Source organism: Anoplolepis gracilipes, chromosome 1 (genome assembly GCF_047496725.1).
Source record: "Anoplolepis gracilipes chromosome 1, ASM4749672v1, whole genome shotgun sequence".
Lineage (NCBI taxonomy): Eukaryota > Metazoa > Arthropoda > Insecta > Hymenoptera > Formicidae > Anoplolepis > Anoplolepis gracilipes.
This window is the reverse complement of record NC_132970.1, coordinates 7,889,017-7,961,105: the sequence shown is the minus strand read 5'-3', so window position 1 is coordinate 7,961,105 and position 72,089 is coordinate 7,889,017. Positions and strand designations below refer to the sequence as shown.

At 37.6% G+C, this 72,089-nt stretch overlaps 2 protein-coding genes across 2 annotated transcripts; both read left to right on the top strand.

The window, feature by feature from the left end:
- Positions 1 to 17,701: 17,701 nt before the first annotated feature.
- Positions 17,702 to 20,210, top strand: LOC140668064 (uncharacterized). The gene is made up of 5 exons (XM_072896637.1): positions 17,702 to 17,859; positions 18,063 to 18,274; positions 18,349 to 18,460; positions 18,636 to 18,845; positions 19,136 to 20,210. Exons 1-5 carry the CDS (start codon positions 17,788 to 17,790, stop codon positions 19,550 to 19,552), a joined length of 1,023 nt encoding a protein of 340 aa, XP_072752738.1. The 5' UTR covers positions 17,702 to 17,787; the 3' UTR covers positions 19,553 to 20,210.
- Positions 20,211 to 38,575: 18,365 nt separating this feature from the next.
- On the top strand, positions 38,576 to 39,753 carry LOC140670592 (calaxin). The gene is made up of 5 exons (XM_072901317.1): positions 38,576 to 38,702; positions 38,805 to 38,965; positions 39,044 to 39,124; positions 39,303 to 39,413; positions 39,565 to 39,753. Exons 1-5 carry the CDS (start codon positions 38,576 to 38,578, stop codon positions 39,751 to 39,753), a joined length of 669 nt encoding a protein of 222 aa, XP_072757418.1.
- The last annotated feature ends 32,336 nt before the right edge of the window (positions 39,754 to 72,089 follow it).

The following is a 72,089-nucleotide window of genomic DNA, read 5'->3' as shown; positions in this document are numbered from 1 at the left end:
TCTGCGGATCTACACGTTGCGAGAGGGGGCGCAAAGGCGTGCCACAATGAAGCCCGGTATATAAACCATATCTGTATCGCGCTGGCCCTCCGCCGCACAGAGCGGCGAATGTGGGACCACCACAATGTGTATCGTAACGGCCATACAGATGAGAGCAGCGCCAGCCGGTTGAATAACGTCCGGGTATATCTTCCTTCGAGCATCTTACTTATACCCCAACCGGGCGGGCTCGGGTAAAAATCTACGTAATTATCGGGTTTGTGCTTCCCCGGGGAAATTAAGCGAGGATCGTGTTGCGTTAAGGGAAAAATAATCCTGATGAAGCCACGATAATTAATTAATTCCGGGCGATATCATGCAACAGCGCGGCGTCAAGATCATATTTTCACCATGTAAGAGCCGCTGTTCAGTATTCTGTAACCAGGAGCGTGTCCTTCAAATTCCACGAAGACGAGAGCGATCGTGTTTATGGCGCGACTGAAAGGAGAAATCCGGTGGAAGGAATGCGAGGGTGTTCGCGATTAAGTTGTATCAAATCCGCGATTGAGTACCTCGTGCATCGCAAGTTCCACAGCCATAAACGTCTTGGCTTATGGTGTTTCCCATAATCTATAGGAACCAGCAAGAAAAACGAGGATCGATAACGATTTTAATAAGGAGCGAAAGAGAGACCGAACGAATCGGACAGTAAATAGCCGTGGGAGAAAGAAGTAAAACGTACGATAAAAAAGGAAAGGACATGAAGGGTAGGAGGATAAAAAGTATAAAACGTGAAGATCGGAAATAACCGATGCTGGAGTGAGCGAGGGAGATGGAATAAAAATGCGCGAGAGAAAGGAGAGAGTGCTAGAGAGGTAGAAAGGGAAATGGAGGAGAGAAAGAGAGACAGCTGGCAAATTCTCGGCTTGTGGTCGTTGGTCTTCAGCGCTCAAGAGGTATCCAGGTGCCGAGGTGACGCTCTACAATAACTCCTTCGGCTTTATGTTGTGGGTGGTTTATACTTTATGTTCCGCAGGACAATCACGAAGCCGCGGACGATTCGGGCTCTCGTTTCTACTGTCCTCATCCTCGCTCAAAAGTCTCCCTTTCCGTTGTTTACGACGATTCGGCGTCATTGGCTGTGGTGTATAATATTGCGCGAACATCCAGACATATTTTTTTGCGCATCATCAATATTTAGAATTCGCAAGGTTTCTTAAAAATTATTTTTGTTACGAAATTGAGGTGCGCGTTTATTACTATTCTTTCCTCTCTCTCTCTTTAAATTATATACAAATGATGATTCTTGACCGTGCATTTATTTATTAATTGGATTTCTCTAAATTTGATTTTTGGATCTAACGAGCCGATGCATAACGCGCCCCCACGCGTGCCCTTAATTTTATTCCCTGCATCGATCATAATTACCAGGCGTGATATATGCGGTCTCGCATGTATCACAGGCAGGTGTGAGGAGTGCCCCTCGCGCGAGTGATGCAACGCGCATCTCGCGATAAATCAAACTTCGAGAAGCGGCGCGGCCCCCGGATCGATGTCCGAGATTGGCAACGTGCCAATTTTCTCCGGGAGTGAAAGCAGATTTCGAGAAGGGCCCGCTTGCGCGCGCACGACGCTCGCAATGATAGGTGTGATAAATGCAATTATTTACGGTCGATTAAGAGCACTTCGACGGGTGTTTTGAGCCGCCGCGGGTACCCGATGCGGCGAGAAAACGCTCCCGATCGGAGCCTCCGATCGAAGGCGGTCGTGCTCTCTCGTTGTAAGCTCAAATTTTAAGCAGATTATCTGCTCGTCTGCTCTTAGCGAGATATTGCTTGGCGTGGCTGTTGCGAAAGTCAAGCGTGGCGCCATTGCTTGTTCGATCAATACTTTTACATATTTTAACAACTAAATTGTCGTCGAGGCGCGCCTTCGTATTGAGTTCATGGTAACGTGGCGTAGATAAATATTGATGAAGAGAAAAAAAATAGATAACAATTTATCAAATTGACGTATATAAAATGTTTCAGCATTATTGTTATATTATTATTTTATTTTATTTTTATTCAAGTTGTAATTTTCTTTGATTACGCGAAATGTAAATAATAATACAATATGCATGCGATCTTGTGCATTGGACTAACGAAGATCTACGATCGTATCGAATCGAAGAGACCATCCACGAAGCTAAGATCTTTTATTTTCTTCTTGTGTACCTGCTTCTCAAGCTCCCCTTTCTTCAGAGTGTAGCGTTCTCGAATTGATGCATCGTCGTGTACGAGAATATTTCACGTCGCGTGTTTTGTCCCACGTATGAGAAAAATATTCCGGTCGCAAGCCTACGCACAATGCGTAGAGAAGCGTGTGGTGTGAGGTACAAGGAGAAAGGAAATCTTCGAAATAAATCACAGATCTAGGCAACAGGTGTACAGATTGCCTCACGATTCAAGTTCTCGCATCCAGCGTGTTAGAGATCTACCTGTGAACTTGTCTGCATATATAGTTTTCTTGAATTATTAAATATATCTCGCACATCGCCGAAAGAAACGTCCCTATCAGAGAATATAATCATTTTTCTTTCGATTCATGAAAACCAATCGGGATAATTCTTGTCACCGCTCTGAAAAAAATCTTGAATTTGACATATCACATATATTTGCATTTCTAAGAATATTTCGTAGCAAGTGAAAATTTTCTCTCATAGAAGGCCTACATTATTCATGTCATTCTCCAAGCGTCAATATGATTAATATGATTATTTATTCATTGTAGTTATATATATGAAAAAGCGCTACCTCCCAGGAAAAGGGGAGCAAATGAACACTTCGGGACCGAAGGCGTGTTCTAGGACCAGTTCGAGAAGGACGGTTTTTTTCATGTTGAATGAAATGAAATTAATCGTACGACCCGGCAGGGGTCGGCGGCTCCTTCTGTCCTAACTCATAATAAATAAATCCAGCCCCTTGGCCCCCTGGCGATGTCCCAATTAATTCGATCTTATTGTAACGCGCGTCCCAACCTCGGAATAACGCTCTTTGTGATATCGACTTTGGTCACGGTCCCCGCGAGCACATTATCATTCGTCGTGCGCGTCCCCCGCTTCGACGAATTTAATTAAGCCGCGGGCGACGCGTCGTTACTTTGTTGCGGCGACACCGTGCACGAGTTTCGAGCGCGCCGGGTTGTGGATAAATAACTTTCAAATTACGCGTGTAACGATGTCGCGCGAGGGGCCTCTTATCGACTCTCTGTACGACAGAGTCAATTTAATTTCCAGTCGCTGATTTCTTGACCGCTGCAAAAAAGTTACACGCAAAGCGTGCAAATAAAAATTAATTCTGGACTGGGAATTGTTGTTGAAGCGATACACCAGTTGTATTTTGTCGGTTGCTGATAACTGATAAGAATTTTACATACGTTGCATACATATTATTTCCTCGCGTATATGTATGTATATATCTAGATAAGACATTTAATTGTATAACTTTCTTCTTTTAAAATATGTCATTTTCACAAAACTTGTTCCGTCTATGAGTTCGAAAATGAAGACGGATTACCTAACGCATCCAGAGACGTTGCACGTAACTTATTTAGAAATCCGAGTTAAAGCGCGCAGGTGCGCGCGGAATTGTCTCGAGCCGCGGGCTACGCAACACGCAGCAACACGCGCGTATGCGTCTCGATCGCGTGGAATGTTGATGTAGGATAAATATCCTTGAAATTACACGCGTAATCATTACGATGTCGCCCGAGGTGGTGAGCACGGTAGGCGCTCTCGATGCGTTCTCGCTGATCATTCGTTTTATACGCGCGCAGATTGGATGGTATACGATCGGCATTTGGAGACGAAATCGAGATTGGACCGGACGCGTTAGCCGCGGGGCTTGTGAGACAAAAGTGGTACGGTTGTAAGATCAGACTTCTGTTACATAGTCTATTTACTACGCTGTAAATTGGTATGGTTTATTGGCATTTTTTAACGGAGACAGAAATTAAAGTCATCTTGCACGCCTTGGGAGGACTGGCTGATAGGTGTCATTAAAATAAAACAAAGTATATCGAAGTGACAAAGGAGAGCGATCACAATAAATATGTATGTATATGCAGTGATGCGATATGAGTAAAGGTAATTAAAAATTGCCATCTGAAGTAATCGAAAATAGTAATGAGAGATCGTAATAATATTGAATATTGTATTTTAATGATACATAACTTTTACGGGATTGACAGATTTAGAATCACGTATAATCTTTCTTGGATAAGTCGATTGATTGCTATTTGAAAACAGCAATTCACGCTGCGAAAAATAAATCGAATCGTGGATCGATCGAGATAATTACCGTTATGACCGTCAAGATAAACCTTGGACTCGATGAACGCGTTTAAGACGAAACGAGATCGATCTATGAAAGTGCAGGTCGACCACTCCTCGGCAAAACCCTTATTATAACGTTACATCGCTATAAATACGGAACGGAGGAATTACGCAGGTTATTATGGCGTTACTGCAAAGGGGTTGAGCAAATAATATGTACTAAATATAACATTTTACCGGTAGAGTTAAGCGAGCTCGAAATTACGCGTTTTAGCAACTGTTTGAAGGAGATTCGTTTGCGAATGAAAGTTCGATGAAAAAATATAAATACCAATTAGATACTGGGATCATCAGTTTTCCAATGAAACCGAATTCGAAGAGGGTGTAAACGGATCGGTTAAGATACGAAGGATCTCGTTAGATACATCGAGATAAATCAACAACTCGATGAAACCGTTTATAACAAAGATCTATCTAGAGTAACGCACCTCGCCCCTCGTATATTTTACTAGCCGCTGCTATCCTATTATTACGCGGAGCTGCCAGCACTCCCACGCTGAGGGGTAACCTGATCGGGGTTAATCTGACCCTGACCTGCATGACGGCACCTGCGCGCGCGACCCAACCTAATTCCAATTTTTCCCCTCATCCTCTCTTGGTTTGCTTCACGTCTCGAGCCGCGTTGTCCCGAGGCGGGAGATAAGAGCGTAAGATAGGAATTGTTTTTATCATGACCACCGTATCTCTAACGTACTTTCAAGTCTGACCATGTTCGGTGTCTCATGTGGCCATGATGTGGAAAGTAATAAGAAATTAGATTCCAATTAGATTCCGCCTTTGATGTAAAAATAAATATTTTTCCATGACAGTCTTGAGAGATAAAAGTATCTATCAGATATTGAATATAACAGCTTTGTCATTATTAAAAAAACTGAAAAAGTATTTTTAACGAAAAATCTGGTAAAATTTATGATATTACATTTATAATATAGATTAATCTGTAAAGATTATGATATTAAAGCTATAATTCGCGAATATTTATGGAAGGATATTACGTTTTTTTTTTTAAATTTAAATATTGTTACGTTCCTTTCTTTTTAAAATACCAATATTGAATTTGAACGATATCACGTGTTTTTAAAATGCGATTTGATTGCGTAAGCCTTGCCGAATAGTCAGAGGAGGCCCGAGGTACCTCGAAGTCTGACCGGTTGCCTTTCGACGGGTCTGAACTATCGCTTCACTTGGCCCGGTTGGAGATTCATCAAGAGCAACATTTTGGGACGTCGTTTGAGAGCTAAATAATGCTCTTCGTAGCGTCGGACAGGTACGATTATTATTCCGTAATTGAAACACGTAGACATATGTGCCGGCAAACAAGGTATAATCCTTCATTTAGTTGTTATGCACGATGCATGGCCGTTTCTGGAACCACTTCATAGATTTGCATGAGAAATCGTGTAATGAGAAGTTGTCGAACGTGCATCACTCTTTATAAAGAGATCAGAACTGATTCCATCGTGGCACAAAGAAGCATGGTCATCTTAGCGTCGGCGGCTACGCTTTCCAAGAAATTTCGTTGTTACGAAGTTGCGTTTCGCCGACACCTTTATGGCGGACAACGTCAGAGATAAATTACTGCGTATTCGTTAATGGTTAATTAATTATAGCCTGCGGAACGTAAGCGATTTCCTCGAAAGAATATTGATATGCGATCCGGTCGGGAATATATTCTTATGCTGTCAAGCGAAGCGAAGGATTTATAATCTTCTCTGCATCCCAAATTTTATAACTTTACCGTACATTAAATATATTTTTGCTAGCGTTTTATCTGCAAAATTGAAGATTTTACAATATACTAGTTTTTTATATTATTTAGATTTTTGCGAATGACATTGACAAGTATGCGTTGCGATAAATTTTTATAACAGTGCCACTCTAACTAAGTAATTTCGAAATTCCGTAGACGTCAAATTGTCACACACTCTCTGACATGAGACGGAATGTCGCCGCCACGTCAGACATCTGCCACAGCAATTGGCGTGTCGCACCATAAATGCCAAGGTAGGAGCGTCGCGCTAGCAAAAAAAGTGCATCTTACGTTTAGCTGCCGCTGTACTCGACGAGCGAACTTTTTCGTCAAATGGGCGTGTGATCGTTTGTCGTGCCGAAATCTCTCCTGAAGAATTCGCTGACGTTAGCGGCGCTGGCTTTCCGTCAAAATTGCTTTTAAATACTATCTCCTTTCATCGTTCTTTCGTTACCGACTTAATTGCTTTATTCTTCGTATTCTTAATGACTACATTTTTCTTCGTACGTCTCAAAATTACGCTAAAAAGATGTATTTTTATTTTTTCGTAATAAAAGTATCTAGGACTAGTATGTTTAAATTAATAATGTCTGCTCGTGTGTAACTGGAGGTAAAATATGCGACTAAAAATTATTTATGAAAACGACTTGCCATTTTAATGTGACGCATATCCTGCCTTAAGAAGAGGATAACGTTCACTCGAGGCGAAAAATGCGTTCTGCGGCTTATAAGAGCACGTAGAAATCGCCATTATGTTAAGCGCGTATTCTAAAGGGAGGGCCTCAAGGGCATAGGGCAGCGCGGTTCCCCGCGGCGTGCCGCAAATAAATTTTGCAAGTCCATAAATAATTAATAGATTCGTTACGTGGGCGTGTGTAAATCATCGACCGACATGAGATTCGCTCGCCTCGAGTCCGTTTGCCGTCCCGCTGAGCTTGTCGAGAACAAATCATCGATTTTCGGCAGTAAAAGTTTGCTTTTTAAAAAGGTCTACTAAAAATGAGCGAAACGATTTTTAGACACGTCGGCCAATTGTATATAAATGTTCTGGGATACATGAGGTAATAATATTACTTTAATTCGTATTTTGCTTTGTAAATGCTAATTGTAAATTAGCATTAATACTAATGTACTAGAAAAAAAATCGTCGTAAAAATATTAAACTTTCTAATGTATATTATATAATAATAAAATATATTATTAACTATTATTTAAGGAAATGTGTGCATTCTACTTTGTTATATGTTTGATATGCTATGAACCATTGATGAACACTCGAGTAATTTTCCTTTCACAAATAAAAAAATCGTAGAATTCACGGGAGCATCCTCTTCTCTCGTGGGAGAAGCAGGTGCATATATCCCTGCGGGGGTACGTAATTTGCCCCCGATCTACTACATGTTCGCAGGTCAGATTTTTCGCGGTGAAATAGTGGCATAATAGAAGTCCGGAGGGTCTTTTCTCCGTTCGGAACCACGGTTTTCAGATTCGAGACCTATCATTATCTGGCGCGAACCGGAAGCCCGATGCCGGAGGGGCTAGCCTGGCGAGCATCTAGATTCCACCAATCGTCGCGGTGACTTCCAAGGACTTGGGGAAATGAATGGGATTGCTCGGCAATGGCGGAAGCAGAAGATAAGGATGTTACATTCGATTGTGTGGTTTCAAAGGTGTAATGAGCAGATTAGCGCTGTTGGTGGCATCGAAAGAATGGTTCAACCAATTCGCCAGTTCAATCTCTTCTGTTTCTTTGTAGTTCTCCAACTATTGTTTCCTTTTGATTGTCGGGTCCAGATGTTGTCAAAGATCTAAGATGCTATTATAAATCATTGGAATTGACGGAAGCAGATTATTTTGTCTTTTTATTATAAAATTATATATAAATTTTGTATTTATCAGGCATTTCTACTTTTCATTTATTTTACAACCAATTTCCAATTTTTTTAAGTAAAGAAAACTATGAGAAAAAAATGTTTCCTCATAGTTATCATATTTTTATAATTAATCGTAATTAAAATTTTAACATTGGTAGTAAAACTTTGTTAGCAAAAGAATACCGCCATATCAATTATACACATACTTTCGGTTTGGACCGTGACATCTGGACAACGAGAGAAAGAATCCGAAAATTTTCTGTGGTAACCTAGGTAGGCGAGGTTGAAAGTCCATTTCGCAAATTGGCATCGCACCCCTTGCTATTCTTACCCTATGACGACTTCACGCCTGATTTCGTTAATTATTTTCGGTCTGCAAACATCTTTCTGATAAAATTTCATAGAGGACATATGGCGTCCGAGTCACGCAGTCCAGTCATTCCGGCTAATCTCATCGAAACTTTGCCAGAACTCCACCCCTTTGCCGAAAAAGGGACGCGGAATCGATGCACTGATGCCTTCGATGGATTCGACACGCGTTGCAGCCGCTAATTATCGATGGCGGCGGCTTTTTTTCTGCTAGAGTTCTTAATGAGAGGCCACAGTCAACTGGAAATAAACTAATTGGAGAAAGGCGCCTTCTAATCATCATGTCTAACGGCAAGCTGGCACCATAGGTGACGACCGCAAACGCCTTCGGGAAGGCGTGCGTGCTTTGAGTAATTAGTCTTTGAAGGCGCTGCAGTAATTATAGTTTTTCAAATTTATGTTACCACTAAACCGTACGATCTTTTGACTTGATGTTTGTAACATTAAGCGAGAAATGATTTTTTTAACATTGATCGAGAAAAACATTTTTTTATTAATTAACTGGTTAATTAATGATAAAAATTGTGATAGCGAATTTTTTTTTCTTAAAAATATTTATCAAATGTAAATATATATATATATATATATATATATTTTTTTTTATTGTTGGATATAAAAATTCTATATATTTTTAGATAATATTTTTTTGAACATTTTAAGATGATAAATTTTTTTGGAGATTTTGCTCCCGAAATGTCAGTTTGTGCCAAATCTTATTGAGTCCAGGGTCGAGAATGATCTGGTTCCGGCGAATCCAGCTGCAAAATGATGGCGTGTGAAAGAACTCTAGCCGTTGTTAAAACGATAGACTTATCTCCGACCGGACTACTCTCCGGCATTATCTCGCCAACCGGCAACGGCGCACTCAGGAAGACTCCATGCGCGAATTAGAGGAAATCCTTTCTTCGAATGTTCGTTCTAATTCGGCACGAATCCGACGATGAGGCACCCAGCGGGAAACCATTCACTAGCAACGTAAAGAAACGGGTTCGAAATGAGCTTCGCAGATTATCTGGCTTGTTGCTAGTCGGGCATCAAAAATGAGTTGGCCATATTTTGTCATCGTGACAATACTTCTGTCACAATATATGCGTTTGTCATAGGACACCGAACGAATATTTTCCATTCTACGTTATTTTTTTTTTTTTTTTTTTTACATACATTTCTACATTACAAGTATTTTCTATTATTGTTTTCTTTTCACAAAATATGAATTTATTTTTATAATATAGGATATTTCTTTTACTAATTAAATTTGTCAAATTATATTTAATCGATTAGAATAAAAATACAAAGTGTCGGATGCCTATATTATATTGGAGATTCGAAATTATTGTTGCCGAAGCTATTTCAAGATGCCGCACAGTCAAACCACAAGATCGTCATAGTTCTACGAAATCATGCCTCGGCTCGAGGCCGCGTCGTGTTTGAACCTTAAAAAGAAGCTAAAAATATCGAATTGCAAATCAAATAAGAAGCACGGTCTAATCTTCCACCTTGAAATCGCGCTGCCGCAATCTCATTTTTAATCAAGCCCCGATCGCGCTGCTTGTAGATAGAGAACCTCCTCCGCGTATATCGAACGGCAGATGATCTGCCTTCCCTCGGCACAGGTCTATTGTATCCCAAATTGGCTTTTTATGGCGGTTGAATATAACATCAAGGTTGTTTGCAATATTTTTTCTGCCACTCGGTAACACGGTAGCTTACCCGCACCCGTAGGAGAAATTGGTTTTCGCATATCGCAATTGCTCCGACGCCTTTGATTGACTATCCGATAAACTAAATTATGCATTTTGTCGTAATAAGCAAGGAACCCGATTAACAGGCGCCACTTTGCGTATAAAATTTTGATTTAACGGACCATCGTCTTCTCGAATCAATTTCTATACAGAAATGCAATTAATTTTTATTATAATTTACTATTAAAACTTAAAAATTGCACGATGACGTAACATTATCGTTGCCATGTCGTTTCTCGCATACGGACGTTCTGCAAAGAGATTTTCTTCCATCTGCCTGATTCGCAGAAGAATCTGTCGAATTTTTCGAGGATAATGTGGCGCTTGTTATTGCGGCATTATAGATATCGGATGTCCTTTTGGTGCTTTCGGCGCTTCACCGCGTTCTCCTTTTCTCTTTCTCGCTTTCTCCTTTCTGTCCTGCGTATAATATAGAACGACCCGTGAGCGAGGAAAATCGAGTCCTTGTGTACAATGCCGAAGCGCAGGCTGCAGTTCCGCCCACTTCCGGACCTTGAATGCATTCTCGACTCGTCTAACTACCCTTAGCAGTTAAGCCACGTGAAACGTGGAGACGTGTCCTTTTGCTCGGTACGATTTTTTTTATTCTCTCTTTCAATCTGATGCGTAAAAGTGTACATCACGTAGAGTGTACGATTACCAGATACTCGAAGCTGTGTATTTTCGTTTAGCGTAAATGTCTTAAAAATTTTGGATAATATATTGTGATTTACACACAAGAGATAATAAATTTTTCTCCGATTGTTATGTAAATCGCTTTGTCTTAGGTCGAAGGGAGTAAATTTTTACGCTCGCAACACGTTTCTGCTCTGTTTTCTGCGAATTTTGTATATTTACAAAATAAACTTGGTGCTTCATGGAATGTATAGCACGTATTTCTTCTAAGAATTTCACGCCCATTCACGCCCACGAATCGTCGCGGGCAGAAAATAAGCGAAACGTTTTTCTACCCTTCGCGTGCTCTCCTCTCTTTCTCTATCAAGAGGGTTTTTATTACGGCTTTCTCCAAGATCGCGCTCTCGCAGAGAGTCGGGCACACCCCGTGACACCCACTTCCCTTCCAGCTTGGATATGGGACACCGTAGACCGTAAGAAGTTAAACGGACATATTATTTTCTGGAAAGAAGACACACGAGACTTTGGTCATGGCGAACACGTGCGGCGAGAATGGAATGAAACGAGCGCGTGCAGTGCAGTCTACGACATCGTTTTCCAAAATTATGCGCGCGATAACGGAGTGTGAACAGACGATAATTATGATATTGTCTCAAGTACAATCGAGCAAACAATGTCGAGACGATAAAGCCACGTTTTAAAAAAGTCACGTTTCCTTGTAAATTTAAATTATATATAATATACATGTATATATAAAATTAAATTTAATTTAATATGTATATAAATTATATTTTAAATTTATATTTAATATATATATTATATACATAATAACATATATAATAATATATTAATATATATTTATTATATATATGATATACATATATATCATTATATTATTATTATTATTATTATTGTTTTCTTATCGCTCGCTAAAAAGATATGATTGATTTTTTTTAAGGATAAATATTTTTTTTTGTGTCAGATTTAATTATTTTTTGATGACATTAGGATAGTAATATATTAATTATAAATATAATTTTATATAGACTTGAAAATATTGTTAAATTTTATTGTATTATTTTTGCATAATTGACATTTTTTTAAAATTTAACGCAATTAATATCTTTTATTTTTTAATTCATCATTATCTTTTTTTCACTGTAATTTATACATTTTAAAGAAATTTAACTAATCTTATATGAAATATTAATTAAAAATTTTTGATTCTGTTGAAATGTGTATGATTACGATTCAATTTAGAAAATAGTAAAATTTCGTTTCACGCATATAGCAATTCATGCGATATTACACAAGGGCGATATGCCAGTTTCATTTGCTTCGCACATTTTGCCCCGGCGCTATGCTATTTGCGATTCCATTTTATTGCTCGATTTGCTATAAACGGGAATAGCGCGCGATGTCCCGTAAAAGATACGAGCATCGTGCATTTATGTAGAAACCACATGTGCCCGTATTCGAACAAATCATTTGGAACCAGAACGGCTTTACTATGGCACGAGCATTGCTTCGAAATTGGCTGTGCACACGCTAAATGAGGCACTATAATTGCAATACTATCTGGTCAATTGTAACAATATTAATGGCTTAATGGCAATATCTTATAGCGGTTTAGATTGCACAACGAAGGATCTTATACGTCGTATATTCTCTATAAATTCCATGATAAATCTATTTCTCAATATTATGATAAAAACATCGTCGAGACATGCAAATTGCGAATAGTAAGCATTATTGCTAGTTAATATCTTTAGCGAAGATTAGCCTCTATAGCAGCATTTATTTTCGTCGCGCATTTGCGTCGACCTATCGATCGGACTGCGACGGGAAACCAGGTGGACCACAAGCCGCAAGTGCTGCTCCGACATTTTTAATGAACCACCGCCGAGGATTTGGATTGTGTCTTTCCTGGCGACAGTTGGCGCACTTTGGTTTCGAGCGAAATGGGAGAAACTATACAAGCGGGACTTTCCAATGGTAACGAGACTCGTTTCCAACTAACTGGCGAACTTCTGGACGGCAAGTGGAGACCCGTAAGAGGACACCGAGGCAACGGGATCGACAACAAACAGGAACTGCGCAGGGCGGTACGGTTATCGGGTTACCAGCGCGGCTAGCTCGATACAGCTGATTTATTGGCGGAAGTCGATTAGCTCAAATCTTACACTTAATTTCAAAAATCATGACGCGTGACGACAAACGATCTGCTCGATGTATGCATGTATATCGTCGCGTTTTCGAATGTTATTGCACTTTGCAGAAGTGATGAATCTTGAAAAATTCTCTCACGCAGTCGAAAGAAAAAAGTATAAAACGTTGTATTCAAAGCTACGACTTCCTTGTTCTGCGCACGTTTTCTCTGGCGATTTACGCACAGTCTCTAATCCGTATCAGGCCCGCTGTAGGGATTTGCACGGGAATCCGGAATTATCCCGGTGGCCATTGAAGATGATCCTAAGTAAACACGCGTGCGGCCACACGACTCCAATCCCCACCACATTGCGAGTTTCTTCGTGTTAGCCCAATTCTTTGGTAGCAGCCCATAGATCGAATGAAAAGGGAAGGAGGGGGTGACAATACCGGGGCGGTGTTGTACAAGAGGAGCAGGTCAGTATTCGCCGAAAAAAGGGACGAATTCGTATATGAGAACGGTAAAGGTGCTACTTCTATCTGAATACAACCTTCACGTTTTCGTCGCACGCTGAATGCGCGCCCTTCACGAGACGTGTTATGTCACGAACTGTCTCCTTCAAGGCTCACCGACAAACTCCCTGAACGACGAAAGCAGAGCAGAGGCGATACATTGGATTGCAGCTTGCTGTCGAAAGTGATGGATGGGAATTGAAACAAATCGATCGCGACGACCAATTTTTCGTACCTGAGAGCAGATTTGTGAAAATCATCGTCCTCGTTAAATTTAAATATCTGACATTATTATTTTGTCTAATATAACGAATGTAAAATTGCGAAAAATTCATATTTTATTAATATTGTAAGATAATGATGATTTTTACCTCCGAATATAACGTTGTACGAAAAGATCGAAGTAAGTCTTGGTAATTCGAAAGTATGGTTGTTGTCAGGATGAATTAGACTTAACGAATTATTATTTAGTTGTCGATTATTAGAGTAAGTTATTAAGACAAGATGAACGATTACTATTACAATGATTTCTCGAATCCTCGCAAGTACAAAACCGATAAAGATCTGTGTCGTATTTTTACGACAGCCGTCGATAACTCCCTCGAATATCGATACTGTCCTAGATTCTTGCTCCTTACGCGATATCAATACGTCATCAAACGTATTGCGCAGTGTTAAGGGTGAGAATGCGCAAAAATGCCGAGTAATAGATATTTGGTGACCAAAAATTTCTTGTAATATTTTCTTGATGTATAACTATATAACAATGTATACTATATATATACTATTTATCTCCTCATAAATGCTTTTTAATTTTTTTTTATAGATATAAGTAATGTATGCTCATACAATTTAAGCAAAATTGGCATTAATATTTTTGAAGGTCATTACTTTCTACCTTTGCACATTTATAACTGCAGCTGATGTTGGACACTCTAATACGTTCAAGGTGAGTGTGGTTTGTGGTTAGAAAAAGCACTTGCTCTCGATATATTGTATCTTCGGTCGTAAACGATAATAGCGACAATCTACACGCCGTAACGGATGCTCATCATCGCTTCGAAATTGCAGTTCTCGTTCGAAAACGTGACCGGTTGTGTGCACAAAAAGCGCTTAAGTGTCCTGTTTTGCGTCCTTTTTTTGGGTCAGCGATATTCCCATTGTGTAGTTTTCAATAGAAAGACCCTCGATATCATATAAAAATAATAGATAAATGCGTGTGGCCGAATGCATCAGCCATATGTAATGCTATTATACGATATAGTCAGGTTTCTGTGATGCGAATATCCTTCGTAACGGCAGAACACAAGCTTGTTCCTGGAAGATCAAAAAGCCAATTGCGTCTCGCGGTCAGTATCTACATCGCGATTTCTTGCAAGCATGCGATCCGAAATACTCGCTTCGCTTGTTGATTCTTCGAGTGTTCTCGGAGAGTCACACATGACGAATACGCTTGAAAGGAGATCAGGTAAGACCAGTCAGAAGCGCACGGCTCGGCAGAATCGCGAGAGAGAACATTCGTCATTATTACCATTGACCGTTGGTCCCCAGGATCTACTCATTCGGGTTTCACAGGAAGTAGGCCGGTCGGATCAAGGACCAGGCTGCCCTTTTCCATTTTGAGGCGGTCCATTCAGGTGTAATGGTCAGTTAAAGACTATCCAAACAGAGGATACCACCGGTTCTCTCGATGGACTTCCGCGAGTCTTCTTTTTTTCTCATGACCACGTATCTTCGACTCGAAATCTTTCGCTAGAAGGATCGAATCCTTTGTTCGCGAACCGAGCAACCGGAATGGATCCTAATTTGAAATCTAGTTTTTAATACATTTTAATTTTTTCTTGAACATAATTAACATAATATTGCAGATCTATTACAAAAATAATTTAATATATTTTTATTTCTAACCATAAGATAATTCAAACTCTAGCTTTTCTTTGCTACATTAATGTTGTTTGTATTCCCATTTTATTAATGTATACACTTATCGAATAAAAATTATATTTAGTTAGTTATTCGATTTTGCTCGATGAATTCCTAACTACGCGAATTTACGACTACGTAACAGGAGCAACTGAAACAAGCCCACCCGCGGTTACCTAAATAGAGGAATCATCTCAAGTATATTTATCCACGTGATCTTCGAATAACAAACGCGGAAATCCTTAAATCCTAAATCAACCTGGCGCGAGCCGAAACGAAGACAGAATGCAAACAAACGGCGGCAGTCGAACTGTGGAGGATCGTGGTCCAATGTGGCGAAAGTCAAATATTAGGTCACTAAATAAGACGTGCTTTGTGTTCATTCGAATTAAGCGATTTTACGGTGGTGCGTTTAAGTTATTTTTAATATTTATATATATATATATATATATATATATATATATATATATACATGGTTATATTTTATATTATATTTGTTAAATATATAGTAAAAAAATTTTTTCTTCTCTTGATTATTTAGATAGGTCAATAAAATCACCGTAAAAATATGTATTATTTATCAACATTAATTTTTACTATTGAAAAATTTACATATTAAGAAATTCGATTTATATATATATATATATATATGTATATAATGCTTTGAGTTCCCTCAAAGTCTTTTATTTTTAAAGTCATAAAAAATGCTTTTCGCGAGGCGTTCTCAACTCTCTTTTCTTATCTGAAACGAGTTACCTTCACAGTCGCAGTAGCGGCACTGACGAAGAGAAGAAAACGAAGAAACTGAAGACAAGACAATGACCGCTGTTCAAACATGTTCGGACTTCAAACGACCGCCGGCGTATCTCGTATGCTGTGCGACGACTGCACATGCATTAGCGGTCCGCAATAGCGAAGGAGAGATTGCTGCACCTCCGGGGTGTCGTATTCTCTCGGGCGTTTAAGTACATTTGGCGTCGGAAAGAAATGACAAATATTTGGGAAGGTGCTACACGGTACGATGCAGACGCAGCGAAGCCTTCCATTTGTAAGGACACGTTGAAATTAGTGTACCAGGGGCAACGGAATGAAATGCGGAGAAAGAAGAATATTTTGCTAGGATCTGAACTATAACGCGGTTATATTCAAACATCGGCTTTATAAGCTGCATTTTCAACCCTATACAACTACTTTCTAAAAAGCTTTATTTTTAATAGCAAACTGACGTTTGCAAATATTTCCACTTAATTAATATTAAATACATACAATTTGCATACATTTTTTTTTCCTGGAATTATGCAATTTATACTGTGCCTGATTATACATTTTACAAATTTTCTTTACAAGAAAGTTTATTATATTTTGCAGAGCTTTTCGGTAATAATTTTTTAATATATTTTAATAATTAAAATAAAAAATTAATAATTTTTTTTTATAATTGTGACTTTTTATTAATCACGACTTTTCAACGATCAGCTGGAGAAAACGTCGCACGCGTTCATAGCGTTGAACGAGCAGCTGGCGCGTCGTCGAACGCGTCGTCGAATTATCGCACGCGTAAAGTTTTATTTTTAAAGCAGAGATCCCGTGTGGCGACGCGCGTATCTGCATACGCCGAAGATTCATCCACCGAGTTGACTGACGAGCGCCGCCTTCCCCTAATCGTTCGATCGCCAAAAAATTTACAAAAAGACGCTACGGCGCGCCGCACGAGAAGGCGACAAGCGAGAGGAGCGGGAAGGTGGGGAGGGTAAGGAACCGAGATAGTACGAGGAGAAGAGGAGTTTCGAGAAACAAACTGAGACGAAACTCTCCCTGTATGCACCGGGCACCGCCCTTGCACTCCACCCATCCATCTCCGGCGTGCATATATTTTTGGGCGGCTAGTTTTTCCCCCGAGGGAGATTTATCATGCCCCTACGCCTCTTCTCTCACGGGCTGCTCCATCAGTGCCCGACGTGTGGCAGGGAATAATTGGCAGAGTGGAGGAGTGGCTGCATCGTACTTCAGAAACTACTCTTCGAAGATGACTCGTGGGAGCAGATAATCTTATGAGGAAAACGATTATTTCCGCAACTGTATATTCGCATAGAATAACGAATTCATAATCTCTCTCGTCCGCCGATCTGTCAATTCAAGCAGATCTTTATGCAAGTGTCATTATACGTACCGTAAATAAGAAATAAATTTGATTTCTTTTAGACTAAATAAAAATTTCTCTATCTATTTGTTAAATAATAAAAAATTAGTCAAAACCTAGAAAAAATACAAATATATGTATAGGTGAATATAGCTAGAAATTTTTTTTCTGGAATATAGTCAACTTTGAAAATCTCGAGAGGGAAATAATAAAAGTTGTTAGTACGGCACTGTGTGGCTGATTGTAAACACCAAATACATAGAGGTCATGAAATCGTTCGATCGATCAGTCATTTGAAATTCTTCGTTGGTGTATGTCGTTTCGAACTGTCGTTTAAAATGAGTGTGCTACGTTTTGCTGAAGATTTCTCACAATTAGTTATGCGTTACATGAAACAAGTGCCATTAAATGTAAAGTATTTGACTCGATTAAAAAATGTTATTTTAAACGAAAATAAAATGTAGTCGATAAAAATATTACAATATATGTATAGCTGTGATTATATTAATTTATATATGTATACATTTCTACAGAAGTATAACGCGATAAAAATTTAATATTTATTTTATAAAAATAAAATTTAATCGATGATTGTTATATATGTGTGTTTCAGAACAATAAAACAAAAAGTGTTATTGTGCCCTTGACCAGTGATCAAATAACGTTTACCATACATCACGTACTTCGCGCACTTGGGATAAAGGACAATGAGAATGACGATGAGAATGATTCTGTGACAAATTACGTGACATCGAATAAAGAAATCGCCCTTACCTCAATGCCTCCGAAGATCGATGGCATTGAGGACAATGTAAATGCGTACAGGTACTTGCTACTTGTAATAAGATATTATTTTATATTATTTTATAATCTTTGGTAATTAATAATATTATATTTAGATCTCAAGAAGGATCTCAGTCTGTAACGGATTCTTCTTTTTCTGATGTTTCATTAAAAGCTGTCGAAAAAGAAACGGAGAATTCTTTGAATACATTGCAGAGCGAAAAGAAGGTAATAACATATAATTTTGAATTCTTATATTATTTCTTTAATTTTTTAAAATTTTCTTTCATTAATTTCTTTAATTTTATTTGAAAACTAATTACAATATATAGTCTTTAAATTAAGTAATTATTTAATTACCCAGTCTATTATTGCTATAACATTACTTGTCATTTATTCGTAGTTGATTTCACGATCAAATCCCGCGATTTGCGTTATTGGCAGATCTGACACTTTTGTTTGCAAAGAAGAAGAGAAAGCAAACAATGATATGCCAGAAGACGTTTTCGAAAATTCATTATCTAGTTCATCAAATAACAATTTTCTGCAATCATTAGAAGAAATACGAGAGTATGTTATAAACATTACGCAAAAAATAGATAACTTAAAAAGGGTAACTTTCTAAATAGATTTTATATATGTATATGCATGTGTGTGTGTGTGTGTGTGTGTGTGTGTGTGTGTGTGTGTGTGTGTGTGTGTGTGTGTGTGTGTGTGTGTGTGTTTGTATGAAAATAATATTTCATAACATACGCACATGTATATATGAGTATACATGTATGTATGAAAATAATATTTGATAACATATGCGCATGTATATGGTATGTGGATATCGTATGTATATATGTTTTTATATATATGTGTCACGAAATACTATTTGTACATAATTAAATCATTTTATAGCAAACATGCCAATTGACAACCAAACAGCCACAGCAGTTACTTTCAAACAGTCTTCTTAGTCTTAATCGTTCACCAACGATAATTAAGAAAGGGCCTGCCAAAATTCGTAGATCGATGACAACTTTCTCTGGAACATCAGCATCTTCTAAATTGCATGTAGTAGAGAAAGAAGATACTTTAGCGGGCAGACGTAAAAGTATTAGCGGAATGGCGTCTAATAGTACTATAACTCCTAGAAAATTAGAATTCCTAAAAGCGGATTATTCGATGTCAAAGTTAAATGACTTAAATAATAATAAAGCGTCACCAAGTTTGGTCCCGAAGTTAACGAAAAATCCGAAATATGCCCATGTGAAAAGCACTATACCGAAGCCAATCTTCTTAAATAAAGGATTAAAAGTAAAATCACCAGAATAATATATAAAATTTTGATAATTAGTTGTTAGTTAATTATTAGATTTGTTATAGATTTATTATTTTAGAGTATTTTATTTTATATTTCAAAGAACATATTGCTCGATTAATGTAATTATTGTTTCTACAAATATTTCTACAAATATGCGAATTTATCACATTTAAATTTCATAAATAAGTAATACTGGTAGTTTATAAAGTCATTAAGTATAAATATGGTCACTCATACGTGGTGTCTGATGTAACGCGAGAATGTGTAGACTATACGCTCAGGAATATTTTCTTGTTTTTTTTTTTTTTTTTGCTTATTGAATGAACATCATGTATACTCTAAGGATTTAAAGGATCATACGAGATTCGACGCAATAAAGATTAACCATTTTTGTTCCTGTTGAATCTCGAGGAGAAATTTAACTTAAAGTATCGCGAGAACAAACTCTGCGTATTCTTACGAACTAATTTATCAAGTGCGCTCTTTCTTTATAATTTCTATCTTATACAAATCAGATAAAAAAATGCGATCTTTTTACATTCGTTTAAGAAGAAATATTATCTATAAGTGAGAAACGTTTAATCTTTTAATATTTTAAAATGTTACCTTTGATCGTCCCGACAAAGTCACATTGGAGAATTAATTAAAGTTTTTAATTAAAATATGAAATTAATTTAATTCAATACTCTGTTTCCTTCATCTCGAAAGGGTTGATAAGTTCTCTTTTGTTCATTGGTGAGACAAAGCTGGTAAAATAACTATTAGTATCCCGGTCTTTAATTATAAAAATCGTATAGGCGGTGCTTTGGCACCGTGAGCCTTCATCAATCACCCGTCAATCCACGTTTATGAGAACGATTCTTCTAGATTACACGATCCTTGCCCTTGAAAGGCAGACCTTCGTTACTAGGAAGCAGGTAATCTTGAAGCTCGTAATTAGTGCCCGTCGGGGTGAAGACTATATCTCGTAGCTTTCGTGGCACTCGTTCGCTATGTTAACGTAGAATCGCGTAATCTCATACATTATTTTATTTTAATGAATCCATTTCCATCAGGAATCCATTCCTCCATCATCCGTCTCTCATCAGCGCATCCGCGCACGCAGTAGCAACGTGTAAACTGCATCTGTCCTTAAGTGCACTCTTGGCAGAACACTCTTCGGCTTAAAAAGTGTTTTATACTTGTTGACGTGTCAGCTGGGCCATTCGCCGGCTGACTCCGCGAGACAGTTCCATCAGCGACAGCGATTAGCTCCGCGATTCATCTTAATGACTGCCCGATCGTCGCTCTGCTCTTCTTCTATTCGTTTCTCTTTTCGATCTTATTAAGCAGGCGCGAAAATGCGAAGTGAAATGGGACAGGAAGGACATCGTTTGTCTCTCTTTGCCTCGTCTCTCGTCACGATATAATCATAAGTCGCGCAGTCGTGTATTTTATTTGTCATTTTTATAATGTTGTTTCTCGAAACTTTATCGCAACATATATTAATGAAGAGACACATACCCGAAACAAAAATTATATTTACGAGCGCTCGTTAGTTCTTCTGTATGATAACAAACAATCGTGTTATATTAATAGATAAACTAATTTGATAGATAACCAGGCGACATAATTAGGTATTTTACATTTAATTGTAAAATTATAGAACACATTAACATGTTTTTGACTATAATATTAATTTACAAGTGTTTTCACTTTTTTTGATTTATATACATTTGAAGTGTTAAAAACGATATAATCTTAAGTTATAAAAAGTGAATTTTACAGAAGAGATATACAAAAAGTGATAAATGTGAATCGATCAATAATACATACGTCGCCGGTACCATCTTTATTATTATGATTCAAAAGCTGATATGGTCAGGACCGTTGGCACAGCTGCCACTTTGCTGAGAAACGAATTTGTAGTCGGAGCTTCAACTTTTTGTCTCATCGAATCTCTTCCTGTGGCTCTCCCGCTTGCTCTTTCGTTCTGCTGTAGATCGAACAAGCCCATTTTTGGTCCATACGTCCGCGAACTCACACGTGTTCGTGCACGGAAGACGATTCTGCGGACAAACCGATTTGGAACGCAAAAACGGATCGCATTTTTTAAAAACATACTTGAGGGCTGAAGAAGCATCCGCAATTTCCGCCTGATGGTGCACAGGTGCACACGTGTGCGTAAATTCTTTTGTCGGTGCGTCGTGTTTAATAACGACCCTCTTTTCTCACTGCGGGCGTGGTCACGCAATGACAAATCCTATAAATCATAAAATAAACCATGCGTTTAGCGTCTGCGTTGTGGCGTAAAATGTAGCCGAAAAATTTTTCTCTCGCATCTAAAGATACTAAATTATTCTTTTTCGACGAGATTTTTTGATAGGTATCTACTTGAATGGCATCGAGAGTGAGAATGAAAAGAGAAGAAAAATATTATTTTAACATTAATATTTATATACATTATTTAACATTAATAAAGTAATATTATACATTAATATACAGTGCATTTAAAATATGTGTGACATAAAAATTACTCTTCATCAATAATTTTCATAGATTTTTATTATCTCTGTAAGATTATTGTCTCTTGTTTGGTAATCGGTAATTTTCTGCAGTGCTCTTTCAATCACGGCACCGCCGCATCTCTTAAATGAAGCCGTCATATTGTTTGGAATGAATTGCGCCCCTGCTGCAGAAATCGCGCGCAATGAGGGCGGCAGCAAACATGGGCACCGTTCACGAGCGCGTAATCGCGGCGCATGCAAAGTCACGCGACCAGTCGATTCGCAATCTCGCGCGAGTCTGCAATTTTGCGCGCCTTCGAAAGCCGGCTACCCCCGACACCTGTTGTCGAAGTATACGCGCGATGACTCCCTATGCTAAGTTCCGGACGCGGCAAAAAGTCGGCCAGTCGGCTCGTTGAGGCCTGGGGGCCTTACGGGGCACTCGGAAGCGGCACGGGGCGAGCGAAAGGGGGGGGGGGGCAGACTATAGGGCTCCCTCGTTGCCTCTTCCTCGTCTCCCTCTTCTCTATTCTATGTGTTCGCAAAAGCATCGGCTCGAAGGGAGAATGCAGAGGGAGGGGGGGGGGATGATTACGCGTGTCTTTTTTAACACAAAAGGCTCGAAAACCAACACCGGAGTAGCGAAGGAGCGTGCAACGCGCCCTGTAATCGACGACGTCCCAGACCCGGGCTCTCCCTCTCTTCGTGATGAGACAACCATTTTCAAAATTGCGATAGTCGCCTGCAAATAAGGCGAGAGAGAAAGTAGGAAAGAGAGAGAGAGAGAGAGAGAGACGGGTTTCTCAGCCGGACGTTGTCGGTAACCGAAGGCCTCTCGTGGCCGAGTTATTATTTGTTTTTGCCTCAGGGGACCATCACGGTACTTATCGAGTCACCGTTTGCTTCAGCTGCGACGAAACGTTACGCCTCTGTCTCGAAGAAAACAAGACAAATCGACGGTCCTCAGTCCTCACTCTGTCCTCACATTGGCGTGTTCATGTGGGAGTTGTAATTTTTTTCATGTAAAAGATGTTGTGTACGATATTACACTTCTTATATTTTAAAAAGAAGACGAAGCTTTGATTGATATGTTGCCATTAAAATAATTTCTGAACATTTTTCACACGAAGATTATAAGGCGTAGAGACAAGTGTATATTTTATAATATAATTTTAGTTTATAATAAAACTGTGTTGCACAATGTTCCTGTTGCAAGCATATTTGAAGGTTTACTACATTGTCAAGAATTATGCTCCTTCATCAGAAATTTCTGAGAATCATGCAAGATTTCTCTTTCATCATTTACTTTTCTCGGCAACTTAGAACTTTGCGAATCTTAGGTTGTTCAAACCGTTGGTTATGATACATCGTTCAAACTATACTAGAGAGGCAAGAAAAAAAATAACGAAGGCGCGAATCGGGCAAATTGGCGAGGAACCATTCAAGATTCGGATTCGGCTGCAATCTCAGCTCCAGGGCATCGACGGCTCACGGGCGATAATTGATATCACCTGCCATGTAAATATCGGGTATCGTCGCTTGCCGAACCTGTCGGCGGAAAAAGGGCCAAGGCAAGAAGAATCGCCGAGCACAACCGCCGGTGAGATAATTACGTGTTGGTTTTAGAAAAGGGGAAGCACCGGTTAATTCCACGCTTCGTGGCCCGCACAAAAAACCGCCTGCGGCTACGAGTTCTTCTGTTAAAATTAGGCGACGCGCGCATCGCGTGAGAATCTTGGCTTGAATTGAAGCAGATCAAGATCTAGGATCCAAAGGAATCTATCCCAGCTTCTAAACGTCAGCTGAAAGTTTCAATTTTTATTCTTAATACATATTCTAACGTATATGTATACGTAATTTATAATTTTACATTACACATTTTTTTTAACACAATCTCTTCGAATTATGGACATAAAAAATTGCTATCACATCTGTAAAATCTAATGTTGGCGTATTATATTTTTTTGATCGTAGTCTTATATCTAATGTCATCTCGCGATTAAAAATCTGCATGATCAAGAATCATAAAGGTAGTCAATGATTTGTGCAGAGCCGATAAAGAAACTCTCGCGTTGCGAACGCCTACCATTTAGTATGCGGTGTTCATATGTTGCGCGTAACACCTTGCCGTGAGCCGCTTAACACCTCGGACGCCATACGGTTTAAGACAGTTTGCGTATCTCGATCTCGTTTTCAACACCTTCCTTATCGACGATTCCTTTTATGTTCTCGTAATGACACGCTTCTCGTAGGATGCCCCTGCGGCAGAGAATGCTGTTGAAAAAGAGATAGAAAGGAATTGCAACGTTTGTTTAGCAACACGATAGTTTCAGCAGGGAGTAGAAGGCAAGAGAGAATGGTATCAAATTTTTTCAGTTTATTCCTGCGTGATGCTGTTACACAAAAAGAAATTTCAATGATTTTTTACTGGTTTCTTTTGATACTTTATGGAAAAAATTATATTATTTTTAATAATTTGTAAATATTACTGCATTTGTCTGTATTTAATATATTTAGTTATTTAATTTTAAAAAGTTGGTTTAAAATTATTTTTATAGTATTAATACATATATTATCTTTTTGTATGCTAACATTTTAAAATAATATATAAATTAATAATTATTAATTAAATGTAAAAATCGAGTATGATTTCTTTTCCAAGATGAAAATCTCATCTTGTTTCCTTTGATGCAGCGCAAAGTGATTCAATGACGATAGAATGCTTGAATCATTTTCTTTGTAAAAATCTAATGCGTCATTTTATTGCTCTTGCTGCTTTATTTAATCCTTCGTTAAGATTTGACGTTTTCATAATTAGGTAAGCGTCTTTACATCATGATGATCTATAATTAACGATGTAAAAATGGATTTTGAAAGACATTTTTAAAACGCCTCGGCATGATCTCATCTCACACATTTCCGCGTATCGAAATCTTCGATCAATCCCATGTCAAAGTAACGCAGTTTAACGCGCAAGTAGAAAATGGTTGAGTGAGGGAAAATCTATCTGAAGGCAGACGTCACGGCTGTCATTTTTGATTTGGGTCTGAAATAGCCGATTCGAAGCGTCGATAACGAAAATGTTTGAACGACGACCTATAATTAACGATATTAAGGATAAATTTGCATCACGCTGCGGAGGAGGAGCGAACGACCGCATTATGCATTCTTGGCCAGTCTTGTGCCACCGTATATGATAAGCTGTAATTAAATTGATCGACTCGCGGGATACGAGCAATGTACGAGATGCTGTCGAGAATGCATTAACTTTAAGATCGAAGGTCACCGAAGGGTGGAGTACTACATCACGAAGACATTAGCAGCGGCTAATGTAATTATCGGGTGTGTAAAGAACACTATACTGTGCTGACGTGAATTGTGTACTTTAAATTGATTCCTTCCGTAAAAGATCGACTACAAAGTCGCCATTATTGCGCATCTTCATGTATGATCGAATAGCCAACATTTTATTGGTTTCGCTCTTCGGGAAAATTAAGAGAAATAGCACGAAAAAGTGTATAATTAAAATTTATGTCGCTGGTCGACATGCTCACTCGTTAATCAATATTACGTTCATTAACGATTATCCATAAAGTATAGTCTTTTTAATCAAAAATAACGATTGAAATCAGTCTTCGTTATCTCTTGAAACAAATAGCACCAAAATTGTCGCGAAGCATCCGCTCCCGAGCGTTCAGAAAGTATAAAAAAGACTGTTTGCCATTTATTTTCCGTCCTTTTTTCTTTCGTGACTATATGCTTCCGTATGCAAAAGAGCGGTTAAAGGAATTGATGAAGCCTGTTCATAAAAAATCGTGAGTTTACTATTTATGACAATCTAATTAATTCCTATATGTTTTCGGACACTTTCCATGCAAAATATTCCTCTCCGAACGTCTCTTTTTATGGCTCTTCAAGATATAAATGATCTGATAAAATATTTAAGCATCGTCGCGCCCTTCTCTCTTTCTCTCTTTTTCTGTCTTTCTCTATCTTTCTTTCTTAGAATGCTATTATTATAAAAAAACAAAACTGTGCTGTAGAAGCCGCGGGAGATAAAGGGAGCATCTCGGCTTCTTTTTCTTTTAAAGTCTCATGCATATTCATAATTAAAGGAGGCATTCTTAGAAGCCAATGGGACTGAATATCGTTCATCTCGCGATACATTCGATTAAAAATACAAGAAGGTTCTTTTTACTATCCTTGGATATCGCGCGCCAATTTATTGTCTATATATAAAGCACTTGTCACGGATTAAATTAGATTATCGAATAATCAATTAAAATAAAATATATTTTATATAAATTATATTATTAAAGTAAAATATTTTTTTTCAAGTTTATTGATACGGCTTCTGGCACGTGCTCTTGTTCACCAGCATCGATTTACGCGCAATCCTCAGCGAGCCTCTTAATGAAGAGCTATGACACCGTTCATCTCGCTTGTGCGGCCGCTGTCGCGAGATCTCATACGTGCCAGGAGAACATTCTCATCTTCGCATGGCTTGTAATGTACTTCGCCACGTCGTGTCGGAACTTGAAGTGTCGTTCATCGACATACGCGACACACAACGTGTTCTTTCACATCTGTCGGCCGATTTTATTGCGCATTATTGCGAAGCACGCGACAATAGCGCGTTGGTACAGATGAAGATATAGCCGATTCTTCAACGCGGTATGTAACTTTCCACAGCGCGGCACGCATATAAGTATCGAGCCTGGTCTACGTGGAATAATGAAGAGCATCCTCTCGATTCCGCGAACCGCAGAATATATGCGCGAGCTCATAATATAAATGGAGAAAGGGAGAATTCTGCATTCGCGTGTTATCACTCGCTCGCAAGCGTATTATAATTCATGCTCCTTATAATTCATTCTCTTTAATAATGCATATCTCATACATATGTGAGATTATTGATATGACTTGACAATAACCTATTAATCAATATTAATTAAATCGATTGCGTTAGAGAAATATTCGATAGAATTGGCTAATTTATGCCCGTTGAAGCTTTGTTTGCGATCACTCTCGTCACGGAGTGGGAGAGCGTTTCTATACCTGCGGTTTTAGACCTCGCCGCTTACCTGTTACCTCTTACCTGTTACCTCCGGGACACGTGACACACGCGAGTGGCACGCGCGGCGCGCGCTTACCTCTTGCCAATGGTAGAACCAGTTCTCCATGGAATAGAAATGACGTTCTCTCTCTGCTCCGTTTGGTACATCTCGGATGCATATGACAGAGTCTAATGTACTTTCAATAGTTTCGTTTCGAAGCATTACTAAAGTAAAAGAGAAAAAGTTGTAAGTATAAGATCTCATAAAAAAAGACTTTACATTTAGAGTTTAAATAAAATATTAAAAAGAAATATATTTGTTGTATGAGAGAAGTAAAAAAAATAGTTATGAGAAATATACAATATTTAACAATATAATTAATTAATATTATTAATAGTAGTTAAGATTGAATGTATAATATTCAGAAGTTAAAAGATTACGAGTGATTGTCTGAAATAAAAATTCATGTGTTTTCATATTTGTCTTGATCGATATATAAGGTATTATAATAACGAATCTGTAATTATTGATTTCATTTTGAACAGATTGTGAGAAGGCGAGAATGAACAGGCATAAATCAACAAAGTTGAGACATCACTGTAATTTATAAATGTCTCTTTGTGATTATGCATGGCAAACATTATTTAAAAGATATTTTCCTTTCTCTTTATGCATTTACACTTGATGCAATTCTCATTGTATAGCATTTAACTATTTTTCAAAATTTATTTGATTTAGCTTTTACAACTGCAAACATGTAGTTTTATACATTCACTTATTTTCAAAGAGCTATGTTTATACTTCTTCGAGAAATTTCGCTTTTCTGACCGCAGATAACTATCAATAACGATGAGAAAATATTTTTCAAAGATAGTCGGATATGATGTGAAAATATTATCGGATTTCCTTTCAAATAAAATGCAGTTCGTTGAAATTCAAAAAAAGTTTCGGGATAAACATTGTGACCATCGCATGGCTAGTGAGAATTTTCTTAAGAATAGTGCTTATTGTTCCGTCACCTGGTTCTCACAATGGGCCCGGAGATCTTCAATAGGACATCTACTCTCGAATAATTTCACAGAGAAAGGGAGAGAGAATCAACATCTCCATTTCGGTTTTTTTTTCATTTTTGTATCCCAATACTTTGTGCAAACGATGACCGCAAAATGAAAATGAAGAAACTATTATTGTTATCTTTGCGTATTTTATTTCTAAACTTTGGATATTAATTTTTTTAAGAAAACAAATAAGAATACTAGTTATATGAACAGCTGATTCTAAGCAGAGAATATAAAAATTCACAAAAATTAATAAAAATCAGAATCATGTTACTTATTATACGCATGTATAATAATTGATAATAGTGTTTTTTTAACTTTGCTATTTTTGTATTTTTTAGAGATACGCCTTGGAAAAGCAAGAAAACTAAAAGTAGAATTATCTCGCTGCGTTATTACTATAGTCATTGAAGAAGTAATGCAAGAGGGAGTAATTCAAGATTAATCTCATCGATCTGAGGTCGATCAAGTTTCATGGCATTGCGTCGGGTCGATGTACATATCTCACGTGTAAGGTATGTACGTGCGTTTGTTGCCAATTCCATTAGCGTAATTCTCGTTCGTTTCGTCTCGATTGAGAGATTCCTTTGACGCGCGAAACAATCCTGACAACCCACACATCCGCTTCAATACGAATGAAATCCATTGTCGAGCGGTCATGTACTACGAAATTGAAGGTTATTATTGTTTAATACAGTCAATAAAATTGCATTATGGTACTACATCCATGAACGTAATGCTAAGGTTCCACGAGGTCTTAGGTTATACCAGAGGTTCTCACAAGAATGAAAAGAATATGTAACTCTTTTTTCTCACTTTGCTATATAATAAATTGATGTTTTATCATAGAGCTTATTTAATGGAATAATAATTATTTTATCGCATAATAATTATATAATTATATAATATATAATTATTATATAGCAATAGCAAAATTTAAAAAATATCTGTATAGATATATGAAATTTTTACAACCTTTTTATAAACAGAAATAGTTAGTTTCATAAAAACTTAAATTATATAAATTTATTCTGAACAAAAGAAAACATCTCATATTTATTTTTTTTTTCATTTATCTCCGCAAAAAATACGGTGAGCGCCACTGTGGTCCGTCCTGCGGCGCTCTCGCAGCGAGACCGATCGTGCTTCAAAATAATCAAGATCACATTGGTCTGTCCCGGATCAAAAACATTAATTTTAAATTATCGAGATGGCACCGGTCCATACTATGGCGGGTAACATACTGCGATCCCGAAGGCGCTGGCTGCGATCGAGACGATCAATGGCACCGCTCTCACCGTGAGAGAGATTGGGCCAGAGACCGTGATTGCTGGTACATAAATATCAAAAAAGAAACGAGGTTGGTACACACAGAAAGAAGTTGGGGGAGGGAAGGTTTCACTCCCAGACAGCCAAATGTTCTCTTTTGACATACATATTTTCCCCTCAGTTGAAAAATCCACGCATCATATTATTATATATATGATTAATAAATTTTTATACAATAATGCTATAAGTTACTTGATTTAAATGCAGTCGTAAGGTAAAAAGTGTTAATTTTTTATCTTTTGTATCTATTGATATTTCCTATATTAATGAAGAAATACTGTCGAAATATCCTTTCTTTCTCTCTTCCTATACAAAAAGTAGACTAATAAATATTCAACTAATAATAGTAAATATTGCTTACAATAGTGTTTTACACATTTACTCTGCATGCTTTCTAATTGTATTATTTTATCTTGAAGATGTTATATATATATATTCTATATATATGGTGACTTTAGGCACTGCAAGGCGATATTGGAACAATGTTCGCATCGACTAACAACACATTAACAAAACAAACAGCGAGTCGAAGATACAGGATGTGAGTACCCAAGCTTATCTCGTCGAAGCAATTACCGATGGGTAGGGACGAAATTAAAGATGCGTATCGACCGACATCTGCTTAGCACCATCAAATTAACACTTGGCTCAGCCGTCAATTAAACGATCGCTCGATAACGTCTCGCTAATTTTACACTGGTGATTCAGGTAGAAACTTTACAGCTCGATTTCTCTGGCTTCTTGAGAGATATAGTGACATAAGTTCGTAATGCATATGTACCTCATATATACATATATTATCGAAAATAATTATTTTAACAAAAAGTTTGTTATATAAAACTTTAAAAAAGAAAATTTCGTTGACTATATAAGATGAACCAAAGTTATTTAGAGATAAGTTTAATTATTTAGATATTTGGATATAATATCGTCGAAATATTTAACGATGATCGTTTTAATGTGTACAGGGTGTTAAAGATGAACTTACAGTACGGTGATTAAGTATGTAAATGAATATCTGCGATATTTAATTTGTCGATGCTCGTTAACACTGACTCAAGACAAATTGTTTGTCTAGCACGGACAAGCAGAGACGCGAAGGTATTTCTAATTATTCCGTATGCATAGGTTTAATTAAGGACTCGATCATGTATCCGCTTGATAAATAGTCTCGGTGGCGAAGGTTGGCGATCCGGAGATCGATTCATTCTTGGCAGGTAACCATCGCGAAATAACCATTAATTTGAAAGTTTCGATCCAAAGTCGCAATTATACGAATTATCGAATTTTCAAGGTCGATTTTGAGCGAAGATCATTACAACAAATTAACCAAATTTAACTCGCATATTAATTTTTTGCATTTCTTCTCGTTTGCTCCTCGTTTCTGCGATAAAAGGCATTATTCATAAAACGTGAAATCTGACAAGGATTACACCGAGTTGCAGCTTAAGAAGCAAGAATTTAATCGGGAGACAGAAAGGGAAAGAGAAAGAAATCTGCTCTGATGAGCTCATATCGGTCTTAAAAAGAATTCTTTGTGACCGGCCTTCCTTCGAGATTAATCGACGTTTAACGGCGATAATCTTCAATAAGGCCGCTCTCGAATGCTTCCCGGAACACTTGCGCGGCAGAAGAAGATCCATGCAAGCGTGCGACCTAGTTTTGATCGTGTATCGGTAATTTAAGATCGATAAACCTGGATCTATCGAGCCTATCGTATTACGTGTGCACAGGTCGCCGACGCTCTTGGGATTAAAAAATTCAGCCATTCATGGTAATCCTTTCTCGCGCGGCGAAAATAATACAAATACGGCCGGAACACGATATCGTCGATTGCATATTGAATTTCCTGAATTGGCTTGAATGTGTTCTTGATATTCGATAAAAAAAAGTGGATTAAAAATATTATGTTCCTGGAAATTATATGCCATCGAACGAGTTGTAGAGTAAATTCCGCGTTGCTCTCTTGTATTCGATGTATCTCGTTCGCGATGATCTTCGCGGTTAAGTTCAAAATCCTCTTTGAAAGCTTTTTCACGGTTTTACGTTTCATAAACACGGCGGCAGAACGGGATTCGCAAGGAGATCGAGGAAGAAGAAGAGACGCCAAAAACGAAAGGCTTATCATATTTTTCTGACCATGAGACAAATCCTTAAATCTTGTTTACAAGCAAATTCCACAATATGGGGTATAAGAGACTTAATGCGACTTTGAACCGATTTCCGCGCAAAAAGTCTTCTCTAAAGTGTAATTTATTATGGAAGGATTACGCGGCACAGGATCCATCCAAGAGATGAAACTCCTTGCCAGATGCTTATCAAAAATGTGTTTTGTATGCAATCACCAAAAGTGAATTATACTGAAAGTGTACAGATGAGTTTACATTAAATAAATATTAAGACAGATATCTCTTTAATCTTTAGACTGCCGCAAAGCTACTTTTGTGGCTTTGAATGTGTTAATAAAATAGTGGTATTTAATAAATTCAAAATATATTAATACATACATATGTATATGTAGCGAGTATATAGTCTGTGTATTTACGTTCCTATGCGTGCGTGCGTGCGTATGTGTAGCTATACAGCACTAAAATTATAACACAAAATAATTATGTTATTTCTTACATTATAGACGTAGCATACGCACATACATAAAAATCATAAAATGTAACAAAAAGAATATAAATAAAACTTACAAAAATTGAAAAACAATATAATACAAAAAATATGATTACTAAATTTTTTTATTTACTTAAAAAAATATATAATTTTTCTATAAATATCCAAAAATATAATACGAAAAATATGTCTACTAAATTTTTTTATTTATTTTAAAAAATATATAATTTTTCCGCATAGGCCTATATATTTATATTCATTCATATCATGTCAATACTGCTCTTAGACTCAAAATTTCATAAATCAGTGTTTAGAATCGGAATCAGTGACACCGAAAATCCTCAAATATGCTATTCTTGAGAAAATAAAATTTTTTAAAATTTTTTACGTCCGTTTCCTGCCGCAAAGCTACTTTTGTGGCTCTGAATAAAACTCGAAATTTTACACAACGTGCTTGTTATTTATATATATAAATTTTTGAGAAAAAAGAACTACTATTTTAATGCAAAAATAGCAGCAGCGTAAAGGTTAAATAACATTCATAAAATATCTGATAGTACATTAAATCGCACGAATTAAATAATCATATATCTTCAATCAATTTTCAGATAATTTTATTGATTATAAAAATAGACTTTTAAAGATAAATATCCGCAATATTAGATTTAAGTTGCAGGAAAGCGAAATTTTGCGAAAGATCAGAACGAGCAACGTAGATCGTGATATCGATTGGATACGATTGAGGAAATACCCTCTCTTTACCCTCTCAGCGGGGTGTCTTCTGACCAGCGAAGCGTCTTCTAACAGGATTACTATGACGCGATTGTATGCGCGTCAAGGAAATAGAACGGCATTGTGGCATTTGGATATGTGGATCGGGTATAGACCAGACTAAAAATTAGGAACGTGTTCCTTTCATTTGTATGCTAAATATTTCCTTCGAAGAAGAACATCTGCTAGTTGCTGGTCTCACAAGATTATCAAAAATATCTAGTCTAGAGAAAACGGTTGAGTTTCATTACATTATATTATGTATTATTATAAAAAAGATATATTATATATAAAAATAAAAGTATGTATGTTTTATATATATATGTTAAGTATATGCATTAAAATAAGGGAAAATTAAATCTTCTTTTTTCCTCAGCCTCCATATATAAATAACCGCAGGCAGAACAGAGTGGTAACAGGATAGTTAACGCGAGAACAAACACGAATACGTTTAAAAGATCCAAAATAATTTTCTCATTTTTCTCGTTGACTTAGGCAATTTATCCATTCGATCCTCAGCTCCCCCGACGCGTTCACCAACATGCTCCGCAACTAGACACGCAACATGTTGACGCCTATCACCGTTTAAGAAACATGTTTGCGTTAGTCGAGTCATGCGTGCGGTGATAAAGTTGGTGTTATTTTTCAGCCATGCTACGTCGATAAGGGGTGATACGAACGACCGTCCCCACATGCTGGAATGACGACTAAACAGTCTTTCCCCAAGATGCGGATAACAAGCATCTAACACCCCATTTGTCGGTATCTTCCTCTCATTTATAAAAAGGATTGGACAAATTCCTGCGGGATAAAAATACATATAAACTGGAAATCGTTTGCTATTTATCACGTATATATAGTTGGTACTTATTTTTATTCCGAAAACATTTGGTTTCATTATATTATATGTATATAAAACGTTGTAACATTTTTAAAGAAAATATAATATTAAAATTATTTTTAAAAGATTTTACATAATTACTTTTAAATATACTTATTTTTTATCGCAATATTTTTCATTGCTTATTACTTCGCAGAAGTTGATTTATCAATATTTAGTGACGTGCGGAGTACAAATATGATTTTGCTTAATCATCGTCTTACACAAATCTTACCGGTCATGTTTCGCCGCTTGATTAGGATGGATTTCAGGTCTTAGCCAGGGAGTGACTCTGCCACCCACGTATTCAATTTTCCGAAAAGCTCGGATGTTTGGTCCATCGCTGCTCGTGAGTCTCGCAGTTGCACAAAGCCGCGGCATGACGTCCAAGGTGTCCCATCGACAATAGCGACATAGGGCATGGAGAAGAAATCCCCACGGTTCGTGCTGCCCGTTGATCCCATCGATTCACGGTTCACTTAGTTCGAGTCCTTCTTCGACATTTGTCGTACAACTCACTCCGATGTTGTTACATAACGATTCCGTGTCCACGAGACGTTAAACCCCACCCCGTCGTCGATAAACCAGCATACGTTTTTCTCAAAGACTCGTTCGTTCACATTCGTTCAAATTTTATGGATAGTCCATTTCATTTTCTACTCGAATTTAGTGGTAGTCCGTTGGGGTTACCACTATAGAACATCTTCATGTATCGTCGTGGCCAGTCCTATCCGTAATTATAATGCGATAGAAATGACAAGTTAAATGAAGCATAAAAAACTTGCATAAAATAATACATGAATTATATATCATAAATACTGTATAATATTAATATTAAGAAAACATAGATTTTTTAAAACAAAATTATATATATAATCTAATATAATATCAAACATAAATTAAATATGCTAATGTAATTATAAAATATTCAAATTATTTTTTAAATAATTAGTTGCAATTGTTGCGTTTCATTTTATATCACATTTCTAAAGCTTCGTAAACTTATACTGTCGCGATACGAGCATAATTCGTGACAAAATATTACAAGAAAGTCTATTCCTTGAGGCTTGCACGGTTTATTTTGCACCGAGTTGGCCCACGTGGAGTCACATGGCAATAACTCTAAAATTTGATTGCAGCAGACATCGGGATAGGCTACCCCCCAAGGCAACCATGGTAATAGGCGCTCAACCCTCGCACCCACGCTCTGAAGTTTGGACCAGCTTAGCCACCAGCACCACCATCACCACTACGTCGTAAATAAAACGAAATTGTTGACCGGTACCTTTCGGCTGGTTAAGCGTTAAACAAAGGCCCACGGGATGTCGGGCGCCGTATCTTTGATCTCTGTTTGCCAAGGCATGCATCACCCGCGAGATAATCAGGAATAATTATTTGTTAGATAAATACGATCGCAGCAGGCGATAGCGCGCTAAATTTATGATGGACCGCTTGCCGTTTGTAAATGACGTAGAAGGAGAGCTTGTTCGCGCCGAGCTATGAATATTCTCGCTACTCGTGCGAAACACACGAAAGTCCGGTGTGTAAATTCGTGATACATTTGCCTGGATTTACCGTAAACGACATCGCAGTCGCAAGTAGTACCTATATTAGATAAACGATTTAATTTGAATACTTAAATTATTCCATCAAGCTTTCACATCAAGTATTATCTCAAATATATTTTAAATTGAAAAATAATAATGTGAAGAGAAATATTTCATACTCCAAGTCATGGATCTATCAGTCTGAAGCGACTTTAATATCATGTTCTATCTGTACGTGCATGTGAGCGCGTGTTGACGCGAGTATGTACGTTGAGTGATAGACACGCCACTTCCCATGTTCGACTGCTTGCGTAACGCTCGACTAGCCTGAGTAGCCTTTCTCGATCTTCTCGATGATTGAGAGAGGATTGTTGCATCTCTACTTGGCATTCCCGGCATACCAAGCGAAATCGATGTAGCCACATTGCGTACATCGATGCGTCGACAGAGGATGATCATGCGGGTATTTTCAAGTATGGTGGATGTCAAATAAATATACTGAATTCTCACGGTCATGTCAGCCATCATAATTCATTTTATCTATGTTATTTTTCTTTTTCTTATTATCCTTAAAAAAATCATAGCAATAATAAAAACTTAAACTTAAAATTATTATATATAAAATTTAATATTTTTCTTTTACATAAGCAGAAGAAAACAAAACTTAAATAGAAGAAAAATGTTGCTAAAAATTATTTTGCTTTGTTTGATACTGTTTGTTATACATAATTTGTTTCCTAAGAAATAAATATTGAAAAGTTTTTATTACAACTTCTCGTACATGTTTATTAAAACCATATATTCTATCGCGTCGCTATTTTACACCGTGGCCGATTCGACGTCTGAAAATTTTTAGAGGGGTCCCGAGTCTACCGCGGTCTGCCGTGTCGTACATCAACGTCTCGTGGAAGGTGGGCGGACGTCGCGTCAGCGGCTGACGCCCCGCGAAATTGAATCTAAAGGTCCGAGTGTACCCCTATACACGCCAATCCTCCCCACGAAGCTGCAGGGAGGTCGCAAATCATCACCTCGCTACATTTACAACGTTAGATAGCCCAAGATTACAGTCGTTCCAAGCTCGACTGTGAAACACAAGGTGCTTCTCCTCGCGCGCCTTTCATTTTCTCTTTCTCTCTCTCTCTTTCTCTCTCTCTCTCTCTCTTTCTCTTTCTTTCTCTCTCGACCGGGATATTACAGTGCCTTTCGCGAAAGCGATCCCTCGCCGTTCTCGCGGGCTCGTTGCCTACTTAAGCGAAACAATGTGGTCCCTCTGCGATCGGCCGCGCGAGCAACGTCCAGCTCGTAAATTATCCGCCGGCAGGGACTAATGAGCTCGTGATTATAGGGAGCGGGGGTAAAAAAGGGCGTTCTCTCCTGCGAATGCGCGACGTGCGCTCTGGTGATATATCTCGAGTTTGTTGCTGTCCAAGATGAATACGCGAAAGTGTATCGGGACAATTTTTTGTGGGTAAGGTAGGACGGTATACGATGAATTCTTGGCTCGGGAATGGAGCACGTGGTGGATGTGTCGGACTCAATTAGATTTAACACAATGACATGGGTTCGAGGGAATTCTCGAAATTATTATGGATAATATTTTTAAAACAAGAACTGGTACGTTTTGTTCGATCAATCGTCTTTAAGTCGCTCGCGAGAAATAATAAAAAAATATTATCCATTTTTTTTATTTAAGTAGAAAAGTTTTACATAAAAAGAAAGAGAGAACTACACCCCTTTGATTTTCTATTTGGAAAAAAATGACAATATTGCGCGATCTCACGTAAAAATCTTCAACCATTATTTACGAAATAAGGTTTGATGATCTCAAGGGGATCAGTCGTATTTCGTTTGCCAATGGGGGATTTACTTTCCCGATCAAACAATGCGCCCTGAAGCGCGCCATCAGGGCCCCCGAGAGTCTCTCGTATTTCTCTTAAAACGACGCGAGCGTTCACGTGTGGCAGCAGAAAGGATTGGAGGTCGGTATTCCCTTCCTTTTTGTTCACGAGGGACTCTGGTCTCGCACGAAATTCCAGACATCTACCTTCCTCCCTCGCTCATCAACCTTCCCATGTCTCCTTCCATGTCCTCTCACGCGGCCCGCAAAACATGCGCGAGCCCATACGGACTTATCCTTTCTCCGTCGTCTTAAGCCGTTCCCGCGTTTTTACATTCTCGACGAAATCCCTGTAGCTTTGTGCCAGTTTATTACGTTTGCCAACCAAATGATGTCATTAGATATACTTAGGCGGGGCTTTATTGCCGTCTTTTATGCCGGTTGAACGGCTCCCGTGAAACGAATTCGTGCTGAGCATTCACGACTCATCGGTTATCACGCCGAAATTCGTTCGTCGTCTCGCTCATGTTTCTCTGGATAGGCGGCCTTACAGTTTTTTCTTTTTCTCACGACTACGTGAGAACCATCTATACATTTTTACTACCTTCATATTGTTGGATATTTTTCTTGGCAACTTTCCATATAAGATGTTTATGTATACATATTTTTTACAAGTCTTTGTACGTTACACATCTCAAATATGATGAAATTGACATCGATGATAGCTATGGATTTTAACGGATTGACAGTTATTTAATTGATTATCTTCAAAGTTGACAAAGTTAAAAAGTTAAACTCTTTCTACACGATTGAAAAAAATTGTAAAAGTTTTATGTTTTACAATATAGTACACAAGATATTGAAGAATATTAGATAATACTTATTTTTGTTTAGGTAATGTCTATTTTAAATGTTCTTAATTAGAAATTACAATAATCTTTACTAAAACAAAAAAAATGTATCTCTCTGTTATGAAACTTTTAAATTATTCGTAATCTGATTTGATGTGAAGAGAGATAACCTTTATCAAAAGATATTTATGTTCAGAATGATTGAAAGCAAAATAACTAGTACATGAGGGAATTAAATCCGCAACTTTCTCGTTATTAGTTTGATACGATTAGTGTGATAATCTGAGTTAATGGAAATTATTAAACGAAAAATAAAATTTCAGTATAATTCATCTATGGATTACACTTGTTATTTAAATATTATTGCATTTATTAGAAAAATAAAGTTTTAAATAATAACTACAAAATTAATATAAATAAATCAAAATGTTTATAATAAAATGATGAAATGTATATAAAAACTTTTAATATTTAATGAAATAGTTAAAAGAGAATTAATGTTAAAAATTGATAGTCTTATTTTTTCGCTGTTTGACATTTTTGATCAAAATTCATTAAACAGTAAATTTACAAGTACAGAATAAATTTACAAGACCAAAATGCCGATCGAATTACCCGTTGATATGTTAAACAAACCTTTGCGGGAGATTGTCTTTAGAAGAAAAAATAATGCTCTATTTAAAAAACTAGCGCGAAAGACTCATTTCAATTTGAGAGAAATCGAAGGTTATATAGCAAATATACTTTGGTCTTAATCTTTTTATTAATTTGACAATTTTTATGTACTTCGAATAACTATTTATTATTAATTAATTGTAAATATTATAGCGTTAGCTGTTATACACAGGAAAATAACGCAAACTTTGGGTCCCATGACAAGATTGGTGTTTAGAGATGTTTTACATTCTGGTTTGGATTTTACTGAAAATATTCGACACTTGTACATCGATAGAATTTTCGCTACGTTTGACAAGAAAAATCTTTTACAAGTATACAATTAATATGTAATGTAAATATTTAATAATTTGCATTTTCTGGTAAATGATTATAATTATACGGCTATGTAGATTCATCTAGAACAATGGATTGAAGGACTTTCTATAATTCTTCGCGGTGATCTGAACGAGAGGATACACTTTGCTTTTAATGTAACCTAACCTTCATCTTTCTATAATTATATTTTACGTAATGTCTTTAGATTTTAATGTGCATTTAATATCTTTTTAAAATTAAAGTTAATTTATTATCGAAAAAAATTGCTACAAAAAAATATCAAATTTTAATTAGAAACAATTATTATCTAATTATGATATTTACGAAATACAGATATACGATTTTTGGCATACTAATAAATTGAAAAAAGAGCATATATTTCCGTCAATGCGTGGTTGTCTGATTAAATTACAGACAGATGAAGATCCCGATGATGGTGTCAAAGTAAATTAATTAAAACTATTGAAATCAGAATTTTGTGTGTCACACTAAAAAATGTGCATTACTAGCACATTATTTAGTGACACGAAAATTCGTATTCCCTAAAAATATGATACGCATAAAATAATAAGAAAAGAATTATATGGCGTCATAGGATTTGATTGATTTGCTGATGAAAAAAGTCGACATTGATCGCGACGGTGTAATATCCGAAGAGGAATTTCACAGAGCCATAAAAGAAAGAAATCTACTGCTGCTAGAATGTATGGGACCAGTGTTTCCATCTAGAGTAGCGCGACGAGCGTTTTTGAGCACATTTACGAATCGTCTTGGACGATTTTGACTCGTATGTTTTACGAAACAAGTCATCATTTATATAATAGTGTGCTCAATAACGTCGATCGTGATCCTCGTGTTGTCAAACCTGTAATCTTATATAATAAAGATACGTACATACCTCGTTTGAATGATATTGCCAAGAGCTATTGAAGCTAAAACCTCTCCGAAAAAGTACATCCTGATGCAATAGACAGGAAAATGCGCTAAATCAGACAGAAAAAGATCCTCCCGAACTAGCAACGCTTCAATAAATTTTCAAGATCGTCGACGTAACGTATGGCCTTTATGATTCACCGAACGATGGCAATTGACTCGTCCGTTTTCTCCGCAAACAATCGCTAATGGACCGCGATAATACCACATCCTAATCGCATCAGTCTGCATCCGCGATACGATCAAGCGGGTGAATTGAATCGATCGCTCCCATGATCGCTCGATCGATGAGCTCGCGCGATCGTCATAAATCTTATTACTATAATCAGCGTGAATATATGATCGATCCATATATCCGCGTGCTATTTATCATGACGTATCGATCGACCATCGCGACTGCGTTATTAGTTATATATCGTAAAAAATATTGCGAGATGGAGGACGATACGAATCTAAAAATGTAAAGGAAAAGAGAGAAGATCTGTCAAGGATAAATCAGTTATGTTCTTCTCTTGTAAGGATCGCATGAGGTCCACCTGCTCCGCGATCTCTCGATTAATAGAGACCGCTTGTGGGATACGGAACAAATATAGACCTTTCTTGCGAGAGCGAGGCGAGTCGTAACCCCACCATCGCCGCGAATCGCGCGAGCGGTCTTGTACGTGTTACGAAAAAAAAAAAAAAAAAAAAAGAAAAAATATAATGAATGTTTGAGGGATCCTGCGAACGGACGAATGGACCGATCCGCGTCTCAAGCAGCTATAACAACAAATTAAACGAGAAAGTCTCGAGGCTTTCGTCGGCTCTCAGTCGACGTCTCTCGTTGCCTATGGTCCCGGCTACAATGCGTGGGCGTAGGATATACAGTACCGAGGCGTATGGCAACGCGTATTTCTTCCTCGGCGATGTGGGAGGGGGGAGGTGAGCTGAAACGATATTGTGTAAAGAGTATAATAACGTGCGTATGAAAGGCCGGGTCCTTTGTGGGTAGCCGACCGTGTCCTGAAAGGATCTTCCAGGATCTGCTTGCGGGGGTGGCGGGGAACAACGGAGGAGGGGAAATCGTCGATGGTTAGGGGCACTAGGAGCACCAGCTGAGAAAACACGCCCGCGGCGTGTCGACGAAATATTCACGTACGAGCGCACGTATCCGCGCGTCGACAAGGGGCCGGGCTGGCGCACCGATCTGATCTGATTTTTGAACACGATTGTCCCTTAAATTCCTTTAAAGGAGTACTATGGCACGGAGCAGTATGTATTCCACATTTCAAAACGCTAAGGGCGTTGTTGTCTCGGATATCGAATCGGTGTTACCATGTTTGGTTACAGAAATTATAATCGCAATAATCGTACAAAAAATGATTTCGTGGATAGTCGACCGTGACTCTGAGGATAGGATACGAATAAATTATATTTCAAATTAATAGCGAGGCAAATTAAATTCTTTGTATTTGTTTTCCACTGATGAGCACTGTCATCTGACGTGACATAAAACAATAAAATATCTTTTATATCTTACATATATTATAATATTATATACATCAATTACGTATTGCATATTAAAAACTGTGGACGGCGGGCAGTGGTTACGACAATTTCAACAAATTGTCTTCCTCGCGAATGTCTCCCAACTCATCACGTCTCGTAAGAGGCGAGGCTCTCGTTTCGTCTATCGCGTTTGACGGAGGCAGAAATTGCGTAGCGGCAGTGTATTACCGTGTAATCTAGCCAGCGATGGCATGTGGAAGCCGCAGAAGCGAATCCGTGAACGATGGAAGCGATGTATGTAACGTGCTTGAATACGAAACATAAATTATAATCAGCCCTCGGATCTCAGACTCGGAATAGCCGTGATTACAACGGGGACGTGATGAGATTCTGGACGATTCGATTTGCGTGGCACACGCCCACACATCAAAGGAGCCGACGACAGGATCATGAAAATGCCACGTGAGTCTTTTTCCAGCGATAAATTATTCCACGAAGAGACATTTGGCCGACTAATCCGCACCGAAGTCCCAGCAGCTAGATTTGTTAGCCGAATATTAATATAAGAAGGAAGAAAAGGAAATCTTTCTCGAGAGGAGAAAGAATTATAACTCTTAAAGATTTTTTAACTCTTAAATGTGTTTCTTCTCTCCTACGTATTGAATTATTTAATCGTCCGTATTAAGCAAAATATATTAGACTCTGTCGGAATTTAAAGAGGCATTTATTCAAGAGCGGCAGATGCAAGCCGATACGAATTTACACAGACCTGCCGGCAAGTTTAATTCCCATTCAAGTTCTATTTGCAAACAATGCGCTATAAGGGGCCTATAGTAATGTTGTATATTGCGGAGGCACGACGACCGCAAACATTGAGATTTACAGCGAGTTGTATCCCACGCCTGTACGCGGAGGCGCACGATTTCGCGAAATCGATAAATTTAATTAAAGCACGTGTCGATAACTCCGGATACGCGCGTGTGTTCGAGAAAGATAAATGCGAGGAATCGACGGGCGCGCGTTCGTGGTCGATTGTGTGTGCTTTCCGAATTGCATCCATAAATATCAATGGCGTCGGCGTTATACGTTCCGGGGCCGTTTGCTTGAGCAATGTTTCGTGCGCGGAATGTTCAATGAAGCGCGCAGATGCGCGAGCATACCACGTGTCATCCGGTTACGAGAAGCGGGGAACTGCGACATGAGGTCATCCGTGCAAACACGATACCGTGTCTTGTCGAAACAGCGGGATTTGTTCCAACCGGACGGATCAATTCAAGAAGATTTCCTTGACTTTGATGAATTATCTGTTTTTATAAACACGCGCACCTTGACAGTGTGAAAGAAGTTAAATTTCTCACAATGTCGCTTTAGAATTTGCATATTGATAAGATATCTTTTCTTGCAATATTATGTTCTGAAGATATGCTGCATTCATATTATAAAAATAATTTTTTTGAATCGCGAGAGAATTTTCTGACACAAGACTTTCAGAGAGGAGATACGGAGGTACATGCATTTTGCATTGCGGTCACGCTATATAATCCAATTCTTGTTCAACCGACCAAGATGGCAAAACTTAATCCATTTTCATAAGTACATGTGCCTTCGTAGTGAAGAAGTCAAACTTTTTACATATCTTTGTGTGAAAGAAGTCAAACTTTTTACATATCGTATATGTCATTTTAGAATTTCGCGGATCGATAAGTATCTCTTTTCGTAATATTATATTCTGAAGATGTGTAATATCCATACTGATTCTATAAAAATAACTTTTTCGGTCTAACAATAAAAGAATTTCCTGAGACATAACTTCCCCAGACAGAGAAAATATATGCATTTCGCATTGCGGCCGTGCCATAATTAATCCAATTCTCGTTCAACCGACCAAGTTGGCGAAACTTTTTCTACCCGTCGAGAGTTAGTTCAACTTAGCAAACCGAAAGAAGGAACGTCAGCGAACAGTGATAGGATCTTTTTGTTTTTTTTTTTTTTTTAAGGAACGACGGGTAACGCCCGCGTTGTGTGCCACGCGACTAGACAGATTTCGGGGTGGGAAAGAAAGCAGACGTCCGTCTTACGTGAACCAAGCGTGAAGCATACGCGCCTTGACGGACGGCGATATTAAATCAACCGACCCGGCTCTTCCAGCCGTTTGTTTCTCCTTTCAAGCCGGATTCAATTTTCTCCACGACGTCTTGCAAATCGAGGGATATAGCCGCGTGGCCGAAATTTATATGTATACAAATACGACGCCTTCCCAGGAGAGCAGTGGTTGTCATCCAATTCTTCGCTCATATGTAATCAAACGCTCATATGTAATAAACCTACTTATAATTATTTCATTTAACTTTGCATCATATTTTTTGTATCGTAAATTTATTTTATTTACTTAAAAACGTCAAAAATGAATCTTTTGAATTCTATATTCTTGTTTATTAAATATAGAAAATAAAGGAATAAAAAAACATTTTTTTCTAAATCCTCCGAAACGTGTGATAAACAGTACTCTTAAATCTCACAAAATTTATGGCGGTATTCGGCAAAAAGCGCAAAACGCGTACTTGTTCAAAGTCCTCGACGAGCTCGACGAGCTCGATTACCTTCAACAGATAGCGACCCAATTAATGGTTGAGAAGAGAGGGGAGATTAATATTAGGTAGAAAGGGAGATCGTTCTCCCAACCTAACGGCCGTAAGGCCCGGACAGGCTGTAAGATAATAGCGGCTCGCAGGCTGGGAGATCGAGGGATCGTCATAAACTATCTTAAGGTGTCGAGTTTGTCACGGTCATGCGAGACCGAGTTTTCAAAACAGGATTAGGCGTCCGCCAGATCTCAAGAAAGGTGTACGTCCCCTCTCCCCACTTCCTCTCTCGCGATGCTGCGAAACGTGCATCGTCTATTTTTTTTCTTTCAGTGACGTTCTAGGAGGGCTCCCTTTTCTCGGGGCGTCTTCGGACTGCAGACTCGACGAGGATTATCCACATCCGGTCATTTCTGCTTAATTTTTTTTTTGCTTCTTATTCGGCCGATCTCGCATCTTCATAGAACCACCGAGAGAGATATCGAGTGGTTTATTGATCTACTCTATGGGCGTCTACTGAACCGAACGGCTCAATGGCTTTTGCCTATTGTTCAGCTTTCTCTCGAATAATCGTTTCTTTGATCTGATTTCTTCAGGAGGGGCAAGATTCTTCTTTTTTTTAACTTCCTCTTGCGATCTCCGCCCACAATAAATTTTACAATGATTCTAACGCGGTAGTTCGCTGCTAGCCGGTAGAGACGTTTTCCACGTAAATGCGATACCTTGACACGAAAAAAGTAATAACATCAGTCGTTATAAAGTAGTCAAGGATACGTCGTCGCGTCGTGGTAATTTATTTTACAGCTGCGAGCTGCGATGAGGAAAGACGACTGTCGGTTCGTATCGGCTTGTTTTCCGTCATTTCTTTCGACGTAATCTGACGCTCGCAGGATGCTCCATTATCCTGTCAGGTTACTCGCAGGGAAAGCGGCGGTTCGCCACGAAGTAGGTCGACTGTTTGGCCACAGAGCTTAAAACATGCAGGATTAGCATAATCAAGCGGTCGAGGTATAGGAAATATTTTGACTTTACGAGGGTTTTTTCGTCGCTGAGAGGAATCCTCTTACGTCATACCAACGTCGCTCCAACAGTTACTTCGCCTTATTTTCTTACTTCGCTTATTTTAGTAACGATCCAATCTTCAGCATCTTCCTCGAGAGTTTCTTCAAGACTGTCTGAAGTGCCGATCATAAATATCGCGCGATGCAGAGGTCAATGCGGTTAGTCCCGAGTTTCTCCTCTCGGCATAAAAATATCGGTTCACCGAATTATACCGGTGCTCTCTCACCACGCGGTTTCCGTAGCACGGAAACGAATGTCTCTAATTATTCCTGCGGGAGCTCTTACTCAGATGGCAGTACGGCACGAGTAATGCGCTTAATCGCGGCCACCTGTGTTTTCGCCTCCGCGAAACGTACTCCGCCTTCATCGAAAGCGCGCGCGCGCGATAAAATATGGCAGGAAACCGAGTTTATTTATCAAGCTGACGTGCACCATTCCTCACGCTAAATACCAGAAGTGCGTTCATTATTCCCGTTGCGCATCCGCTATCTCCCGGATCCGGGATGAAGCCGTGTGGCGGTGCGGTGGCATACCGTGCGCGAGCGGAGCGATAATTACGCCTCCTTCTGAGATCTGGAATGAGTTTACCGCGATAATAGCTGGTTCTTTGCGACGAGGATGTCGGAGGATTATGCCCTGCCGTTTCTATCGTATCCGACGTCTGATGAAAACGAACAAAGTTACGTAAATTGCTCGATGTCTCGTTCTTCATTCACGTAGCCACGTCGGAACCAATCACGTCATATCAGGATGACACTTTGTAATTAGGTATTTTCAAAGTACCGCTTTGACGAGAAAAATATAGCCTTGCGCGGCATGTTGTGAAAGAATTGACAGCTTCAAAGATTAAACGAGATGCATTTAAGAATGTCTGTGTTCTTCTTCTTAGCTCGACATATTTAATATATATACTTAGGTAACGATAAAACTTACTGATTTAATTATAATAAAAAGAAATAGTATTCGTTTTTTACAATCGCATTTTTCACGATCGGCACGTAAATTGAAATCGTGAAAGTATGCCAAGTTCCTCGACCTAATCCCAGTACCCAGAATTTACAGTGGCGCGCGCTATTTATAACACTGTCGTACAGAAGGAGTTCCATTTCGTTCGTTCTTTGCCTGGTACTTTCTCACGAGAGAGTTTAATTGGCCCCAGTGACCCCACAGCTGACCATAAATGCGCAGATGCAACCGTTTCGATCCGTGCAGACGGTGGACAACGGGAACAATCGTAGGAGAGCGTAATTTTTCATCTTAATGACGGATGACCACCGGTTGCGCGGTCTCCTTCTCCTCCTTGTCATCGTTTGAATGTTGGCGTGGCACCTTTTGAATTTCTCCCTTCTGTAGTGGTCACACCTCCTTGATGCCTCTTTCTTTGACGACGTACGTTCAGCGTGCTAATGATGCGGACGATTTACATATCAATCGTGATTGACCAATCTTCGTTATAACTCGTAATGGTGATCGGTGTCGTCGGTTATATAAAAGTGACAGTTCCTCGCTTGCTCCGGAATGTATTGAGTTTTTTCTGCTCGCGAAATCGAGCGTCGCTGCTTAATTATTATTCGTTCGAGATGAAAATCATTCCGAATACGATGCGGACCGTGATGAGTGCCGCGATTAAAGATCGCTGGCGATAGGATAATTCATAATTGGAATACAAATTATACGAGTTTCTCGCGCGCGACTTATTTAAATTCTGATAAGCTACGTGATGGATGGTATACATTGAAAAAACAAATTTCGCTTTAAGTCGATGAAAGCCCGGTCCATAAGAAATGTATCAGATCAATTAAAGTTTAATTATAGTATTTAAGCTCAATGATATTCTTGACAGGCATATCATTCGAGGATGTTATTGTGTTAACATGTTATAAATATTACATTTTAGCCGTTTTGCATTCCTTTTAAAATAACGTATAGATTTTTTTTATAAATCTCTAATTTTCACGAATATACATCGTTTGCTTCAATCCTGGCACCACGGGAGAAGGCATTGGGATGTTGTTACAATACTTTCGCCGACTAATGCGGCAGATGTCAGGTCGTTAGTAAAGTATTATGCGAGTGTCGTCACGCGTCTCCAGATTTCGTGTATCCTCCAAGTTCGATGAGCCTCCAAATGTCACAATGCGCGACATCGTTTGCAGATATTTCTATTGTCATCGCGTTGGCTTTCTTGACATATCGGAGAAGTGATGCACGAAATTTAAGATTTGTTGAAACGAATTTTAGAATTGAAAATAGCTTAGTATAAGTACGTTAACATCTAAAATATATTTTGAAAACATTTTCTTTGATGAGTCATTCAATATAATGACATTTACAAATGTTTGTCACCCTTTACATTTGGTGCACGTGCACACCGTCATCTAACTTTATTTTGAAATAGATTTAAAAAAGTGTATCACACATTACATACGTATATGTGATTTAGAAATAAAAACATAATGATTGAATGATATGTATATGAAATGATGAACCATTGATTTATCGAAAAATCATCGTGAATGAGGTAAAGTACCACGATGTGCTCAAATCGACGTTGGTTTTGTATTAACTTCTGACCTCTCCTCCGAGCACACCGAGCCGTCGGCACGGAAATGATCGATAATTATTATTACTTACGCAAAGAGTATTACGTTGCCGGATATCGGGGCCGACGGAAGGGGAGATATCATTAGGGCATCGATTAAGTTGAATCGAAAGAGCGGCGGGGGATATCGCATATTCGCCAGCAACGAGCGCGGCTCGCCTCCGAGCGATCCCTCGCATCGTGCGAATTACTTGATTACAGCGGTCGATCAATCGAGCGGACTTATTGAGGGCTTGTTATTTAGCGGGCATCACTGTGACGAGTTCGCGCCGCCGGTAGTTACTGGAAATTACGTGCGTTTCAATTTCTCGGACAACGATGAATCGCTGATGGCCTCGTACTTAACGGACGGATGTTTTGTCTGGCATGGTATATTGGCCGGCGCTTTATCTCTGGATAGTTTGCTAAAGAATACATGCTTCTGCGCGGCTGCGGAGAGCGACGTTTTGCATACATTATTTTTCATTATCCAATCAATTTTCAGAAGATAAGTATTGAAGGCCCAGATTGTTCGCTTTGTTTAACGATATGATTAAAAGGAATCGAGGCGATTGATCTTTGGAATGCATATCATATTCATTATATGAATATAATAATAATATTAATAATAATAATGATCATTTCATTAAGTGTAACAAGATAAGTTACATACTCATAGTAGTTGGTAATGCATATATAAAAAACCTATTATATACACAATAACTATTGTAATATAACGTAATACAGTCACTTAAATACATTACATATGTACATGTCTAAAAATAACTTAAAAAAAAAATAAGACTTAAATTTTTTTACTCAATAAAGTTTCTTTTGCGCCTCCATCAGGATTTGCGCTGATCGAATCACGCATCTCACAGTCACGATAAAATAATTAAAACATTTAAACGGCAGTGGAGCGTAACTCGCGTAATCATATCCCTTCTTAGCGTGTATTCGCAAATCGAATGCGTCTTATATAATCCGCATAAACATGGAACACGATAATCCGCTTTTAGACCTGTTTCAACGGCTGCTGGGGGCTGGGGGATCCTACCCGACTTTCTCATCCTACCACGAAACACACGGCAGATCGTGCATGTACCTTACATCGCGCCCATTCACGCGGAGCGTTGAATTTTTCGTCTGCAAGAGCCGGGAGAGCAGGATGCGGTTTCCCGGGATTGCAGTCGGCTGCAATTACTTGCAGCCTGCTCGGTAAGCCGAGGCGGGACGACCTCCGACCCTTGGGCAATGTCTGCTGCCATGGAGGCTGCTGGTAATCACGTACCCTACCGTACGGTACGCCAACGAGAGAGGAGATCCCTGGCGTGCGTGCCCTCCGCGGCGACGGACGGAGTGGGAGGAATGTGTAATTTTCTCGCAAGCTCGAAAATAATCGGGGCCGGGGATTGATACGGGCATTCCACGGGAGATCCGAATCGGCATACGATTGCTTTTCGAGCAGATACCTGTCCTTCACTTTGGCTTGCTTCGTTTCATTTCGATCGAACTAGGGAAAGATCCGTTTAACGAACAATTAATCACAGCTGACTGTCAAGATGTCTGTCATGTTGATTAATACACAGGTGATTAATACCAATAGATGAAAAATTCGATTAAACGAATTAATCGGTCGTGACAAAAACCGGTTTAAAACTTGTAACATTGTAACGTTATGTTGAGGTTGAGACAGAGTGCAAATAATAATCGTATGCAATTTGGCAATTTTGAGCCTTTTTCATTCAGATAATTTTTGCTTTTGTGATTATTGCACATAAATTTACGTGTGCAGAAGCACGCGAGTCGTAAAGGTTAGTCCTTTATTGCAATTACGTACTTTTCATCGATATTCGCTAATTTGCTTTAATTTGCCCGGTACGATAAAATAAAATATGTATAAAATATTATATGTAGATATAACTTAATGGATCTATATTTAATTAAAAATTTAATAAAAAATAAAAATCTATAAATGAAAATAATATTTTTTCCTCTACATTCCATCGTTCTTTAGCTGGAATCTTTTGCGTTTTGATTCTTTAAAAGGATGATTCGTTACGTTACCTTCAGATAGATTGAAGCTTTGGAATAGATATGACATGTGACAAGTAAACAGGACATATTTTTCGAGCGGTCAAAAGCATGCTGAAGAAATGATCTAGCTATACTCTTCCAAAAATTTAGTTGGTCGTCATAGTAAATGACACAATAATGGTTATTTATGGAATAGTTGAATGGCGATTGAAGTGGCTGTCTTGAGGCGGAACATTGCTTAATATAGCGGAAAGGAAACGCGGGTCGTCGCGAGACACTGATCTCGAAAGAAAACTCTGGATCACAGATTGTATCGAAAGGAATGAAAATTGCAAACTTATGGGTCCCCGCGAACCTTTCGACGTTTTCATGCATCGTTGCCCGCTTCTGGAGACGCAGCTGCCTTCAATGGCCAGTAATGGTATTTAAAAAATCTCGATACACAAATTACCTTATTGCTTCGATGTAGCGGCAAGTAAAAAGAATTCTCCATGTTCCGAAATAAAAAAAGGAATAATTAGTTTCTATATTTAATAAAATGTTTAAAAATTGCCACCGTTATGACACTTTCACACATTTTTCATAAGTGAAAAAGCATTCTCGAGTGTAATTGACACTATCAAATACGTCAATTAAACGAGCAATAATAGCACGAGACAGATCCCACTTATCTTTCGCGAAACTGATCATTAAAACTGAATTGGATTGCGTTCAACTTCCGTGAATCGGGTAGCATTGTATAATATCGGTGCATCAAGTTCTCGCGGAATCAAGTGCTCGCGTTCAGAGTTGGGCATATTTCACGTTGATAGGTATATATTCTGGCAGGCTCCCTCTAATTAGCCTTCAGTAGTATATCTCTACAGAACTCCTAATTAGCTTGTCGGACGCAAAACAAATTCATGGTAGTACCGTTAAACGGTCAGATGTATATTAGAATATTAAAACGAAAAATATATTTTTTTTAAACTGAAGCATTTTTAATGACGATAAAAATATTTTAAAATTTTCAATAATCACTAAACAGCATCAAATAAAAATGATAATATGGTTCAATAAATTGATTTTGAAAAAATCAGAAATTTGAGAATATTAATTATATTTTGAAACTGTTTTTGATGAGAAATTCCTTCGTAAACAAAGTTTTAATCTATATTAGTCTTAGGATTATTATGCACGATGAATTTATCAAAAGCAATGAATCTGAAAACATTTTAATTATTTCAAGTACACAAACAAATTATTTTGTGAGTTATTCTATAAATTATTACCTGGCCTTAAAATACAATTTCTCTCAGTGGCGTACTCGATACAAATGATGCTGTTGATGATAATGATGGTGATGATAATGATGATAGTATAGGGCGTGCTTAATTGTACACATCACATAATTACCGTAATAACGGCAAATTGTTTCGTCTCTCATAAGGATCGTTATAATACGCGATGTAAAGGAAATACGAAAACTGTTCTCGTTATTTTACAATTGGCAATCATGATCGATTGTATCAATATATGTTTGACCAACTGGAAAATTTTCCGTTATTATCGACTACTATTACGAAGTGCTAAAAAGTACAGTTGAGTGGCTCATTATCAGAAGAAAATGAATTGTACATAAGGCAAAATGTCTAAACGTGAGGCAATAGATTAATTATTACAATTGAACAATTCGTGACCGTTAGTCTGACAATACAAGTCAAAGTTTTATATCTTTTCATATGTGTTGTTTAATCGCAAATATGAAGATTAGATATATTATAATTAAATATAAAGGTTTTGTGATAAAATTTCTTTAATAGTTATTAAACTGCGATAGTCGAAGATATTTTTTATATTAAATATGAACATATCAATATATCTTAAAATAAAATACATATGTCATAAAATGTTTTAATATGACTTTACGTATATATGTACATGTATTGATATACATATATATCTTTGTATAGATATTATTATTCAAATATTATAAGATATGTTTATAATGCACATAATATGTTTTTATAATATATAGATATACATATATATTTATTTATATATATTGATAATGGGTGACCATTTGAATTGTGCTGAAAGTAAATGGTTATTATTTCCTTCGAAACAAACTGAACAAAATAAATAAATAAAATGCTATTTTCTTGAGAAGACTCGTAAGCTTATTGTCAGCATGAGAAAAATATATAATATTTTAATGTTTTAAATACATTATAAAAAAAGAAGAAAAAATTTGTTTATGCATATCAAATATAATATGTTAAAGTACGTTATCAAGATATTATCGGAATCAATACAAAACTGCAACTGATTGTGAACATTTTGAAATACAAATAAAAAAAAATAAAAATTTTATTTTTAAATTATAAAAATTTTTACATTAAAAATGTTTATTTTTATTTTTTTATTTATCTTTATTTTATTTTTTATTTAAAATAAATTAATAAAATTTTAAATCTTCAGCACAATATGTAAGACTTATGACGCAATTCTAAGGAGGAGAGAGGTAAAAAGTATCAAAAACATACTTAGTACGTAGTTTTGTTTGAAAAATTTTTAAATCCATATTTATTACAGAATCCATGTTTCAGTATAGTTTTTATCTATATTATAAAAGAAAGAGCAATCGATGAGAAATATTTTTTCAATGTTTAATGCGTTCATCTTGATTAACAATCTTGATTAAATAATCGCCGAAATTGAGAAAGAGAAACATTGTATAACTGTACTTTCAATGTAACTCAAATGGTCATCTATTATATATTTTTGTAGATATCTTATTCGAATAATATAAGATTTTTTGTATCTTTCTTTTTGTGTGATTTTTTGTTGATCTCTGTACCTAGTTTTTGCTGAGGGCAATGTTGAGGTCACAACTCCCCGTGATAATGCCTGCTAGCAATAATAATATGTGGTATCATTTCGTGCTCCCATTACACTATTATAAATCATACTTACTTCCTCTTATTTTTGCGATCTCGGGATCGTTCGCGAGCCCGTCCGATGTGGTTGACGTGGGGGGTCAATAGGTCGGCGCACCAGTTGAAACGTTCGGAAATCAAAAGTATAGCACAATGGTGTATTGATACGTACATTTAATCTCGTGATATTGATAAAAAATACGGTAAAATAACAATCAAAACTTTTATACAAAGAGTCAAACTTTTTTCTGACTTTTTTTGTGTTATAGTGTAAAAAATACAATATTTGATAGAAATTTATTAATATAATTGTTAATAATTTTTAACCGTATTTATCATATATTGAACGTAAACTGTTGTGTATACATGTATTGCTTTTTTTCTTTCAAACAATTCTGAAAATAAAAAAAGTAAATTTTAATTAAAATTTAAAGGTTATTTTTTTATCGCGAACAAATAGATGATATTATATCAGGCAATAATATATATATATATATATATATATATATATATATATATATAATAATTTCATTATGAAAAAAACAAAATGAGAAGAGAACCGCATTACGAAATACCCACGCGTTAGTCGGGTTGCATATTTTAGGGTTCCATGGGATCTCTGAAGCATTTCTCACAGTGAAGATCTCTCTTATAAAAGTTACATTCGTACAGTGAGAAAATGATAATGTAATAAAAATTTCGAAATAATACAAGAATTCAGATGGTTGAGATATGACTCAGATGTGAAGGTATGACTTTCATCAAAGGTTCGTTTATAATCATACACATTTTCAAACATGTATCGAGATAAGATTTGTTGAATTGTGAACTTTTAATTAACGTTACTTTACGATTGAATTTACACGTCGTGTTTTCGATAAGTAATGTTAAATCGCAGTTAATGTTTCCATATTTATTGTTTAATCGGTTGATACTACAATACCTATACTAATAAAAAATGTTTTTGATTAAAAATTTTATGTTAAAGCGAAAGAAAAAAAGCATAAAAACTTGTCATTATAAATGTTAGGTAAATGAAAGATTACGTTATTAGTTTTAATAAATAAATCACGTAAATAAATTATTTTTGCATGCTGTGAATATATAAAACAATGTTATGCTTGTTTTACTTTATTCGTTGCATGAAAAATTGTTTAATAAGTAATGTTACGCGTATCGTTGGTATGTCGGTGCGAGATTTTCACAGACACGTTTGCACGTTTTGCAAGCATATCACGTGCAGCTGCAAGTGAGAATTATTCTCCATAAAATTTTAATTAAGGTTTTCCTAATCTGTGGATGCGCTCCTCCCTTTAATTACAAAGAAAAATTTAATAATTTCTCGTCGTGCTGAGATGATAGCTAGAGATGTATGAGGAAGGATCGAGATTTACACTACATGAGACAAACATGTTTCTTTCATAAAATTTTAATTAGTATAAAGCGTTTCGTTTCATCATACTAGCAACATTTCCGAGAATTTTATTATCTCTCCGAAATTAATTTCATGCTCGTTTTATTTTAAACAAAAATTGTTTTCGTCTTATATTGCAAAAATAATATGTGCAAAAATATATTTTTTTAAACAACATGTTCTGAATACTGCGTAATCTTGAAACCCATTTGTTACGAAATGCTCGGACGCAGCCTTATGTATTCAAATCAGTTTTACAGCCGCAAAAAAAGAAACGCGTCGCAGGCTTGCGGTATCGGCTTACAGAAAAAAATGCGGAAATATTAAGATGGCGACGTAACTCGAGTAGCAACCGTCGAGCTGATGAATGAACAGCTCGTTTCATTGCATGTGTTGTGTATGTGGATAGAGTCAATTTATTTCTAGCGAGTCGCTAGAATGAACACTGCATGATTTTTGTGTAACCAAATATATATTCAAATAGACAAATTTTTATATTAATTACTGACATTATTTATAGTTTATTATACACAATAATACGTTTGAAATAACTGTATAAAATAAACAAGAAAAACAGTAAAAAAACGTATATATAACGTTTTTTTATGTGTTTATAAATATATAATATATATATTTTTTTTAAATAAATATGTGTGTTATTTATTTTTCAAAAATATAAATATATATATTAATTTTTCTCAATCATCTCCCATTAAAAAAGTTTAAATTCTATGACCCTTCTGAGTTCACATTTATCGTTAAATGTGCTTCTAAATGTGTTTGTATACATTTAGAGGCATATTTTGCGATAAATGAGCTTAGAGTACGGGTCTATATAGTCAAACGCAAAGTTTCTTTCAGAATGTATTTATTATTTTAATTAACTCTCGGTATGAATCTACGAGTCAAACAAGCGACATTCTCGGGCCGCAGGCAACTCGAAAGGTGACTTCACGTATTTCATTTACGACCGCTTTACTCGAAGCCACAGAACGACGTCCTTTACATACTCATATACGAGGATAATTCCGAGAATTGCATAAGCGTTGCGTAGAGGCGCGTGGGCAGCGCGTATTGCACATACTCGCACATTGCACCGACTCCGTGTCGAGTGAGTGCACGTGGTCCAGGCTGGGGTCAGGCAGGTGCGTGCAACAAGAGGTCACGCCGCGAACGTGCACTGTCACGCCGCGCGTATCGTGCACGTCGGTGTATACATTGCGCTTTTATGCCGCGTTCTTAAGGGCCTCGCTAATGAGATTCCGCATACACGCATACACGTTCACATATCGCGGTCCGCACCCTTCTATCTGCAGGCGATTCCAGTTTTCGCGCGCGAGTAACACTTCGGAAAGATCAACGTTATATGTTATAATATGTATGAGTTACGTAACGTAAAATGGGCGTTGAATTTCAGGTGAGTTGAATTTTGAGACTCGAGAATCTTCGCTCTTTGTATTTTATTTTATGTGCAAGGTTGCCCGAAGGTGGCGATTAATAACAATAAAAGATGTCGAAAACGCCTGGGACTTTGTGTTTGTTCGAAACTTGACAATCGTAAAGTTGTAAAGCATCAGTATTATTCTCGTTACAAAATTTAGGTTTTACCTACACATCAATGCAATTTTTATACAATTTTGCATTGTTTTTTACAAATTTTTTTGTAAATTTGAAGAAACTTCAAAAATTTGTGCTTACGTGAATTGCATGTGGTCAAACTTATAAGAACGACAAATCTAGTGAAAATATAGGCGGAACATCGAGCGGAAGGAATCCTCAACGGAATACAGCTGGCATTGTGTCAAATTCGCGACACATTCATCTGAATCATTTTTCCATAATGGTAAATTATAGCCAATAAAAATAAATTTATAGTCAATAATTCGCTGCACGGGGGAAATTTGCTCAACAAATGTAAAATTGGCTGCCGTTCGAGATTGCGCATAAATTCGATTCGATGCATCGCGCGGATTTAATGTACGGTCGCTTCTCGTAGTCGGTAACACGGCGCAGCTGGCGATTACGAATGTATATGGAAATCGTGACAAGTTCATTTAACCTCCGTGCAAGATTCGTTACTTTCTCTCAAGGAATTGCTTTATCGATATTTCATAAGCAAAGTTCCTCGCAGGCTTTCTTTCGCGTGCCCAATATTTGCAATGATTCATGAAGCTGTCAATACATAAAAGCGACCATCAATGTCGCTTCTTTCGATTGATGAACAAGAAATTTTAATCTTTGATCTTTCGAAGAACATGCAACACTTAACTTTGTTTTTTTTTTTTTTAAATTTATTATACAATTGAAAACTTAATGTGAATTTAAGTTATACGTTTAACTTTAACAAGCGACGGATAATCACGCAATAGAAATAAGAGCACAAGTGCTAGGGTAGCTTGAATTGCAGTGAAGTTTTAATATGCAAATTTTATTTTCTCATTCTCACACCTTTAATAGCCAGCAGCTTACTCGATCAATTGACGTACATAAAGTTAACTGATAACAATTAGTTTTTTATATTGCAACCATTCGATTTATTTTTTCTCTACAGTTATTTTAACGAATTAAAAAAAGATTGTATAAATGTAATCTTGACTGCAGTGCTTAAATTATATTAACGTGCGAGATATATTACAAAAATATTTTATTATATTCTTTTAAAAAATTGTCGACACATTTGAAGTAGATTAATGAAATTCGAGGAAAGATTTCGAGAAGGCTCTTGTAAGCGCACGCAAAACGAGTCTTAGAACGGGCGTAAAACGTGCTCGAGATTCACAACTCATCCAACTCATGCTCTCTTAATCATTAGTCTTCGCGTAAAAAGAGAGGAATCCTTCGAAAGACGGCAGTGATGAACGCGGTTGCTTTTATAGCCGCGAGTAAGGAATTAAATTAATATTAATCTGGAGCATACAGAACCATCCAAATTCTCGGTTACAGGCTGCAATTTGCATAATTTTTAGATTTCACAGCTGCTTCGTGTTTTTCGTTATTGTGCGCGAATGCATGCTGCGATTTTGCACAGATTTCGTATTGTATTTTAGAAACTCATGTCGAAACACAATTTCAATTACAAATTTCATCAAATTTAATTATACATATACTCTACATTTATTTTAGAATCAGAAAAAAGATAATTACACACAGCATAAATTAGATAAAGAGCAAATTGCTAAGTTACATGGTATATTTTTTTGTACTGTATTCTGTATTCATGTTGCGCTATCACGCTATGAGTATATCATACCTTTTGTATCGAAGCATCGAACTCCTGAACTTTCCGTTCACGATTCGTGTCCAAGTCAGATGTTCTTAGAAGCCAAGGTAGTTCTTAGACTGCCCAATTAACGTGAGACTCACGAGTGAAAGAGGATCTTCTCTGGGTATCGCGGAAGGAGCGCTAGGAAGCTTGGAAATCGTGATTGTCACGGATACAGTCGAGTGCAACCCATGAATATCGATTCGGTTGACCGATACTGATCTCATCGACCGGAACAAATCCTCTCGTTCTAGAGAAAATTTTTCTGTCTATGTAATCATATTTAATAACTTTTTTTTCGACTTTTAGGTTACAAATATATTAGAATATAAATATTTCTATTCTTAAATATGTAAATGACTATTTCGGGAAACAAATATAAATAGTTGTAAATTAAATGTCATTTTTTGCAATCGAAGAATTTTTATCTAATTTCTCTATATGTGTATATCTTCTACGTTTCTGTAAATCAATTATACACAAATATATAGTTTTATTCTTTTTCTCCGAGTATATATCTAGCAGAATTGCGAAAAAATTTCACGAGACTGCCAGAGAAGTTTAATCTGAGAATTGTGATTGTCACGGGCGTGGCACAAGCCTAGGTCCGTGAAAATTGGCAAAGTTTATTGGCTTCGATCTCGCCGAACGGAATCACGGATATTGACAACGAAAGCGTAGTAATGCGCGGATTAGTTCTCCCACGAGATCCGTGACAATTGCTAGCAGATCGCTTCAAATCGATTCCAACGAGCTGGAAGAAAAGCACCTTGGTGGTCCGCGACCTCGGTGGTCATGCATCGCCGAGAATGAACGAGGTTCCTTGGCGACGACCACCGTGATGGACTCTCAGTGGTGGAAAAATGGTGATTTAATCGATGCTTCGCTCATTTCTCTTCCAGTCTTATGAAGGGTTGTCCGAAATAAAAGAATCTCGGTTGTAATTCTATACTTAGCGTATGAAGAGATATCAACTAAGTCATTAATCATTAGTGTGTCATTTAATTTTGTTTAATTATAGTTGCAAATTTTTTTTCTAATTTTTTCAATGTCAATCTCTTTTAGATTGACATGTCATGCACGGAGAGTAGTTATCGTCTCTCTCCCATCGTGGTTTTTCAAAATCTTTTTCGCTGTGTTATAACTGAGAAATTGAAAATCTTTAGTTCAGTTACGAAAGATTTATAGACGAATTCGCGCTCTCCTTCACTTTCCTCTACGCTTATTGGCATTTACACCTGCATCCCATCCTTCTTCGTTTTCCGTGAAGAACATGCGCCCGCAATTCATTCCTGTTCAGCGATCGAGTTCTCAGTTTATCGTAACCTGTATCGGTGCTAATTTATCGTTCCATTCCCCGGGACGACATTAGAAAACAAGAAATCACAGCCGCAGCGTCACAAATCATGCCAAGAGCAATATGCTCGTCGTCATTGTTGTTGCAATAACAGCAACTATATAAAATAATTAAAATTAAAAATTAATTATTGCCACTAGCTTCGCCTTTGTTTCTCTCTCTCTCTCTCTCTCTCTCTCTCTCTCTCTCTCTCTCTCTCTCTCTCTCTCTCTCCTTTCTGCCCCTCTCTCCCTCCCCTCCTCTCTTTCTCTCAGTACTGTTAATGTAAAATTAAAGAACGAAGCTTACAATGAAATGGAATCTAATAATTGCATTATTTCCGCAATTTTTAGCAATTAAATACTGAATTGATTGTGTTATGTATTTTTTAATTTAAATTCTGATTTATATATTATACATTTTACATAAGAAAGTGATTTAAATATCTGTAATAATTAATTAACATTGGCTCTCTTTAATTTCTTATTGTTAAAAGATTTAAAAAAAAATTTGTTTTGCTATTTAATCAAGATGTGAACAATCATATTAGAATTGTACTACTTGTAAAAAATATAAATGTTGATTAAGGTTCGAGTAATTCTATATTTGTGAATTTATCTTCTATTTTATCTTGTATTTTAATATACTTTTAATTTCAATTTTCGCGACTTTTCTAATGCAGTAAAAATTGTGACGAAACTGTAAGATGCGGTTGCCCATTTTACTGAGAGACGATGGAACTCGTCTGCGGTCGAGCACTCCCACGTTATATCATCGGTGTAGGCCGAGTCTTGCATCGCATAAAGTCACGTCCACGACCCACCCGCCCGCAAAGCAACGACTGCTACCCACTCGTATTCGCTCGTGTTCAGCAAACCGAGTCTAAGCTCGCGAAAAGTTTATGCCAGTCAACGATTCGGCCCTCTTCGATCGAATACGCGATTGCGTGCTATTCTTGCATTACAATCGCAATCGATAAAGAAAGCGCATACAGTTTAAGAGCTTTATGAATTTTTCGTATCTTCTAGACTAATATTTTGTGATATGTAAAATGCATTTTCTCAATAAATATGTTATTGGTGAATATAAATCGTGCGAATAGAATATATATATAATAATGTATATATATATATATATATATATATATATATATATATATATATATATATATAAATAAAGTATATATATATATATAAAAATAAAATTTAAGAAAAGGGAAAATGACAGCACTTTTAAAGAAGAGAATACATATATACAACAATACGAATATTTTGTAAATTATATTAAATTTATAGAAAAATAATAAAAAATGTAACAGAATATTTTTCATAAAAATCAAAATGAAGGAAGCAATAAATGCTAACCAGTTCACGTTCTTTTTACAGATTTTGCTGCCCCGGTATGACGTTCTTCTTCCCTGCGTGTAAATATTACACGCGGCAATAAAATGCCCTCGTCACGGCCGTCAAAGCCAATAAACAAGACGACGATTCAGTTTCATCGAGGAGTCTGATATAACGGTGATAGCGTGATCGCGCGGCGGATAGCGTGACGCATCTGTAAACGAAGCTTAAACTTCGAACGGAGTCAGCCACTCAGATCAAAATGGAAAGATTTCTTTTTGGCACATTTCGACGCTTGCGTGCCCATAATGTTTCGCCGACTGTTCTCCAGGGTGCAAATGTTAAGCAATTTCGGAGCGGCTGAGTCGTTCGTCGGTGATTCGCAGCGTGAACTCGTTTTTGGTAGATATTTACAGGATCCTCAGGAGAGTCCTACGACGAGGGTTCCCCATAACCTGATGAATTAATCGCTCACGTACTCTTGTGCATTTCCCAAAGGGAACGCACCAGCGCTCCGCTCGACGCAACGGATGCGAGTCTAGAATGCATTTGTAATTTCTAGTAAACGTATTCCCTCAGCAAACACGTTTTTTTTTCTCTTCTTGTTACCGTAACTCTGTTAATAATAAACCGTAAATTGCTTGTACGAGTCATTTGGGGAAGTGTTAGTGATGCATAGAATTTCTTTAAATTTTGTGACTAATATATTTTTTAAGCTATTAAGTTGTACACATTTTGATGTTTCATGCATATTTCTATGTTTATTGCATATTTATTATTTAAACGTAAACGTAATATAATTTAAGAAAATTTATATCGTATTTATATTAAAATATGGTACATTATGCAAAATGTCTTTATACATTTTTGTCGTGATAGATAGTAGGCTTAGAGCTTTAATCCGACATACAGAATCAAAGCCGCTCGATTGTCCTCGTTGCGCAGCATCCAATTATGCTGACTTCAACGGGACAAACAAGGTTGCCGAGTGCCAGATGTCACGAGAATACGTGGCGATCTGGCAAAAGAGGCGGCGAAACTTTGATGCAGACCCATCTTCTAAGAGCCTCGTGTCACGCACGCGCTCGCGTGAAAGTCTCGACGCGCAGCAACTCCTTTTCTCGTCTCTAGTGTCTAGAGCTACCGCTCTCTTCTAGGAATAAAAAGTAGCTAACCGATCGAATTAAGGGCTAAGTGGAATGTCGGCGAAAATAACAAGTCAAACGCCTGCTCGCAGCGTTTAAGGGCGATCATCGGTCGATAAAAGTTCTAACGATCCCACCTAATTTATCAGTCTCATTTCATAGTCAAAAATATTTTATGATATAATATATAGGATATGTTTTTTGTTTAAAATCGAAATTAACTTGTGCGTCTAACAATTGCAGTTATTATTAAAAAAATAATTGTTATAAATTTTAAAAGATAATTAGTAGTTGCAGAGAAAGAAAAATAGATTGCCACGAAAGTATTATGATGTTTATAAATGTTTATGAATTTAAAAGCTTCTCTAGAAGCAACGGAAGCTGCTATACGAATTTACATCACGTAGTGAAATCGCGATCTTGCATAGTATGTGTGCGAACGTCAGATGTTTCCAGAAATAATTCCAGGGAAGCTTTCAAGGATAACACGATTCACAAATTAACCCGGCACCTTTCGCGTGATTCGGACCTTACCTTAATGGTAGATGAGTCACGCACGATACACGGCACGACATAGTTTATAATCCCACGTCTTAATCGCATCGCAAATTATCACTTTAGCCGTTGAATATCTCTCGTACAATGGAGCCTAATCACGGGGCCTCTATTCTTGCCGAGGTAACCGTATTCAGCTTTCTCGCGCGTAACAACAGCGCGCCACCGCGTATCCGCTGGCGCCATTAAACACAAATCAATGGAACCGGCTTTGCACGAGATGGGAATCGTCTGCTACCTTGAGGAAGTACGAACAGGTGAAACTTGAGTAGATATGAGCGTGTACATAGGAACGAGCATACTGATGTACTTCAGGCAAAATAATCAGTGAACACGTGTAGCGCAAGAAAAAAATCTTTTGCGATTTTTTTTTACTCTTTTCTTATTTTCCACAATATATATATATATATATAATATATATATATAATATATATAATATATATATATATATAATACACAATATATATATATATATATATACAATATATATATATATATATTGTGTATATTTAGTTTATAAAAAATAATTAATCGTAAAAAAGTGAAAAATGTAATGGTGTATATAGTATAACGTGAGAGACGACTAACTGTGGCTCCTTTAGGGTATAATAATCGTTGTCTGAAACGATTACACTGGTGGTTTAAGCGCATTGCAATACGAGGGACGGGTCCTACCACTTGGAATCAAAATTGGTATGTCGTTGCCTGCAGCGAGAACCTGCAGCGGCAAACAACAAGTAACTCGGCAAGATACTGGCTACCCTATGCATACAGAATGCTGCTACCAACCTTCCGGGAAGAGAATTTATTATGTGATCTAATTTAAAGGTGCGTGATATATGAGGGTGCGTTCCTCGCTCTTCGATAAATTCAACGGCGCGGAGATTTTATGATTCGCTAAATTCCGCCCGAGGAATCGGCTCTAAAGATGTCGTCGGCTTGGTATTTCTCGCTGCTCTCAACTCGAAACGCGGTATAATTTTCTAACGTTCATCATTAAGTACAAGTAGGAAATTGCCTCGCGGATAAAGTTAAAACGGGTATAAATTTAAATAATATCACGATACACAAGCCGCGTTTTATTTTTTTATACGGAATCTATAAAAAAGGGGAAGCCCGGACGAAGAGAGGTGAAATATCGGCTAGCTGGCAGCTACGGGCCGCGTAATTTTCGAAATTTGGGTCCAGTCCGACATTCGCGTATGAGATATGAAGACGTAACGACGCTCGTTCTCTCGAGGGGATCACCCTTGTTGGCGCATCTCTGCGGCCGAAACTCGCAGTCGGAAATATTGCGTAATTGCTCGGTGCACCTGAAGCCGAGATCGCGTCCGAAGCATCCCTACAAACGAAATGAGGTACATAAATTTCCCGGCGCCCGCGTTTACAACGCGTAATTAGTTGGAACTCGAAAAATTCGGTGAGGAGAGGAGAGCGTCACCAACTTGGTCGACGTGTCTGCACCAGAAAACGAAGAAAAAAGAAAGTCACGTCTCTTCCGTCCTGATTGCATCGCGTAAAACGTATCGGTGAACCGGGACACAAATTATGCAACGAACACCCAAGACGTTAAATTCCGTTCTTACGAATGCGACAGACTTCTTAATTTCTCCAGCACGTGCCTGCCAATTAAAATCGCAGCTGCGCATAAATATTTACTCATATCTGTGCATATAGTTTAGAATATCTTAACACACATTTTTCACGTACATATATATTTTGTGCTTTCAATCATTCAGATTAGATTGAAAGTCTTTGTTTTTTGCAATTTAATTTTAAGTATTTTCTAAAAGATTTTCTCAAAATTTACGTCACTTATCCAATAAGTTTTTAAAATTTACCATACACTTTTGCAATATATAATTCACACATAATATATAAGACAATATAATAGAAGAATAATGGTTTACGATGGTGCGAGAAGGAACGAGGGAGAAGAATATAAAGCGAGGCCTAAGCTTGCAAACCTTAACATATACAGGCAATTTGCTCCGACATATAAGCCGCGCAGAATATACGTCGCAAGTCTGTGCAATTCAAAAATTTTACGCACTGTTTACACTGAAGCGGCAGATATACGTAAGTGAAGGAGGCGAGGAGCTGCACTGTGAAGATTCAAGAGAGGCTATCAACGTAAATCAATAACGAGAGCACTTTGGCGGCGTATCGGCCAGCTGCCGTTCCAGCCATCGCCGGCTCGAACTGACATTCCATTGCGGAAGGAGGAAGGGGAAAGCTATTTTGCTTTTTCGAGTCTCCTGCTTTACAAGGAATCGCATTCACGTCGTAAATAATAATACCACGTAACCACGGGTTCACGCAGGTTCCGGTTGTACGTCTATAATCGCCGTGCACTTTCACCAATTATCTGACATTTTGCGAGATATACCGACTTGCCCCTCGAGCTTTTTCCTGCTGCGACCGATAGCACCTCGCGGTTACCCAAGCTTGACATTTTAGAATCACATCCTTCAGCGAGTAAAATATCACGATACCAGATTCAGGTATTACCAGAAATAACTGTGCGATACTAGACATTTGCGTTTGCGTATCGCATCACGCGGTTTTGATGCATTAATTTCCGATAAATTTGGATTTGATAGATATGATGGAAATTAATTCCAAGCGAAAATTAATTTTTTGCTCGCTTCGTAATGTTTTCATCTACATTTTGACGAATTGGACATTCATCGGATGTCGTCGAAAGTTGTTACTGCTCGCGTTTAACAACAGTACCCACACATTACGCCCGTAATAAAATTATATTAATTAATGAGCGTAAAACATCCGGAACGAATAATGGGAGTAATTTATCTTTTATAATGGGAGTAATTCATCTTTTATGCGAGAACATGTTCAGTGATTTTGCATACGATCTTTTACGTCCAGCTGTGCAAAGAGTAAACGAGATTGAACAAAAATGATTTAGTTTTGACAGACGCGACCATCCAGATGAATTGTGGCACAATCTTCTTGTAGCAGCAATCATAACTTGCCAATAAAATATGAGACGTTTTACCAATCGATTATTGCATTCGGAACTCGCTATAGATAAAAATGCAACTTTGTATTCTTGTAGCCACGAATATTCTTTATTAGATGAATATTTGTGAGAATCATAAAAGCTTACTTATAGTCCCCTTTGAAAAATATTAAGGAACACAATATTCAGAAATTTTTTTTCTTTTTCACTTTATCAAGTTTTTGTAGTATGACTTACAACGATCAATAAATTTCAGTTTATTGCATTAATACTGAAATTCCTGTGGACAACTGTCAGATGTCGCGATGTCGGTAAACGTATAACGATTAACAGATATTTGTATTTACATATATCGCCGTTGTGGTATTATGTTTTACGACATTCTTAGATAAAATGAGGCGCGATTCTTAGCAGGATACAATAAGTAACGATAATATTGAAAACTTGTATCTAGAGGATATATTGTCGACGAAGAGATAGCCTCGTGAGGAAGCTCCAAAGGATTCTTCGCGGTTATTATTAACGGAAATGGCGGTTCGTTATCCGCTGACTGACAAATACGATGCTCAGCGTCTCTAATAAAATCAGTGTTTCGCGTATGTTGGTACGTCGCATAAAGTACACGGGGACGTAATAGTATGGTATTATCGTGTCTCCGGGGCTATCACTTGCGGTGTTTAAGGCCATCATTATTCCCTGTCAGCGAGCCACTGGTAGAATGCAATGAAATTATTGCCATTTTATAAAATCTTCCTTCTCTCTCTCTCTCTCTTTCTCTCTGTTTTTCTTTTCTTATTTTTTCTTCTTCATGTCTTCTCGTTCGACCCCTCTCGAAAATTCGCAGTGTATCGTTTGAAACGAATAATTATCGCAAAGGTCGGTTTTATATTTGTACGCTTGAGTGTAATCGGCCTCGCATTCTTCAACGAGCGCGCGCATCAGACGAGAGCAAGACGGCGTACAGTTATTTCGATAAATATTCATAAAGCGGGAAAGATGAAATATGCACGAGCTGCTATCTTGAACAAGAAGCGAATAATAGCCCGTTATAACTGTAATTGTCTACCGTGTCGTAATTTTGCGCGCATAGATTTTAAATGTATTCCAAGAAATGTATTCAAAGAACTGCTTCGAGATAAACGAAGATGAGTGAGTTAGAAGACTGGATTCGCGAGCGGAATTCAAGGATCGAGTTTATACTTGCTATGGTATTGGTGAAATCGTAGTCACAGTAGTAGGTGGAGAGAGAGAGAGAGAGAGAGAGAAAGAATCTTTTGCACGCGCTGCGAAGGACAACGAGAAGGCGAGGAGAGAAACGAGAGAGGTGGAACCGAGAGGCTTAATTAATGAGACGTACGCGGCAGCTGCAGATACCGAGATGCATTGTAAATACAGCTCTCCAAAAAAAAAAAAAACTATTGTCGCCGGACGAGATTTATACCTGTCCCAATTACGACCTCGCGTCGAAGCGTTCAACTTTTTTTTCGTCCGTCGAACAATTCGTTAGGCGCGCCTTTTTTGTGTCAATGCTCCCTCGATAACATTCAACGCGGACCTATCGTTACAGTTGCATTTACATGGGACAACAAATGCTTGGTTGATGGTGCTCGGATAAATCGTAAAACCGCACCCACGTGCTCATGAATTCGCTCGTAGGACCGCCCCTACCATGGCGAGAGATCTTATTTCTTGTGGCGAAAATTAGCGAGACGTCTGCGCTCGACTTGTAGCCATAAGTAAACTTTAGAAATAAGTGATATGTTGAGAGAACAGGTTTTTAATTAATTTAAAAATATTAATACATGAATATTAATACACGAAAAAAAAATATGAATACATCACTGGCTGATAAAATCAATGCAATAATGTATCGCATTCGAATTGCTCGTCATTATGTCAAAATGTAATTTCCTGTTTCATTAGAACAGATATGAAAATTAGTAATCATTACCGTGCGTTGAGTTGCTATCGTATATAATAGCCATTATATGCAATGGTAGCAGTTAAAATTATTTCCGAGATACGCACCTCTAATCTCGGTCAAGAGCGCAAAAAGCTTGAAAGCCGCCTTGCCGTCGGTGGTAGTAGAAAGTAGTAGAAACGGAAGACGAATTACGTATCATTATCCTTTCCACTTCATTCACTGTGAAGGGATCCATAGAACCAGCCGAACGTTGCGCGCGCTGCGTGTCGACCGCTCGTTCGGCCAGCAAAGTCTCACCGAACGAAACCCAGAGCGACTCGTTAATCCCACTCAGCGCGTTCCGAGCCCTGAGCAAATGCGAGATTAAATTCATCAAAATCCAATCCTGAGCAAGTGGCCCTTCAGGGTGTTGCGCAAATGAATAATGCATAACTGGCACGCCACTGCTTGCGCCCTGCTGCCCTTCTGCCCGTCTTACCTCTCGGGTCAGTTTTGACGTCGCCTGATTAGATCGTGCGGGACGTGTCTTACGAAGTATCCGTTTTATTGCGACGACGGACGATGAATTCCCGCGGGACTGACAAGGAAAAGGCGGTAGTCGGCGACTAAGAAGTAAAGCAGATGTGAGTGATTGTAATTGCGGAACAGTAGCCGAGGTATTGCGAATCGCCTTTAGCGTACGTTGCGTTTCGAAGGCGATATGCGCTGCGAATGCATTGTGAATCCCAGCAATGTTTCAATGGACCACAGTGCTGTATTCAAAAATAAGAAATTCGAGAAAATAAGTTCTACCTATATATTTTTGCATAAGATTATTTGAAGCACTTCATAGAAAAATTATATGTCGAGAGATGTACAAAATATAGATGTATGTGTGTGTGTAGGAAATATAGTAGATATGTAAAATCAATTATTATATTAAAGGTGAGGAGAGGAGAAGAGAAAATAAAACACCGAATCTAAATGTTTTTTAAAACTGTAAAATATATATATATATATATATATATATATATATATATATATATTTTACACTCGCGTGTCTTTATATCAAATATTAAAGATATGTTAACGTAATTTTTTTCACGCCACAGTGGAACCTTGAACAGCCTTTCAAACAAGGAGGCATGTCCTCGAAAACATGAGAAACCTGTTGTGATAGTTGACGTTTTTGTCCTTTGGTTGTTGACAAGAGCTGCGCGCATGGTTCACGGAACGTAAAAACAACAGGTTGCACTCGAGTGCGCTCGGCGTTCGTTAAGTGGGCTTGGTGGATATAATGTTGCAGGAAAGAGGGTTTCAAAATGTCCACGTGGCACAAAAACGCGTCTTTTGCTGTAGCTGACATTCTTACTTGCAGTTGTGTGTTTGTGTGTGTGTGGGGCGTCTGTTTTTCAACCTTACATTTTGCGGACGTAAAAAGAGTTGTACGGAAGACAGTTTGAGGTCTACCAATGGAACGTAACTCTCTCCGTTGAGTATTCAGAATTTATGATAACGTTGATTCTGAAGAGAGAAAACTGGAGAAAATCTCTGAAATATTCATCTGTCGAGACGGTCCGTGCCACAGGAGACTCGAAAGTGGTGGCGCTGAAGCGCGTTGAGATAAGGGCAAGTGGGTGCCTTCCCAACCCTCTTCAGCGGTCCGGCCGAATCAGTGTGGATTGTATGCAAATTGCGGTAGCGGCTACTTGAGCGCCGCCGCATTCGAACAGCACGACGTGGAAGGGCAGCAGTTCGTTTCTACCTTGGCAGAGGCCTGCGGTGTCTCTGAATAAAACATCTCGCGAGGAATTTCAGCTCGAGAAAAGACAAGGAGAAAGGAAGAGAGATAGAAAGGAGAGACAGAAAGAAAGAGATAGAGAGAGAGATAGAGAGAGAAAGATGGCCACTCCTCTACGGCGAGTTGTTAAGTACACGTCGCACCAGCTGATACTAATTAAAATAAGGCTCACTTTGGCCGCGCGTTCTCTCGTTTCTTTTCGCCTCGAACGCCTTAGCCACCCCCTCTGTCTACTCACCTTCTTTTCTGTGCGGTATCCCACTCTCCTCCACCTTGGACCCGTTCCTCCTTTCACGTTCATTCTGTTTTCTTTTACCTGATGCCGCTCGTTTGAGGAGTGAGTCTCTCTACCTCACGGCTAAGAATATAAAGATCCTATTTAGCCGTTATTACCAAGCTACCTACGTAAGCAGATTATTCTGTGCCACTGTTTTTTTTCATCCCGCTGAATCCCGTTTCATCCCGACACGTGGACATTGCAGGGAAAGCGACGCTGAATCGTCTGCAGAGTATGACCAAAATCAGAATTTTCTGAAAATGACAATTATTCAAAATATTTTGCATTTCGTATTCTTAATCAAAATACAAAAATATGAGAATCTAAAAAATTGGAGAGTAAAGATGTTTTTGTGAAACATTGATATGTAACTACAAAAGCACTAATTTTGATATTTTTTGCTTGTAATAAAAAATACATTATCAGAAGAAGTTCGATGATCAATAAACAAGTACATTTGAAAAAAAATTACAATGCATTTAAAATGCTGGACGTACTAGTTTGAATTTTGTGCGAAATACTATCTGTCTTTATGATACCCGCCTATAAAATCAATGAACTTTCTCGAGGATATACATAGTTATGATCGATATTTGCTGTCGAAGTGAAGAAAAGGATTGAATGATTCATCTAATTCGTGTCGTATATAGCAAGCAAGAAAATAATCGTATTTGCATGCGTTTCTATATAGGTTTTAACGGAACATTTGCTTGAGCTAATGGAGACAGGTGGTGTTATTGATAAGTATACTCATTTCTTCAGTGTGATATGCTGGCGCGCACGAAGATCTTACGATGCGAAAACTATCGCAATAAACCGCGATGACTCGCCCTCGCTCAGCTAATGGAGGCTGTCCGAAAAATCTGAGGCAGGTGTTGCTAATGGTGAACGTAGTCTGGAAACTGCGATGCTGCTGCTGCTGGCTGTACTCTTTACGATCGAAAAGCAGGAGCAATCGCGTGACGTCGAGCGGTTAAAGAGTCGAATAAGTAATACAAACCATTCTTGAGACGTCCAAGCTCTGCATAAAGTCGCGCTTGTATTGCTAGTTTGCTTGACGCGGCTAAATTAGACGTTAGCGGAGACACGAGGACTGATTGAATGCTGCTCGAACCTTGTATTCGATGTAAAATCGATTCAAGAAATTTGAAAAAAATTATATGCCTCGGGTTATATGTATTTTCAACTATGTTAACTATATATCAGTGAGAAAATTAAATATATTTATTTAATAAATGTGTGAATATAAAAATTTATGATTTACTTAAATTATATGCAAGTAACTTTGAATAGAAGCAGAGAAATTAATTAAGAAAGTGAACCACTCGTTGAGTTGTCTAGTAAAATTATAGAATATATATACATATTTCTGACGTCTCCAATATATGCCTATAAATTTCATTATGATTCTTATACGTATATAATCTATAACTAATTGTAATATTACTTTATAATTAAGTAAATTGAACATTAACACAATGGTATGATTTATAATAAATACATTTCTCTTTTTCCAATAAATATCATTTTTTGGAAAGTTAATTAAACTGATTAAAATATATTTCAATAATGTACTCTTCGACTCATCTCAATTAATAACCTTGAACGCTTCGTCAATCGATCGAATTTATATAATGACAGATGGTACAACTGCTTATTACGAAAGAATATATTTTTCTGTTGCACACGCATCATATCATCACATCATGATAATTTAATATTTCTTTTTTTATGCTGAATGTCTTCATGTAGGAATAACGGCTCTTTCGTACTGTTTGTTACTGTATATCTTTTTGCATTTTGTGTCTCGCATCGCCCGGCAATTTCTACACATGACTTGACGATTCGTTAAGGTGAAGAGTTCGGGGAATAAATTCTTCTTTGTAGATATAATATGATTGTAGTGGTGTTATAGCAGTTGAGATCAGTAAACAATTTTTTGATTAACACAAATCCAGGAGAACATTAATAAATTAATATTGCATAAATGCTTATATGTGTGAATTTGTACTGTGCATTTGTGACGTGGTGCATCTGGTCGGTGTTATTAATCCAACGCTGTTATAGTATATCAAGTATTTAATTATCTTTGTGATTTATTTTTGACACTTTTGTCCATTGTTCTGCCTAATAAGATTGGCCCAATTCGACTATCGGCAAGTTGGCATACCATTACGTCATCCCATTCTAAATGGAATTTTTTGCACACGTTAGCACAGACGTGTTAGACAGAACGGACAGAACGGCGAAGAAGGAAGACGGCGCGAGAAAGGATCAAGTTCATTAATTATCACACTGATGGGGTCTATTACATTCGCCCTTCATTCAAATTTTTGATCCACTTGATGGCTATCTAAATTAAGTACGCTATACATCGGCTTTACATGATTCAAGATTTTTGAATTTTTCTTCGAAGAAGGATCATTAATTAATAAGACAATACACGCACACACGCCCATACACACGGATAATGTTTATATTTTCGGTTATCTAAATATAAATCAATATAAAAATTATTCATTACAATATAAGTTCATTTATATTTTCTGTCATTAATTAATTAGGTATATAATTAATAATGTTTATATATATTCTAGAAAATCTCTTTCTCTCTTTCTTTCTCTGTTATTTTTAAGAAATCTTATAATACAATAAAATTTTCAAGACAATAAGTGAGAGGGAAAGCCGCCAGACTTTCGAAAGACAGTGAAACCGTTTAGATCTTTTGCAAATGCCCAGACAGCATTTTCGACAAATAATCTTTTGGCGAACTGGGTGGTACAAGGGTCGAACCATTCGGCTTAATGTATGCCGTCCGAATGGAAACTCCTTAGCGCCTAAAATCGCTTTATCGGCGATCGATAGTCGCGATCGATATTCCACGGCGAGATGGGATCACAGAGGGCCCGAAAGCAGGGAGATCGGAGATTCCATCGCGTCGGCAGAGAGACCGAAAGAGACGAAGGGAGAGCGGCCCTATTGTTCTTCCACGGGGCCACGCCTTGTGTCTGTAATTACAGACAGGTCCCTGCGAGAGAGAGCCCTTTGATGCCCGCGCCTCGAGATCCGCGGGCTCACCGCATAAAAGGGATCCGTAGAATCTTCGCGGCGATCGATCCTAGACTAAAAGAGAGATCTGCCGAAGATGAATCGGCCCGAAATTAGAGATTCGCGATACAACCTACTATTCTTTTGTGCGGCATTAGAAATATCGCTCGATATTTCCAATGCCGCATATAAAAAAACTTTTGCCGAGAGCACACAGTTGCATTATATTTATTAATAAATTGTATATGTAGAATACAAGATATATATTATATTTATATACATATATAATATATAAAAAAAATTTTTTTTTCCAAAAAAAGTAAATAATGTGTTATTAGTTCCTTATTTAGTTAATCAAGAAATGATCAAAATGTTTCGATATATAATTACAAATACATTGTAGTAATAATTCTCTTCCCTAAAGCGAGTCTTACCGAGTATATAATTTGTTT

What these genes read in the sequence shown, in the direction of transcription:
- LOC140668064 (XM_072896637.1), top strand. Translation starts at nt 17,788, where the DNA reads ATGAGTGTGCTACGTTTTGCTGAAGATTTCTCACAATTAGTTATGCGT. An exon ending in TGAAACAAGTGCCATTAAAT is followed by an intron (nt 17,860 to 18,062) that starts GTAAAGTATTTG and finishes TGTGTGTTTCAG; the next exon opens with AACAATAAAACAAAAAGTGT. An exon ending in GACAATGTAAATGCGTACAG is followed by an intron (nt 18,275 to 18,348) that starts GTACTTGCTACT and finishes TATTATATTTAG; the next exon opens with ATCTCAAGAAGGATCTCAGT.
- LOC140670592 (XM_072901317.1), top strand. Translation starts at nt 38,576, where the DNA reads ATGCCGATCGAATTACCCGTTGATATGTTAAACAAACCTTTGCGGGAG. An exon ending in CAATTTGAGAGAAATCGAAG is followed by an intron (nt 38,703 to 38,804) that starts GTTATATAGCAA and finishes TAAATATTATAG; the next exon opens with CGTTAGCTGTTATACACAGG. An exon ending in ACAAGAAAAATCTTTTACAA is followed by an intron (nt 38,966 to 39,043) that starts GTATACAATTAA and finishes ACGGCTATGTAG; the next exon opens with ATTCATCTAGAACAATGGAT.